Source organism: Panulirus ornatus, chromosome 13 (genome assembly GCF_036320965.1).
Source record: "Panulirus ornatus isolate Po-2019 chromosome 13, ASM3632096v1, whole genome shotgun sequence".
NCBI lineage: Eukaryota > Metazoa > Arthropoda > Malacostraca > Decapoda > Palinuridae > Panulirus > Panulirus ornatus.
The window spans coordinates 45,309,876-45,381,964 of NC_092236.1; the positions used below are offsets into that span (position 1 = coordinate 45,309,876).

The following is a 72,089-nucleotide window of genomic DNA, read 5'->3' on the forward strand; positions in this document are numbered from 1 at the left end:
TTGATGGGTAGCGTATATAGTGCTTTGGTATGAAGGCAAAGAGGATAAAGTTGGATGTTCAAACTACAGAGGTATAAGTTTCTTGAGTGTGCCAGGAAAGTTGTATGGGTGCGTATTGATTGAGAGGGTGGAGGCACGTATAGAGCATCAAATTGGGGAGAAGCAGTGTAGTTTCAGAAGTGGTAGAGAATGTATGGATTAGGTGTCTGCTTTAAAGAATGTGTGTGAGAATTACTCAGGGAAACAGATAGATTTGTATGTGGCACATATGCATCTCACGAAAGCATACGATAGGGTTTATAGAGATGCCTTTTGGAAGGTCTTAAGAATATTCGATGTCGGAGGAGAGCGCATAGAAGCAGTGAAATTTATTAATCAATGGTGTAAGGCATGTGCACTTGTAGGAAGAGAGTAGAGTGAGTGGTTCCAAGTAAAGGTTGGTATGCAGCAGGGGTGTGTGATGTCACCATGGTTGCTTAATTTGGTTATGGTTTATGGTGGTTAGGGAGGTTAATGCGAGAGTTTTAGAGAGAGGAGCGAGTATGCAATCTGTGTGGGATGAGAGGACCTGGGAACTGAGTCAGTTCTTGTAGCAGTGAGAAACTGCAAACGTTGGTGACTGAGTTTGGAAGAGTGAGTGAAATATGGGAGTTGAGAGTAATTGTGAATAAAGTAAGGTTCTTACGTTGAACTAGGTTGAGGGACAGGTTAGATGGGGTGTGAGTTTGAATGGAAAAAACTTGGAGGAATTGAAGTGTTCTAGACATCTGTGAGAGGACATGGCAGCAAATGGAACCACTTGAGCAGAAGTGAATAATAAGGTGGGGAAGGTACCGAAGGTTCTGAGAGCAATGAAGAATGCGTGGAAAGAGAGCGTTACCTCAGAGAGCAAAAATGGGCACGCTTGAAGGAATAATAGTCCTTACAACATCTTATTGTTCGACGCATGGGCCATAGATTGTCCGGAGGCGCGTGGATGTGTCGGAAATGAAGCATTTGAGGGCAATACGTGGTGTGAGGTGGTTTGATCGAGTAAGTAATAAAAAGGTAAGAGAGATGTGTGGTAATAAATAGTGTATATTTGAGAAAGCAGAAGATGTGTTGAAATGGTTTAGATATATGGAAAGAATGAGTGAAGAAAGATTGACAAAGAGGATATATGTGTTAAAGGTAGAGGGAACAAAGAGAGCGTTGAGACCAAATTGGAGATGGAAGGATGGAGATCAAAAGATTTTGAACGATCGGGGCTTAAGCAGGAGCATAAAAGGCGTTGCACGGAGTAGAGTGAATTGGAACAATGTGGTTTACTAGGGTTGACACGTTGTCAATGAACTGAACTAGGGCATGTGAAGCGTCCGGGGTAGACCAGGGAAACTTCTGAGGGTCCTGGATGTGGATAGGGAGTTGTGGTTTCAGTGCATTACACACGACAGATACGAATGCAAGTGGCCTTTCTTCGTCTGTTCCTGGCTGGCGCTACCATAGCTAATGCGGAAAACGACATTCAAGAATGAAATATATATATATATATATATATATATATATATATATATATATATATATATATATATATATATATATATTCCTATGAGTTCACGGGGAAAATGAAACACGAAAAGTTCCCAAGTGCACTTTCATGTAATAATCACATCATCAGGGGAGACACAAGAGAGAGATATAACAGTCAGTTGATATACATCGAAGAGACGAAGCTAGGACGCCATTTGGTAAACATGTGATTGTCCAAACATGTGACTCGACAATCACATGTTTACCAAATGGCGTCCTAGCTTTGTCTCTTCGATGTATATCAACTGACTGTTATATTTCTCTCTTGTGTCTCCCCTGATGATGTGATTATTACACGAAAGTGCACTTGGGAACTTTTCGTGTTTCATTTTCCCCGTGGACTCCTAGGAATATCTTGATCACGCGCAAAATTGCGATCCTTTCCAACATATATATATATATATATATATATATATATATATATATATATATATATATATATATATATATATTTTTTTTTTTTTTTCTTTTTCATACTATTCGCCATTTCCCGCGATAGCGAGGTAGCGTTAAGAACAGAGGACTGGGCCTTTGAGGGAATATCCTCATCTGGCCCTCGTCTCTGTTCCTTCTTTTGGGAAAAAAAAAAAAAAAAAAAAAAAAAAAGAGAGGGGAGGATTTCCAGCCCCCCGCTCCCTTCCCTTTTAGTCGCCTTCTACGACACGCAGGGAATACGTGGGAAGTATTCTTTCTCCCCTATCCCCAGGGAATATATATATATATATATATATATATATATATATATATATATATATATATATATATATATATATATATATATATATATATATATATTTTTTTTTTTTTCCCTGCAAAAATGCAATTGAGTGGGAGAAGTATAAAAGAAAGAGACAAGAGGTCAAGAGAAAGGTGCAAGAGGTGAAAAAAAAGGGCAAATGAGAGTTGGGGTGAGAGACTATCAGTAAATTTTAGGGAGAATAAAAAGATGTTCTGGAAGGAGGTAAATAGGGTGCGTAAGACAAGGGAGCAAAATGGGAACTTCAGTGAAGGGCGTAAATGGGGAGGTGATAACAAGTAGTGGTGATGTGAGAAGGAGATGGAATGAGTATTTTGAAGGTTTGTTGAATGTGTCTGATGACAGAGTGGCAGATATAGGGTGTTTGGGTCGAGGTGGTGTGCAAAGTGAGAGGGTTAGGGAAAATGATTTGGTAAACAGAGAAGAGGTAGTAAAAGCTTTGCTTCACCCCAACATTCTCTCTTCTTTTTTGAAAACCCATGCAAATGTTCACCTTCGCCTCCACAAGATAATGATCAGACATCCCTCCAGTTGCACCTCTCAGCACATTAACATCCAAAAGTCTCTCTTTCGCGTGCCTGTCAATTAACACGTAATTCAATAACGCTCTCTGGCCATCTCTCCTACTTACATACGTATACTGATGTATATCTCACTTTCTAAACCAGGTGTTCAGTGTTGTAAATGGAAATGGTGAAGAGCTTGTAGATTTATGTGATGAAAAAGGACTGGTGATTGGGAATATATATATATATATATATATATATATATATATATATATATATATATATATATATATATATATATATATATATATATATATATATATATATATATATTCGAAATACTAAGTACTCGAATACTTAGTATTTCGAATATATATATATATATATATATATATATATATATATATATATATATATATATATATATATATATATATATATATTCCCAATCACCAGTCCTTTTTCATCACATAAATCTACAAGCTCTTCACCATTTCCATTTACAACACTGAACACCTGGTTTAGAAAGTGAGATATACATCAGTATACGTATGTATTCGAAATACTAAGTACTCGAATACCCTTCGTCTCACAATGGTGAGCAACGGGGTCTATCGGTTGTTTCCGAACTGAACACATAGCCAGCTGATAGCGTTTTACCGAACCTGACTGTACAACGCGGAGTTATATGAATACGAATAAAGTGTATATGAACGCGCACCTTCGTAGAACATACAAACCTCCAACAGCCAGGATCGAACCTGGGACCCCTTGTGCAAGAGGCAGGCATGCTAACCGCTAGGCTAAGGGACTGTATAATAGGAAACAACTATTCGAAATACTAAGTACTCGAATACCCTTCGTCTCACAATGGTGAGCAACGGGGTCTATCGGTTGTTTCCGAACAGAACACATAGCCAGCTAATAGCGTTTTACCGAACCTGACTGTACAACGAGGAGTTATATGAATACGAATAAACAACCGATAGACAACCGATAAACAACCGATAGTCCCCGTTGCTCACCATTGAGAGACGAAGGGTATTCGAGTACTTAGTATTTCGAATAGTTGTTTCCTATTATACAGTCTCTTAGCCTAGCGGTTAGCATGCCTGCCTCTTGCACAAGGGGTCCCAGGTTCGATCCTGGCTGTTGGAGCTTTGTATGTTCTATGAAGGTGCGCGTTCATATACACTTTATTCGTATTCATATAACTCCGCGTTGTACAGTTAGGTTCGGTAAAACGCTATCAGCTGGCTATGTGTTCTGTTCGGAAACAACCGATAGTCCCCGTTGCTCACCATTGTGAGACGAAGGGTATTCGAGTACTTAGTATTTCGAATAGTTGTTTCCTATTATACAGTCCCTTAGCCTAGCGGTTAGCATGCCTGCCTCTTGCACAAGGGGTCCCAGGTTCGATCCTGGCTGTTGGAGGTTTGTATGTTCTATGAAGGTGCGCGTTCATATACACTTTATTCGTATTCATATAACTCCGCGTTGTACAGTCAGGTTCGGTAAAACGCTATCAGCTGGCTATGTGTTCTGTTTGGGAACAATATATATATATATATATATATATATATATATATTGGAAAGGATCACAATGTTGCACGTGATCAAGCATGTTCCTATGAGTCCACGGGGAAAATGAAACACGATAAGTTCCCAAGAGCGCTTTCATGTAATAATCACATCATCAGAGGAGATACAAGAAAGATATATAAATCAGCTGATATACAACGAAGAGACGTAGCTAGGACGCCATTTGGTACAGTGAGGAAATATCAAAGCTAAAAAGTTTGAAAAGAAAATTAACTTGTTAGCTTTGATGTTTCCTCACTGTTCACAAAAGTTCCAGTTGAGGACCTCTTAGAATATCTATTTGATGTTTTTGATGATATTCATTTACCTGTTTAAAAGTCTGTTTTCATTGAACTGATAAGATTGTGTATAAAAGACTGTGTATTTCAATCTAATGGAGAATACTAAGCTCAAAAATTTGGTATGGCAATGGGTAACCCTCGTTCACCTGTACTGAGTAATTTTTATATGGAATTCTTTGAAACGAAATTACTAAAGGATATCTTACCTTCTAATGCAATTTGGTTTAGGTTTGTAGGTGATGTTCTTTTTGTTTATCCAATAAATGACAATTTACAAACATTTCTCCCCTTAACAATTTTGTACCTTCCATCAAATTTACTGTAGAAAATGAAAATAATGGTATGTTACGATTTTTAGACTGCATGATCCACAGGCAAGGAAACAAGTTAAAGTTTAGCATACACAGAAAACCCACCAATGTATGCTCATATATCCATTATTACTTAACATGGTAGTGTTAGATTATCATCATTTCAATCTATGTTCCTTAGGGCATTACGTATTAGCAGTCCAGAGTATATTGATGATGAGTTTGAGAAGATATATTCTATTGGATCTAAGTTAAAGTACCCTAGATCTTTCATTGATAAATCCCTATGTTAGAGAAGAAATCATTTTATAGAGGTGAACCCAAATCTCCCATTGACACCAAGGATCTTTTAGTTCTCCCGTTTAATGATAATTTTACTTTAATTCCCATGCTGCTTAAATCCTTTAATGCAAATGTTGCCTTCAGCAACCATAATACTATAAAGAATATCTTAATCAGGAACTCACCAGGAAATTCTCCTCGAAGCATTTATAAAGTGCTATGTAAAAATTATGATAAGTTTTATGTTGGGCAGACTGGTAAAGATCTTTCTGTTAGACTTAAGCAACATGAATATAGTATAAGAACAGGACAAGGATCAAATGCCTTGTTTAGTCACGTTAAAAACTATGATCATTGTATTGACTGGAGTAATGCCATCTCAGTTATTAACTCTAACTCCAGTACCACGAGAAATATCATTGAATCTTCTATTAGTAAATACCCAAAGAACTATATGACCTTACTATTGGTGAAGGTCTATACAAATTTGATAGCTTTATTGTTGATAAAATTTGTAAACAATTTCCCTTCTTGTCCACATAATAAGTTTATGATACGCTTGTTGTCTGTCTTGGACAATCACGTGTTTACCAAATGGCTTCCTGGCTACGTCTCTTCGTTGTATATCAGCTGAATTATATTTCTTTCTCGTATCTCCTCTGATGATGTAATTATTACACGAAAGTGCACTTGAGAACTTATCACGTTTCATTCTCCCCGTGGACTCATAGGAATATCTTGATCACGCGCAAAATTGTGATCCTTTCCAATATATGTATATATATATATATATATATATATATATATATATATATATATATATATATATATATATATATATATATATATTTATTTATAGAATGTGCGTGTGTGTGTAATCGTCGTTGGGATTCCCTGCTTGCGGTGACTGTGTGAACTTAAAGTACAACGAAGGAACATCTCTCCGCAACAGTATCCATCCTGCACTCAAGAAGAGAAGACCAGGACGCCTTCAACTGGATCCACACCTTTCAAGAACTGCCCGACCCAGAGCGTCTCAGTTACCCCTGCTCTCGCGTGAAGGGCAGTTCGTAACAGTCCCTGGCCATTGTACAGTACCATGGATCATAAACAGACATTTTGCGCAGTTACACACGTTTCTTTACCGCTGGGAGATGATGCTCCGGTCATCATGCCTAAGCTACTATAACACAACGAGGACATTAACCCTATCCCTGGGTCATCAGCAGACTTCTGCTCGCAGTGATAAATGGCGATTGATAAAGGTATTACCTCACCAGATGCTCCACCTACATTCAGAGGTATCATCTCCACTGCACCCAGTGTTATCACCTTCACTGCTCATCACTGTCGTCCGTTTGAGATTACATAGAACACGAAATGCAGCAATCAGTCAGATATGAAATCTCAAAACTCCATCGTAATCGCCCTCACCTCCAGCATAAAAGTAAACCAACAAACAACATCGGAGAACGGCCACTTTCACTCTTCACAAACAAACAAACCATTCTGCTCCAGTAAAGCTCAACAACAGATTAAACATTCTGCAGCTGAACACCACTGGCATCATGAAGAGACAAATACAAATACTCAAACTGTATATATATATATATATATATATATATATATATATATATATATATATATATATATATATATATATATATATATATATTTGTATTTTTTTCGTACACATTCGCCATTTCCTGCATCAGCGAGGTAGCTTTAGGAACAGAGAACTGAGCCTACAAGGGAAAATCCTCACTTGGCCCCCTTCTCTTTTCCTTCTTATGGAAAAGTAAAAACAGAAGGGGAGGATTTCCAGCCCCACGCTTCCTCCCTTTTTAGTCGCCTTCTACGACACGCAGGGAATACATGGGAAGTATTCTTTTTCCCTTGTCCCCAGGGATGATTTTATATATATATATATATATATATATATATATATATATATATATATATATATATATATATATGCTGACAACCACGTGGAAAATGAAACACGATGAGTTCCCAAGTGCACTTTAGTGTGTAATGGCTACATCGTCAGGGGAGATACAAGAATGTGGGGGAAGACTTAGAACAGTGTACATATAGGGACGTAAGACGCCGTTGGTACACAAATGTTTCCGGTAGGTTGAGTTTGGGTTGGTCGTGTTCCGGTCTGGCATCGTTTTATAGATCTTAATATAAAATGATTTAATATTGCTCTTGGTCAAGAGTTACAGTTACAAAGAATTGTAACATGGATACAAGTGAAGAATGAGAATGAGTGAGAAGCTGACAAAGATGATATGTGTCAAAAGCGGAGGGTACAAGAAGGGACGAAACGGAAAATGGAGGGATGAGATGAGAAAGACTTTGAATGACTGGGGCCTGAACATGCAGGAGGGTGAAAGGCGTCCACGGGAAAGAGTTGATTGAAACGATGTGGTATACAAGGCTCTAGGTGCTGTCAATGAACTTAACCAAGCCTTTAAAATCTACAGGAAGAGCTATATTCATTATTTCTTAGTACATGATCCTTCTATAAAAATGACTGTAACTATGTCTATGTTTTTATGAGCACTACGGATATGTGATCCCATAGGTCTCGTAGACGAATGTACTCATACAAGACGTATCTTTACGCAGTTGTATTACCCCAATTGGTTTGTGTACAAAGCTTACTGGAAATCCTGGAAGACATTTTATACTTCTTGTAACTAAAATGTAACAAATTAGGATGTTTAAATGTTTTGTGTTGCCCTATTCTCCAAACTTAGTTAATCTAAGACATGTTTTAAAAGCGATGCTTGTAATGTTGCTCTCCAGTACAATAACACATCAGTAAGGCCTTAATAAATAGTAGAGTAAACCATGCAACAATTGGAAGTGTTTACGCTGTCAAATACAAGGCATGTAACGGTGAGGTGTTATTGGCACCGTCATACAGTAGGGGAAAGTGGCCCACAGTGAGACAAAAATTCTAACCGGCTTGGCACCACAGTGCCTATGGAATATTCTCTCTGATTGTCCCCTCTGCTGCCAATCAGGTTGAAGACTAGAGATAAATTGCACTTCAAAAAAATTGACATGTTTGTCTCACTGTGCCTCACCCATGGGGTAGACTGAAACAGTCGATGGGATAGACCGAAACGAGAATAAATTTCTCAATTTTGCTGAAATCAGTCCATATTACCATGCCTGCTTGCATGATCAAACACGAGCACTTCTTCTTGTGTGAGAATAAGAGGTAAATAGCAAAGAATAACCAGAGGTACTTTCTCTATGAAATAACAATTATGAATCTAATGACCTTGGATTTGACGCGATGAACTTAGCACAATCATCGCATCCGAATTCCCTCATCCCTTCGTAGGCAGAACCGTGCTCGTGAACCCAAAGATTGCACTGTCCACACTGGCTGGATCCAGTCCTCGCTAGGGGGATCTATGTAATGTTCGTTGCAAGATATGCAGTAAAAGTTTCTTGCGTAGTTTATCGGACCTCGGGGCTTCGGTCGCTTTTCGATATGCTATTGTGGTCTTTATTTCGCATCTTGGCACCATAGGATAAAGCAAGGCATTGATCTTGACGGTGCAAAGACTAGTTACATCTCGATAGCGTAAAGTGGGGCACAATGAGATGCTGTCTCACTCGGCCCCCCAAAATCGTCTCACTGTACCCCACTACCACTCTGCTTTTGAGAAAATGAAATCCTGAAAAGTTTACCCAAACTCCTTGTTTACAGAAAACATGGCAGTGGGGGGGCCTTTTATTCTCCATTCTATGGAGCGTTATATTCACGCTTCTGACGCTAAACTGAGTGATTTAGGAGAAATATCCCGATGTCAGAAAAAATTACTTCTCACCTTTCGAAGTCGACGTCTGCTGTGAACTCGTCAAGGACTCCACACGGCCATTTGCAGTTGTGTCGACAACCAGGCTTGCTCTATTCATGTTATCTTCATAAGAGATGGCGTTAGTATCACACGAGACGTTCAACCGAGAGAGCTTATGATCGACCGTGCCCCATGTCTCACTGTGAGCCACCTTCCCCTACGCAGGGATGACCACAAAAATACGATCGCTAAACACTGTCATGAAAATGATCACCCACATAGATCTTGAAAATCACGTTATTCTATAAGCCTCTGTTAATTATGCCAAACGTAACGTCATTGAATCTGTCTTAATTGCCAATAGCAAGAACATTAAATTTGGCCCCAGGTAACTTTAAAGCCCATCCTAGCATTAAACATAACATTATGAGAGAATTGACAAACCACGAAAACAAAAAAACTTGTTCAAGACACACCCAGCTACCCAGGGCGGCCCCGCTACGTGATCCCCCTTAATTACTCTCACTTTCAACGGTTACTGCCAGACAACGTTGACAGGGGTTGGTCTGTACTAATAGTGTTGGGATTTGAATAACAGTTAAATACTGGCACCTGATGAGGTGGAATGTCTCCACGAAACATGTGGTGTCACATGTATGGAAATATTACATGTTAAATGAAATTGTATGAATTCCTACTGATGTACAATTTCACCTTCATATATATATATATATATATATATATATATATATATATATATATATATATATATATATATATATATATATTCTTAGAGGAATACGAGGTTGAAAGCTATGGCCCATTCTCCCTTATTCATTTTCAACTCAAGTTTCTATTTGCCGTACAATTTTTCGATGGTCTTGAAGCTTCTGCATGACTTTGCCAAATGGCAGCGACGTTTCGAACTAACTTGTTCCATCTCCAGGCTGGATCTGATGATTTTGTTGTCGGTGGCTTCTTAGAAATGATCCTGGTGGTTCGGGTGGAGACAAGTGGGCGGAGCTAATCGGCTAAGCTGATCGCTCATTGGCTGCTTCGTTACTTAGGCTTACATATATATATATATATATATATATATATATATATATATATATATATATATATATATATATATATATATACACACACACACTGCTGTGTAGTAAGCAAACAACAACGGGCTCACTTGCCAGACCTTCTCTTCTACAGACTGCATACTTGCTCTTCTCGCTATGACTCGCATTTATATCCTTTACCACCGTATACTTAAACAAATCAAACAGCGAAGGTGACATTAGACATTCCTCCCGTAGACCAACGTTCACCTGGAACCATTTAGTGTCCTCTCTTCCAACTCGTACACATGCCTTACATCCTTGATAAAAACTTTTCACTGCTTCTAGCAGCTTATCTCCCAAATCATATGTTCTTAAGACTTTCCACAAGACATCTATATGGACCCTATCATGTGCTTTCTTAACAGACAAATCCTACTGTTTCTCTAACTATTTCTTGCACACATTGTTAAAGCAAACACCTGATCCATACATCCTTTACCACTTCCGAAACCACGTTATTCCTCCTCAGTCTGATGCTCTGTACATGCCTTCACCCTCTCAATCACTATTCTCCCATGCAACTTACCAGGAATATCCAACAAACGTATCTTCCTTACCTTTATACCGTGTACTACACATGCATTCCACTAATCGTCAAGCGCCTCATTTTGATCCATAAACACATCTAAAATCCTTACTAGCCAATGATTAAGACAGTCTCTACGTTTCATGAGAAATTCAACTGCGACACCATCCACTCCAGCCGCCTGATCACATTAAATTTCACGTAAGCCTTTCACTACTTTTCTGTTCATCAAACGACTCTCCATGACTCTTTCACTTCGCATTCAACACCATCTCAAACACCCTGCATCTGCCATCCGATTATCAGACATATTCATCGGTCCTTCAAAATACTCATTCTGTCTCCTGACTTCAACATTACCTGTTACCACTTTCCCATATACCCCCCCTCTACCTATGTTTTCATTTATTCTCTTTTTTTCGTACACTATTAACCTCTTTCCAGAACATTTCATTCTTCCCATTGTCTACTGATACTTGCTCACCCTAACTCTAATATGCACCTTTTTTCAACCTATGCACTTTTCTTTTGACCTTCAGCCGCTTTTTCTCATACATCTCCCAATCACTTGCAGTTCTTACCTGTAAGTTCTGCCCATATACCCCTTATTTCTCTCTCACTAGCAACTTTACTTCATCCCACCACTCAACACTCTTTCTAATCTACCCATTTCCCACGTTAAACATGCCACATACATCTCTCGCACATGCCAGCACTACTTCCCTAAATACCACCCATTCCTCATCCACTCCCTGAACACTGTTTTACCATTTTACAGTCAATCTCTACTAGTATTACTTTGAAAATGTATCATTTCCAAGCTCACTTACTCTCATTACTCTCTTCTCGTCCATAGCATTTTCTCTTCCGAAAACCTCCACAAATCTCACCCTCGCCTCCGCAAGACAGTGATCAGACATCCCACCAGCTGCCACTCTCAGCACTTCACATCTAGAAGTCTCTCTTTTATACGCTTTCAGTTAGTAAGTATTCCAGTAATGGCCGCTGACTATCTCTCCTACTCGTATACGTATACTTGTACATGTCCCGAGTTCTAACCCAAGTATTCCCAGTCATCAGTCCTTTGTCGTCAGACAAATCCAAGAGCTGTTCTCCGTTTTCATTCACGTTACTGAATAGCCTTTACCCCAGAATCATATCTTCAACTGCCACATTACTCATCATCGTCATTCAATCACCCATCAATAAAACTCGGGCTCTTGCATCAAAACTGCCGATACACTCACTCAGCTGCAGCCAAAATACTTGTCTCTCATGATCTTTCTTTTCATGGCCAGTTGCATAAGCACTAATGATCAATCATGCATCGCTCGCAATGTGCTTTCATTTTCATGTTTTAAGTCGAGATTTCATTTCCTAACTCTCTTTCACACACTTGTACAACTCCTGCTTCAGGAGTGGCGTTACCTCTTCCTTAGCTCCTGCTCTCTCACCAACTCCTAACTTTACTCCTAAGACATCTTCAAATCATTTTCCTCCTTTACCCTTGAGTTTTGTTTCATTCATGGCCAGAACATCCAGATTTCTTTCCTCAAGCATACTACCTATCTTTCCATTTTTCTCATCTTGGTTACATCCATAGATATTTAGACACAGCTAGAGCTTTTGAGGAAGAAGAGTACTCCTAGCTTGACTCCTTCAGACATTATGTGTTCTAGCTCTCTTCCCGCCCCCTTTAATCGTCTTCTACGGCAAGTAGGGAGAAAGAATACTTCCCACGTATTCCCTGCGTGTCTTAGAAGGCGACTAAAAGGGAATGGAGAGGTGGGCTGGAAATCCTCCCCTCCCAGCTTTTTTAATTCTCCAAAGGAGGAACAGAGAAGGGGGCCAGGTGAGGATATTCCCGCAAAGGTCCAGTCCTCTGTTCTTACCGCTACCTTGCTAACGCGGGAAATGGCGGGTAGTATGAAAGAAAAAAGCATATATATATATATATATATATATATATATATATATATATATATATATATATATATATATATATATATATATATATATATATATATATATATATATTTATATATATATATATATACTTTTTTCGGTTAATGAGAGTATGTATTACAAGAACATGACTGGGTGTCTGTCTGTAGTGTAGGCACACACATATATATATACATATATATATATATATATATATATATATATATATATATATATATATATATATATATATATATATATATATATATATATATATATATACACGGTGGGAAGTTCTGCAAGCATTTCTATAGTAATTTTTTTTGAAGCAATAACGTCGTTATCTATTGAGTCTGGCGATTTCACCTACCCTGAGGTGATAGATGTCTGATGTATTGAGTCCTTCGCATTAAAGGAATGGAGGTGGAAGGAACAATGACCCTAGAGCACGCCTGACCTGGAAGTTGATGCTGGACGACACGTCGGTGCGGTCACCTTTCTTAGCACGTGAGGCATAGCAATCATCTCCTGTGATGAATATACATGTAGAGTTGTTAGCATTCTGTAAAGAGTCCGTCCTAAATATAGAGAGCGAAAGCATGTACCCCTTCCCTCTATATACATATATATACAGCAATGTTACTTTTACTTTTAGTCTTTATTTCAAGCTCGCGCGGTAAGCAACATTATAGGTAATGTTGAGTGCCTTATCTACTCATCTGCACATCATAGGAAAAGTTTAATATCAGTAATACGTGGAAATACGTTAGTAAGTTTTACCTTGAACTTTTTATCTCCAGTCTCAGGTTGTTGAAGTAGAAGTGATTAAAAGTAACCACAGAACATAATTCTCACACAATCTACATAGAAAAATTTAGTAGGAAGGTGACGTCTGCTGGCAATTTTAGAACCTAGTATAACATTCAAAACTTCAAGATTTTGTGTTCAAACTGTACGTAAATTTTGCTGCATGTCACTCTGTTGTTTGTAGGAGTTTAGGTTCTTAATGTCGCTTATCTCTACTGTCATTATTGCCACAGAACAAACTTCTTTTAGAAGTTTTGCTTCTTACTCGTTGCGTTACATTTAAGCCAAATGTTCCTTGTAAGCTTTTGACAAACTTATGTTTTACTGACTTTAAGTTATAACAATAATGACTTTCTAATGTTAAGTTCTAAGTCTACTACCTCTTACTTGACTAGATATGAATGTATTAGTGTTCATTACTGTTTAAGCTGTGCATTCTACTGTTTGTCACTAGTTAAGCTTTAAAGTGTAACTTTGTTTGCGGAGTCATAGCTTGACTATACCTGCTCTACTTAGTTATGCTGATCCTGAGTTGGTTCTTAGGAGCTGTACTGCCTCACACAGTTCATCAAGACAGGTCTCTGAGACAGGTTAGCGAGACAGGTCACCGAGACAGAACTCTGGGTTAGATCTCCGAGACGGATCTTTGAAACAGATCAGTGAGACAAGTCAGTGAGATAGGTCCCTAAGGGAGAACTCTGAGACAGGTCACTAGGTAATGAGACAGGTCCTTGAGATCGGTCAGCGAGTCAGGTTATTGAGACAGGTCTTTCAAACAGGTCTATGAGACAGGTCCCTGAGATGGGTTATTGTGGTATGTCGCTGAGACAGGTCAGTAAGACAGCACTTGTCTTTGAGACAGATCAGTGGTACAGGTCCTTGCGACAGGTCAATGAGACGTGTCTATCGCTCTTACCTGAAGTACGGACTTTCGTATTCCACTAGTAACTTTGTGATAACTTTGTTGATATATATATAAATATATATATATATATATATATATATATATATATATATATATATATTATAATTTGTCGCTGTATAATAGAATATATATATATATATATATATATATATATATATATATGTGTATATATGTGTATATATATATATATATATATATATATATATATCCCCCTGGGGATAGGGGAGAAAGAATACTTCCCACGTATTCCCTGCGTGTCGTAGAAGACGACTAAAAGGGGAGGGAGCGGGGGGCTGGAAATCCTCCCCTCTCATTTTTTTTTAATTTTCCAAAAGAAGGAACAGAGAATTGGGCCAGGTGAGGGTATTCCCTCAAAGGCCCAGGCCTCTGTTCTTAACGCTACCTCGCTAATGCGGGAAATGGCGAATAGTTTGAAAGAAAGAAAAAAGATATATATATATATATATATATATATATATATATATATATATATATATATATATATATATATATATATATATATATATTTATATATATATATGTCTCCCGCGTTTGCGAGGTAGCGCAAGGAAACAGACGAAAGAAATGGCCCAACCCACCCCCATACACATGTATATACATACGTCCACACACGCAAATATACATACCTACACAGCTTTCCATGGTTTACCCCAGACGCTTCACATGCCCCGATTCAATCCACTGACAGCACGGCAACCCCGGTATACCACATCGCTCCAATTCACTCTATTCCTTGCCCTCCTTTCACCCTCCTGCATGCTCAGGAGCCGATCACACAAAATCTTTTTCACTCCATCTGTCCACCTCCAATTTGGTCTCCCTCTTCTCCTCGTTCCCTCCACCTCCGACACATATATCCACTTGGTCAATCTTTCCTCACTCATTCTCTCCATGTGCCCAAACCATTTCAAAACACCCTCTTCTGCTCTCTCAACCACGCTCTTTTTATTTCCACACATCTCTCTTACCCTTACGTTACTTACTCGATCAAACCACCTCACACCACACATTGTCATCAAACATCTCATTTCCAGCACATCCATCCTCCTGCGCACCACTCTATCCATAGCCAACGCCTTGCAACCATACAACATTGTTGGAACCACTATTCCTTCAAACATACCCATTTTTGCTTTCCGAGATAATGTTCTCGACTTCCACACATTCTTCAAGGCTCCCAGAATTTTCGCCCCCTCCCCCACCCTATGATCCACTTCCGCTTCCATGGTTCCATCCGCTGGCAGATCCACTCCCAGATATCTAAAACACTTTACTTCCTCCAGTTTTTCTCCATTCAAACTCACCTCCCAATTGACTTGACCCTCAACCCTACTGTACCTAATAACCTTGCTCTTATTCACATTTACTCTTAACTTTCTTCTTTCACACACTTTACCAAACTCAGTCACCAGCTTCTGCAGTTTCTCACATGAATCAGCCACCAGCGCTGTATCATCAGCGAACAACAACTGACTCACTTCCCAAGCTCTCTCATCCCCAACAGACTTCATACTTGCCCCTCTTTCCAAAACTCTTGCATTCACCTCCCTAAAAACCCCATCCATAAACAAATTAAACAACCATGGAGACATCACACACCCCTGCCGCAAACCTACATTCACTGAGAACCAATCACTTTCCTCTCTTCCTACACGTACACATGCCTTACATCCTCGATAAAAACTTTTCACTGCTTCTAACAACTTGCCTCCCACACCATATATTCTTAATACCTTCCACAGAGCATCTCTATCAACTCTATCATATGCCTTATATGCCTTCTCCAGATCCATAAATGCTACATACAAATCCATTTGCTTTTCTAAGTATTTCTCACATACATTCTTCAAAGCAAACACCTGATCCACACATCCTCTACCACTTCTGAAACCACACTGCTCTTCCCCAATCTGATGCTCTGTACATGTCTTCACCCTCTCAATCAATACCCTCCCATATAATTTATCAGGAATACTCAACAAACTTCTACCTCTGTAATTTGAGCACTCACTCTTATCCCCTTTGCCTTTGTACAATGGCACTATGCACGCATTCCGCCAATCCTAATGCACCTCACCATGAGTCATACATACATTAAATAACCTTACCAATCAGTCAACAATACAGTCACCCCCTTTTTTAATAAATTCCACTGCAATACCATCCAAACCTGCTGCCTTGCCGGCTTTCATCTTCCGCAAAGCTTTTACTACCTCTTCTCTGTTTACCAAATCATTTTCCCTAACCCTCTCACTTTGCACACCACCTCGAACAAAACACCCTATATCTGCCACTCTATCATCAAACACATTCAACAAACCTTCAAAATACTCACTCCATCTCCTTCTCACATCACCACCACTTGTTATCACCTCCCCATTTGCGCCCTTCACTGAAGTTCCCATTTGCTCCCTTGTCTTACGCACTTTATTTACCTCCTTCCAGAACATCTTTTTATTCTCCCTAAAATTTAATGATATATATATATATATATATATATATATATATATATATATATATATATATATATATATATATATATATATATATATATATATATATATATATAAATAAATATATATATATATATATATATATATATATATATATATATATATATATATATATATATATATATATATATATTATTATTTTTTTTTATTATACTTTGTCGCTGTCTTCCGCGTTTACGAGGTAGCGCAAGGAAACAGACGAAAGAAATGGCCCAACCCCCCCACATACACATGTATATACATACGTCCACACACGCAAATATACATACCTACACAGCTTTCCATGGTTTACCCCAGACGCTTCACATGCCTTGATTCACTCCACTGACAGCACGTCAACCCCGGTATACCACATCGCTCCAATTCACTCTATTCCTTGCCCTCCTTTCACCCTCCTGCATGTTCAGGAGCCGATCACACAAAATCTTTTTCACTCCATCTGTCCACCTCCAATTTGGTCTCCCTCTTCTCCTCGTTCCCTTCACCTCCGACACATATATCCACTTGGTCAATCTTTCCTCACTCATTCTCTCCATGTGCCCAAACCATTTCAAAACACCCTCTTCTGCTCTCTCAACCACGCTCTTTTTATTTCCACACATCTCTCTTACCCTTACGTTACTTACTCGATCAAACCACCTCACACCACACATTGTCCTCAAACATCTCATTTCCAGCACATCCATCCTCCTGCGCACAACTCTATCCATAGCCCACGCCTCGCAACCATACAACATTGTTGGAACCACTATTCCTTCAAACATACCCATTTTTGCTTTCCGAGATAATGTTCTCGACTTCCACACATTCTTCAAGGCCCCCAGAATTTTCGCCCCCTCCCCCACCCTATGATCCACTTCCGCTTCCATGGTTCCATCCGCTGCCAGATCCACTCCCAGATATCTAAAACACTTCACTTCCTCCAGTTTTTCTCCATTCAAACTCACCTCCCAATTGACTTGACCCTCAACCCTACTGTACCTAATAACCTTGCTCTTATTCACATTTACTCTTAACTTTCTTCTTCAACACACTTTACCAAACTCAGTCACCAGCTTCTGCAGTTTCTCACATGAATCAGCCACCAGCGCTGTATCATCAGCGAACAACAACTGACTCACTTCCCAAGCTCTCTCATCCCCAACAGACTTCATACTTGCCCCTCTTTCCAAAACTCTTGCATTCACCTCCCTAACAACCCCATCCAGAAACAAATTAAACAACCATGGAGACATCACACACCCCTGCCGCAAACCTACATTCACTGAGAATCAATCACTTTCCTCTCTTCCTACACGTACACATGCCTTACATCCTCGATAAAAACTTTTCACTGCTTCTAACAACTTTCCTCCCACACCATATATTCTTAATACCTTCCACAGAGCATCTCTATCAACTCTATCATATGCCTTCTCCAGATCCATAAATGCTACATACAAATCCATTTGCTTTTCTAAGTATTTCTCACATACATTCTTCAAAGCAAACACCTGATCCACACATCCTCTACCACTTCTGAAACCACACTGCTCTTCCCCAATCTGATGCTCTGTACATGCCTTCACCCTCTCAATCAATACCCTCCCATATAATTTACCAGGAATAATCAACAAACTTATACCTCTGTAATTTGAGCACTCACTCTTATCCCCTTTGCCTTTGTACAATGGCACTATGCACGCATTCCGCCAATCCTCAGGCACCTCACCATGAGTCATACATACATTAAATAACCTTACCAACCAGTCAACAATACAGTCACCCCCTTTTTTAATAAATTCCACTGCAATACCATCCAAACCTGCTGCCTTGCCGGCTTTCATCTTCCGCAAAGCTTTCACTGCCTCTTCTCTGTTTACCAAATCATTTTCCCTAACCCTCTCACTCTGCACACCACCTCGACCAAAACACCCTATATCTGCCACTCTATCATCAAACACATTCAACAAACCTGCAAAATACTCACTCCATCTCCTTCTCACATCACCACTACTTGTTATCACCTCCCCATTTGCGCCCTTCACTGAAGTTCCCATTTGCTCCCTTGTCTTACGCACTTTATTTACCTCCTTCCAGAACATCTTTTTATTCTCCCTAAAATTTAATGATACTCTCTCACCCCAACTCTCATTTGCCCTTTTTTTCACCTCTTGCACCTTTCTCTTGACCTCCTGCCTCTTTCTTTTATACATCTCCCACTCAATTGCATTTTTTCCCTGCAAAAATCGTCCAAATGCCTCTATCTTCTCTTTCACTAGTACTCTTACTTCTTCATCCCACCACTCACTACCCTTTCTAATCAACCCACCTCCCACTCTTCTCATGCCACAAGCATCTTTTGCGCAATCCATCACTGATTCCCTAAATACATCCCATTCCTCCCCCACTCCCCTTACTTCCATTGTTCTCACCTTTTTCCATTCTGTTCTCAGTCTCTCCTGGTACTTCCTCACACAGGTCTCCTTCCCAAGCTCACTTACTCTCACCACCCTCTTCACCCCAACATTCACTCTTCTTTTCTGAAAACCCATACAAATTTTCACCTTAGCCTCCACAAGATAATGATCAGACATCCCTCCAGTTGCATCTCTCAGCACATTAACATCCAAAAGTCTCTCTTTCGCACGCCTGTCAATTAACACGTAATCCAATAACGCTCTCTGGCCATCTCTCCTACTTACATAAGTATACTTATGTATATCTCTCTTTTTAAACCAGGTATTCCCAATCATCAGTCCTTTTTCAGCACATAAATCTACAAGCTCTTCACCATTTCCATTTACAACACTGAACACCCCATGTATACCAATTATTCCCTCAACTGCCACATTACTCACCTTTGCATTCAAATCACCCATCACTATAACCCGGTCTCGTGCATCAAAACCACTAACACACTCATTCAGCTGCTCCTAAAACACTTGCCTCTCATGATCTTTCTTCTCATGCCCAGGTGCATATGCACCAATAATCACCCACCTCTCTCCATCAACTTTCAGTTTTACCCATATCAATCGAGAATTTACTTTCTTACACTCTATCACATACTCCCACAACTCCTGTTTCAGGAGTATTGCTACTCCTTCCCTTGCTCTTGTCCTCTCACTAACCCCTGACTTTACTCCCCAGGCATTCCCAAACCACTCTTCCCCTTTACCCTTGAGCTTCGTTTCACTCAGAGCCAAAACATCCAGGTTCCTTTCCTCAAACATACTACCTATCCCTCCTTTTTTCACATCTTGGTTACATCCACACACATTTAGGCACCCCACTCTGAGCCTTCGAGGAGGATGAGCACTCCCCGCGTGACTCCTTCTTCTGTTTCCCATTTTAGAAAGTTAATACAAGGAGGGGAGGATTTATGGCCCCCCGCTCCTGTCCCCTCTAGTCGCTTTCTACGACACGCGAGGAATACGTGGGAAGTATTCTTTCACCCCTATCCCCAGGGATAATATACATATATATATACATATACACATACACACACATACACATACATACACACATACACACACACACACACATACATATACATACATATGAAAAATTTAAGAAACAATTTAGAAAACTGAAACTTCTAGCTTGAAATGAACGAAAAACTGAATGTCACACAATGGTTCAACCTCTGGCTATGGAAAAAGGAAATGCACAATTTATCCACACAAACGTCAATAGCAGTTCTCATCAATTTAACCACTGTATCAATAAGCTTCAATGTCTAAGCTACATTTTTCTCCAATTTTCACTATTTTCTTGTCAGAACACCATGTATGAAAACTATCACTCCAGTAACACAACTATAAACATTTACTTCCCCTTTAAAAAAGTTCTGGGGAAGCCTATGACAATGAGAGTCACTATTAAGGAGAGGCTTGAACGTACGGTTCTCAGTGTTGAAAAATTTCTAGAAGAGCTACGGAGAAAGGTTGAAGGGGAGCAACTAGAAGAAGCCGTATTGCAGGAACATTTAGGGGATTTAACTGCCGCTGGTGAAGCACTAAGTGATAGCACCTCAATATCACAGCAAATTGATTCCCTCCAGAAAGTCCATTATTACAGTTCAATAATCGCTTCGCAGTTCAATCATTGTGCAGCTATAACGGCTATCAACAATGCAACAGATGCAATCGTCATAAAGTTGAAACAGTCTGCACTGGATGGGGTGTTATCCTCCTTAGGATTTAGAAATGAAGAAGCCTTTGCCATGACTTCATCTTTAGAGGAGCATGCCTTATATGGAAATAATGCCAATGTACTACTCCTCTACATGCTGTCTGACCTCCTATCAACCAGAATGCTGCAATTAAGTGCGTGATGCTACTACGTTTGTGAATCGGGAACCATTGCAACACAAACCCCGCCAGGTGGTAGAGTTTCCCGCAGTGTATCGAGACAGACTTCCCCAGAACTTTTTTAAAGGGGATGTAAATGTTTATAGTTGTTTATGTTTATATATATATATATATATATATATATATATATATATATATATATATATATATATACATATATATATATATATATATATATATATATATATATATATATATATATATATGTATTCTTTTTTTTTTCATACTATTCGCCATTTCCCGCATTAGCGAGATAGCGTTAAGAACAGAGGACTGGGCCTTAGAGGGAACATCCTCAGCTGGCCCCACTCTCTGTTCCTTCTTTTGGAAAATTTAAAAAAAAATGAGAGGGGAGGATTTCCAGCCCCCCGCTCCCTTCCCTTTTAGTCGCCTTCTACGATACGCAGGGAGTACGTGGGAAGTATTCTTTCTCCCCTATCCCCAGGGATAGGGGAGAAATATATATATATATATATATATATATATATATATATATATATATATATATATATATATATATATATATATATTTTTTTTTTTATTTTGCTTTGTCGCTGTCTCCCGCTTCAGCGAGGTAGCTCAAGGAAACAGACGAAAGAATGGCCCAACCCACCCACATACACATGTATATACATACACCTCCACACACGCAAATATACATACCTATACATCCCAACGTATATATATATATATATATATATATATATATATATATATATATATATATTTTTTTTTTTTTTTTTTTTTTTCAAACTATTCGCCATCTCCCGCGTTAGCGAGGTAGCGTTAAGAACAGAGAACTGGGCCACTGAGGGAATATCCTCACCTGGCCCCCTTCTCTGTTCCTTCTTTTGGAAATTTAAAAAAAAATTGAGAGGGGAGGATTTCCAGCCCCTCGCTCCCTCCCCTTTTAGTCGCCTTCTACGACACACAGGGAATACGTGGGAAGTATTCTTTCTCCCCTATCCCCAGGGATAAGGTATATATATATATATATATATATATATATATATATATATATATATATATATATATATATATATATATATATATATATATATATATATATATGTGCGTGTGTTGGAGTTTACGTATATACTTGTGTATGTGGGTGGGTTGGGCCATTCTTTCGTCTGTTTCCCTACATTATTATTATTCATTTATTTATTTATTTTGCTTTGTCGCTGTCTCCCGCGTTAGCGAGGTAGCGCAAGGAAACAGACGAAAGAATGGCCCAAACCGCCCACATACACATGTATATACATACACGTCCACACACGCAAATATGCATACCTATACATCTCAATGTACACATATATATACACACACAGACATATACATATATACACATGTACATAATTCATACTGTATGCCTTTATTTGTTCCCATCGCCACCTCGCCACACATGGAATAACAACCCCCTCCCCCCTCATGTGTGCGAGGTAGCGTTAGGAAAGACACCAAAGGCCCCATTGGTTCACACTCAGTCTCTAGCTGTCATGTAATAATGCACCGAAACCACAGCTCCCTTTCCACATCCAGGCCCCACACACTTTGCATGGTTTACCCCAGACGCTTCACATGCCCTGGTTCAATCCATTGACAGCACGTCGACCCCAGTATACCACATCGTTCCAATTCACTCTATTCCTTGCACGCCTTTCACCCTCCTGCATGTTCAGGCCCCGATAACTCAAAATCTTTTTCACTCCATCTTTCCACCTCCAATTTGGTCTCCCACTTCTCCTCGTTCCCTCCACCTCTGACACATATATCCTCTTGGTCAATCTTTCCCCACTCATTCTCTCCATGTGACCAAACCATTTCAAAACACCCTCTTCTGCTCTCTCAACCGCACTCTTTTTATTTCCACACATCTCTCTTATATACATATATATGTATATATATATATATATATATATATATATATATATATATATATATATATATATATATATATATATATATATATATATATATATATATATATATATATTTATATATATTATCCGTGGGGATAGGGGATTAAGAATACTTCCCACGTATTCCCTGCGTGTCGCAGAAGGCGACTAAAAGGGGAGGGAGCGGGGGCTGGAAATCCTCCCCTCTCGTTTTTTTTTTTAATTTTCCAAAAGGAGGAACAGAGGGGACCAGGTGAGGATATTCCAAAAAAGGCCCAGTCCTCTGTTCTTAACGCTACCTCGTTAACGCGGGAAATGGCGAATAGTTTGAAAAAAAAATTTATATATATATATATATATATATATATATATATATATATATATATATATATATATATATATATATATATATATTTTTTTTTTTTTTTTTTTGCCGCTGTCTCCCGCGTTTGCGAGGTAGAACAAGGAAACAGACGTAAGAAATGGCCCAACCCACCCCCATGCACATGCATATACATACTCGTCCACACACGCAAATGTATATACCCATACATCTCAATGTACACATATATATACACACACAGACACATATATATATACACATCCACACAATTCACACTTTCTGCCTTTATTCATTCCCATCGCCACCTCGCCACACATGGAATAACATCCTCCTCCCCCCTCATGTGTGCGAGGTAGCGCTAGGAAAAGACAACAAAGGCCACATTCGTTCACACTCAGTCTCTAGCTGTCATGCAATAATGCCCGAAACCAAAGCTCCCTTTCTACATCCAGGCCCGACACAACTTTCTATGGTTTACCCCAGACGCTTCATATGCCTTGATTCAATCCATTGACAGCACGTCGACCCCGGTATACCACATCGATCCAATTTACTCTATTTCTTTCCCGCCTTTCACCCTCCTGCATGTTCAGGCCCCGATCACTCGAAATCTTTTTCACTTCATCTTTCCACCTCCAATTTGGCCCCCCACTTCTCCTCGTTCCCTCCACCTCCGACACATATATCCTCTTGGTCAATCTTTCCTCACTCATTCTCTCCATGTGCCCAAACCATTTCAAAACACCCTCTTCTGCTCTCCCAACCATACTCTTTTTATTTCTACACATCTCTCTTACCCTTACATTACTTACTCGATCAAACCACCTCACACCACATATTATCCTCAATATCTTATTTCCAGCACATCCACCCTCCTGCGCACAACTCTATCCATAGCCCACGCCTCGCAACCATACAACATTGTTGGAACCACTATTCCATCAAACATAGCCATTTTTGCTTTCGGAGATAATGTTCTCGACTTCCACACATTCTTCAAGGCTCCCAGGATTTTCGCCCCCTCCCCCACCCTATGATTCACATCCGCTTCCATGGTTCCATCCGCTGCCAGATCCACTCTCAGATATCTAAAACACTTTACTTCCTCCAGTTTTTCTCCATTCAAACTTACCTCCCAATTGACTTGACCCTCAACCCTACTGTACCTAATAACCTTGCTCTTATTCACATTTACTCTTAACTTTCTTCTTTCTCACACTTTACCAAAGTCAGTCACCAGCTTCTGCAGTTTCTCGCATGAATCAGCCACCAGCGTTGTATCATCAGCGAGCAACAACTGACTCACTTCCCAAGCTCTCTCATCCCCAACAGACTTCATACTTGCCCTCTTTCCAAAACTCTTGGATTCACCTCCCTAACAACCCCATCCATAAACAAATTAAACAACCATGGAGACATCACACACCCCTGCCGCAAACCTACATTCACTGAGAACCAATCACTTTCCTCTCTTCCTACACGTACACTTGCCTTACATCCTCGATAAAAACTTTTCACTGCTTCTAACAACTTGCCTCCCACACCATATATTCTTAATACCTTCCACAGAGCTTTTCTATCAACTCTATCATATGCCTTCTCCGGATCCATAAATGCTACATACAAATCCATTTGCTTTTCTAAGTATTTCTCACATACATTCTTCAAAGCAAACACCTGATCCACACATCCTCTGCCACTTCTGAAACCACACTTCTCTTCCCCAATCTGATGCTCTGTACATGCCTTCATCCTCTCAAACAATACTCTCCCATATAATTTCCCAGGAATACTCAACAATCTTATACCTCTGTAATATGAGCACTTACTCTTATCCCCTGTGCCTTTGTACAATGATACTATGTAAGCATTCCGCCAATCCTCAGGCACCTCACCATGAGTCATACATACACTAAATAACCTTACCAACCAGTCAACAGTACAGTCAGCCCCCCCCTTTTTAATAAATTCCACTGCAATACCATCCAAACCCGCTGCCTTGCCGGCTTTCATCTTCCGCAAAGCTTTTACTACCTCTTCTCTGTTCATAAAATCATTCTCCCTAGCCATCTCACTTTGCACACCACCTCGACCAAAACACCCTATATCTGCCACCCTATCGTCAAACACATTCAACAAACCTTCAAAATACTCACTCCATCTCCTCACATCACCACTACTTGTTATCACCTCCCCATTAGCCCCCTTTACTGATGTTCCCATTTGCTCCCTTGCCTTACGCACTTCATTTACCTCCTTCCAGAACATCTTTTTATTCTCCCTAAAATCTAATGATACTCTGTCATCCCAACTCTCATTTGCCCTCTTTTTTACCTCTTGCACCTTTCTCTTGATCTCCTGACTCTTTCTTTCATACATCTTCCAGTCATTTGCATCATTTCCCTGCAAATATCGCCCAAATGCCTCTCTCTTCTCTTTCACTAATAGTCGTACTTTTTCATCTCACCACTCACTACCCTTTCTAATCTGCCTATCTCCCACGCTTCTCATGCCACAAGCATCTTTTGCGCAAGCCATCACTGTTTTTTAAATAAATCCCATTACTCCCCCACTCCCCTTACGTTCTTTGTTCTCACCTTTTTCCATTCTTTACTCAGTCTCTCCTGGTACTTCCTCGCACAAGTCTTCCTCCCAAGCTCACTTACTCTCACCACTCTCTTCACCCCAACATTCTCTCTTCTTTTCAGAAATCCTCTATAAATCTTCACCTTCGCCTTCACAAGATAATGATCAGACATCCCTCCAATTGCACCTCTCAGCACATTAACATCCAAAAGTCTCTCTTTCACTCACCTATTGATAAACACGTAATCCAGTAACGCTCTCTGGCCATCTCTCCTACTTACATACGTATACCTATGTGGGGGAGGTGGCGAAAGTTCTGGGAGCGTTTATCTTGGAAAGCAAAAATAGATATGTTTGAAGGAATAGTGGTTCCAAAAATATTATATGACTGCGAGTCGTGGGCTATACATAGGGTTGTGCGGAGGAGGGTGGATGTGTTAGAAATGAGATGTTTGAGGACAATATGTGGTGTGAGTTGGTTTGATCGAATAAGTAATGAAAGGGTAAGAGAGATGTGTGGAAATAAAAAGAGTGTGCTTGAGAGAGCAGAAGAGGGTGTTTCGAAATGGTTTGGTCACATGGAGAGAATGAGTGAGGAAAGATTGACCGAGACGGATATATGTGTCAGAGGTGGAGGGAATGAGAAGTGGGAGACCAAGTTGGAGGTGGAAGGATGGAGTGGAAATGATTTTGAGCGATCGGGGCCTGAACATACAGGAGTGTGAAAGGCTTGCAAGGATTAGAGTGAATTGGAACTATATGGTATACCGGGGTCGACGTGCTATCAATGGACTGAACTAGGGCATGTGAAGCATCTGGGGTAAACCATGGAAAGTTTTTTGGGGTCTGGATGTGGAAAGGGAGCTGTGGTTTCAGTGCATTATACATGACAGCTAGAGTCTGAGTGTGGACGAATGTGGCCTTTGTCCTTTCCTCCTTCCTAGCGCTAACTGGCGTGCACGCGGGGGTGGGGTGGGGGATGGGGGTGTTTTGGAAGGGGGGGGGGGCTCATTTTATGTGGGGCGGGGTGGCGACGGAATTGTTGAAGGTATCAGGTATGAGCATGTACATGTGGATATAGATTTATGTCTCTGTATATATATGTCTGTATGCGCTGAAATATATATATATATATATATATATATATATATATATATATATATATATATATATATATATATATATATATATATATATATATATATATATATATATATATATATGTATATATATATATATATACATATATATATATATATCTTTTTTATATTTGGGTCAACATGCCGTCAAGTGGATTAAACCAGGGCAGGTGAATAGTCCAGGGTAAACTATGGAAAAGTGTGTGGGGCCTGGATGTAGATAAGGATCCCTGGTTTCGGTGCATTACACATGACAACTCGTGTATGGATGTGAACGGATGTGGCCTTTCTTCGGTTGTTTTCTGGCGCTTCCCATGTAACTTTAGACAAACAAACTTAGTATTTTCAGCAACATCTTGTTGCTCATTCTATCAGCTTACATATCAGTTCCAATTCCAGGTACAAAAGAGCCCTACATGCTTCCTCAGTGCGCTATAATGCTGAAAACTGCCAAAAATAGTGTATATAAAGGATTTATGGTTTTAGAAGTTACTGAACATGGTTTAAGTCCGGTGTGTGCAAGCTAAATGCTGTAGTGAGCCTTCTCTGTCTTTCTTTTGAGATAGCAAGGGCATTTCTCAAATAGCTTGTACTTGTATAGTCATGGTGTGACTCATTCAACAGAAAAAAAAAAAGATCCGCTGGAATTTTCTCCCATAGATGATGCTGCCTGGAATACGTGGGATAGTGGTGTTGGCTGTGGTGATGGCGGTGGTGGAGGGTGAGCCTGGACCCTTACCTAAGTTATCCTATCTGGATAAGCTGTTCAAATGTGAGCCGGAAGTGAAGTACGTCCCCCACGTCATCAAGAAAGTCGAGAAGGTCAGTCACGGTTGCCACTGTATTCATTCAAGGTATAGTCGCCCGTTAAGTGGGATCTCTGGGTAAGAGTAGCATGCCTAATATGAACTTCTTTTCTGTTCTCATTTGTAAATTTTTCTCATTTGTAACTTTGATTTCCAATGTAGTTATCTGAGATGCAACTGCAGATGTCTCAGCATTGGTCCACGCATTGTCCAATGCTCATCTCATTTTGTGAAGAAAGTTTGGCCTATACGTCACTGAAATTCAGAAAGAGATGTAGCGTTCATTTCATTCATGTGGGTCTGATTGTTGAAGACAGGGTTTAACTAAAGGATAAACATTTTGATGCATTTTTTCACATTACATACAAAGAAAAAAGATAGACAAACAATTTGCAGCTATCAAACAACGTAGTTTTTGTTACATGCTATTCAAAGGGAAATTCTTTGTCCGAGGTAATATGTTAGGATGAAAAACACATTTGACTGTGCTTTTTGTATTTGTTAACACATTGGCTCCCTCTTTAGCATACCTATATAATGTGTGTGTGTGTGTGTGTGTGTGTGTGTGTGTGTGTGTGTGGGTGTGCGTGTGTGTGTGCGGAAAAAAAAGGTCACAGTGACACTACATACACACAAATAATGTAAAGCTAAAGCAGTTCATTTATCTCATTATGTTTCATTTGTAACACTATTAGATTCCGAAGGAATACCCAGAATCTTCTTACATATGATGAATGATGCGAAAATATACGAGTTTACAGTGAACGAGTGAGTGTTAGCAAACTTTAGAAAGAATAAGAAAAGGTTTTGGAAGGAAGTTACTGGCGTGCGAAAAACTTTGGCGAAGGGAGGAAGTGGGGAAGTGGTAACAGCCAGAGTTGAGGTGGTGAGGAGAATGAGTAGTTACTTTGAAGGATTGTTGAATATTTGAAATGGAAGGGTGGAAGATGTGGAGTACTTAGGTAAGGAAAGTATGAAAAGTGAAATAGTTATCAAAGGTGGTTTGGTGAAAAGAAAAGAGTTGGTGAAAGCCATGCGTTAGATGGAATGTGGCAGAGCTGTTGGAATGGATGGCACTGCAGTTTGATTTCTTAAGAAAGGTGATGACTGTGTTGTTGATTGATTTGTAGGGATTTTCAACATTTGCATGGATCATGTTGAGGTGCTTGAGGATTGGCGAAATAAGTTCATAGTGCCATTGTATAAAGGCAATGGTTTAAAGATAACTGCTCAAAATAAGTAAGCATCAGTTTGTTGAGTGAACCTGGAAAGTTATATAAGACCAGTGATTGAGAGTTTGGAGGCATGTACAGAGCATGAGACCGGGAGGAACAATGTGGTCTCAGGAGGGGTAAAGGATTTGGAGATAAGGTGTCTCGTTTACGAAATGTGTGTAAGAAATACTTAAACAGAAACAACAAAGGTGGAACGATGACATAAATAAGCTTCTGTTATCTAAGTAAGCAGCACTTACGAGACTTAAAGACCGCAATCAATATGGTGGAGCAAATTATGTAGGTCTGCATAGAGAAACTAAGATACTTATATGTCATAGTAAACGTCAGTATGAAGCGTACAAATATTACTGAAAACAGCAAAAGAAACCAGAATGAGCTCTATGGTTAGGTTAGAAGCAAGAGAGTCATTACCCAGTCCACAGGTCCATTAATGACTGAAAATGGTGATTTGGCTCACGACAACTAAGACATGGCAAAAAAATTCAATGATTTTTCCTCATCTACATTTACAATTCATGCATCTGAAGTCTCGAATCCAGTTCCATTGTTAAGAACATAAAACATTTTGCGACACGAAGGCACAAGAGTTGAAGATGTATAAGCTCTAAATGGAGTGAAGATAGATAAACAGCAGCTTTGATCGTTTCATCAGAAAACAATGAAATACACGAAAAAAGAGATAGTTAAACCCTAGGCTGCTCTTTTCATCAAGTAACTTGCCGCGCGGTAAGTATCAGAGAAATGGAAGCTTGCTGATGTAACTCCCATTTTCAAAAAAGGAAATAAATCGCTTGTGGTTGGTAATCTTATGGAAACCATCATTCCGGATAGAACTGTAACCCATTTAGAGGAACGTAACTTTATGGATGGTTTTCAACATGGTTGTCGACGAAATCGTTCATGGCTGAGAAATCTGCTTGATTTCTTTAATAATGTAATCAACAAGTATGACGAAGGTAAAGCAGGTGCTAATGTCTATCTAGATTTTCAAGAAGCATTCGGTAAAGTTGCACATCAAAGGTTACTAACTAAAGTTAAGCCACCACACATGCTATAGATGGGGCTGTACCTCAGAATAGAAAAATTGGTTAACTTGCCGCAGAGATGTGATTTATGATTAAGCTTCAGAATGGCTAAACATGATAAGCAGTGAGCTACAAGGGTCAATCTTAAGGTTAGTTCTCTTTCTCATGTATATGGTATATGGCTTACCCCCAGACGCCTCATATGCCCTTGTTCAATCCATTGACAGCACGTCGACCCCGGTATACCACATCGCTCTGACTCACTCTATTCCTTGCACGCCTCTCACCCTCCTGTATGATCAGGCCCCGATCGCTCAAAATCTTCACTCCATCCTTCCATCCTCCAATTCGGTCTCCCGCTTCTCCTCGTTCTCTCCACTTCTGACACACACACATCCTCTTTGCCAGTCTTTCCCCACTCAGTCTCTCCACGTGGCCAAACCACTTCAACATACTCCCCCCCCCCCTCCCCTGCTCTCCCAACAACACTCTCCCCATCACCACACATCTCTCTCACCCTTTCCTTACTTACTCGATCAGGCCGCCCTCCCCTCCTTGTATTTAACTTTCTAAAAGGGGAAACAGAAGATTTATACATATACATATATCACTGATATTGATGATGGGTTGTATTGTAAGATATCGAAGCGGATTTACAACATAGGTTGAATATTTGTTCCTTCAAACGGATATAGATAAACTGACGGACAGAGCTCACAGGCAAATGAACCTTAATGTCGATAGGTGGGTGCACAATTTTACATGTTGGTAGTAAAACTGAAAAGGCAAGCTATAGTATGAATTCTCTTGAACTGCAATAGGTAAATGAGGAAAAAGTCTTAGGTTTGATCATCTCTAGAGATCTAAAGTCAAGTGAGAAGTGAGCAGAGGCAGTTAAGAAGGCGGAAAAAAAATATGGCGAACATGTATTTGTGTAAGATGCATCTGTCTCTCAGATAAGCTTCATGAACCAGGAACGTTTCAGGAACTCGTATGAATGCTGGGTGGATGTCCATCCTCCAGATGTTTGGTTGTGGAGGAGGTTTACGACGCCACTCCTACAATGTTATTATGTAATCATTGTCTGGAGGGAGTCTTGTAAAGGCCTAAATCATGAGTTCTAACTATTGTTATCCTTCTGGTATCGTGTGAAGAGTAATGCTACTCTTGCTTTTCCAGGTGCCCGTGTACCATACGGTCGTCAAGGAAAAGATCGTTCCCACAACAATCCACCAAGTGCGGTACAAGACTCAGGTCGTGACCCAAATCGAGACCAAGTTAGTTCCTCATTATGTCACGGAGACAGTCGTCAAGACTCAGGTCCAATACGTAACCCACACGGAAACCCTGTACAAAACCCAGTACCAAACCCAATATGTCACCACCACCCAGCACGTCCCAACTTACGTCACCAAGATCCAGTACCAGACTAAGTATAAGACTCAAACGGAGTACCAGACCGTGTTTAGCACTGTACACAATACCAAGTACGTCACACAGGTTAAGTACCAACCCCACTACATCACCACCACCCAGCACGTTCCAACCTACATCACCAAAACACAGATACAAACCAAGTACCAAACCCATACGGATTACCAGACGGTATACAGCACCGTGTACAACACTAAGTACGTGACCACAACCGAGGTTAAGTACCAAACTAAGTACATAACCGAGACCGTCCCACAGTACCACACTATCACGAAGACCCAGGAATCCTACAAGACCGTCTGCCCTTATAAACCACCGGAGCCTTCTTATCAGCCACCACCGCCACCCCAGCCTTCCTATTCACCACCACCACCACCTCCACCACCACCACCACCACCCCAGCCTTCCTATTCACCACCACCACCACCTCCACCACCACCACCACCACCCAAGCCTTCCTATTCACTACCACCACCACCTCCACCACCACCACCACCACCCCAGCCTTCCTATCCACCACCACCACAACCACCTCAGCCTTCTTATGAACCATCACCACCACTTCCCCAACCTTCCTATGCTCCACCACCACCACCAACCCAGCCCTCTTATCTACCACCACCACCACCACCATCTTATTCCTAACAGCAATATCTACAAGACTGAACTCTCTGGGGACCAGTTCAATTACATACAGGTTATGAGAATAAATTCTGCAGCACTGGAATGGCCAGTCCCCACACTGCGGGTTGGCAAATGCACAAGGACGCCCATCTTCCTCAGGCTGGCGCATAGGCTCTACGATAATTCATTCGAAGCCTCACGTCATGTGGTGTGAAGCTCATTCGAAGCTTCATGTCAAGTGACGAGGTTAATCTATTCGAAGATTCACGGCATGTGTCAATGTGATATTCGAAGCTTCACGTCATATGACGCAGTAAACTCATTTGATGCTTTATGTCATATGACAATGCGATTCATTCATTATATGACTCATGTTTTTTCCTATACTACCTTTTATGTTGTTAACAAACTTTTGTTGATTATGCTTGATTTTAGTTTTATCAGAATACTGTAATATAGTTTAGTTTATAAACTTCTTGATTTGACCAATAAGATTTTTGATCATTTCTGTGTTCATTATAAAACTGGAGTTTGTCAAATGAAAATCTCTTATGTTTATGATTACGAAAGAGAAATATAAGATAGTGGAGGGTATATGCCTGACCACATTCTGGAGAAAAGAGTGCTGCAGAATGGCGAGTTTTACCCTGAAGGAGCGTCTCTCCCAGCAACCGAGCCTTTACAGTCAGATGAAGTCATGGAGGACCCTGCAATCATGAGTGACTGAAAGACACAGAAGAATCACCGGTAATCTGTCGTAAATGTACATTGATAATATATCAAGTTTTCTGAGACCTCATTGAAGAACATTCTGCCATATATATATATTTATATACAGTTATATATATATATATATATATATATATATATATATATATATATATATATATATATATATATATATATATATATATATATATAAATGAGAGTTGGGGTGAGAGAGTATCATTAGATTTTAGGGAGAATAAAAAGATGTTCTGGAAGGAGGTAAATAAAGTGCGTAAGACAAGGGAGCAAATGGGAACTTCAGTGAAGGGCGCAAATGGGGAGGTGATAACAAGTAGTGGTGATGTGAGAAGGAGATGGAGTGAGTATTTTGAAGGTTTGTTGAATGTGTTTGATGATAGAGTGGCAGATATAGGGTGTTTTGGTCGAGGTGGTGTGCAAAGTGAGGGGGTTAGGGAAAATGATTTGGTAAACAGAGAAGAGGTAGTAAAAGCTTTGCGGAAGATGAAAGCCGGCAAGGCAGCAGGTTTGGATGGTATTGCAGTGGAATTTATTAAAAAAGGGGGTGACTGTATTGTTGACTGGTTGGTAAGGTTATTTAATGTATGTATGACTCATGGTGAGGTGCCTGAGGATTTGGCGGAATGCGTGCATAGTGCCATTGTACAAAGGCAAAGGGGATAAGAGTGAGTGCTCAAATTACAGAGGTATAAGTTTGTTGAGTATTCCTGGTAAATTATATGGGAGGATATTGGTTGAGAGGGTGAAGGCATGTACAGAGCATCAGATTGGGGAAGAGCAGTGTGGTTTCAGAAGTGGTAGAGGATGTGTGGATCAGGTGTTTGCTTTGAAGAATGTATGTGAGAAATACTTAGAAAAGCAAATGGATTTGTATGTAGCATTTATGGATCTGGAGAAGGCATATGATAGAGCTGATAGAGATGCTCTGTGGAAGGTATTAAAAATATATGGTGTGGGAGGCAAGTTGTTAGAAGCAGTGAAAAGTTTTTATCGAGGATGTAAGGCATGTGTACGTGTAGGAAGAGAGGAAAGTGATTGGTTCTCAGTGAATGTAGGTTTGCGGCAGGGGTGTGTGATGTCTCCATGGTTGTTTAATTTGTTTATGGATGGGGTTGTTAGGGAGGTGAATGCAAGAGTTTTGGAAAGAGGGGCAAGTATGAAGTCTGTTGGGGATGAGAGAGCTTGGGAAGTGAGTCAGTTGTTGTTCGCTGATGATACAGCGCTGGTGGCTGATTCATGTGAGAAACTGCAGAAGCTGGTGACTGAGTTTGGTAAAGTGTGTGAAAGAAGAAAGTTAAGAGTAAATGTGAATAAGAGCAAGGCTATTAGGTACAGTAGGGTTGAGGGTCAAGTCAATTGGGAGGTGAGTTTGAATGGAGAAAAACTGGAGGAAGTGAAGTGTTTTAGATATCTGGGAGTGGATCTGGCAGCGGATGGAACCATGGAAGCGGAAGTGGATCATAGGGTGGGGGAGGGGGCGAAAATTCTGGGAGCCTTGAAGAATGTGTGGAAGTCGAGAACATTATCTCGGAAAGCAAAAATGGGTATGTTTGAAGGAATAGTGGTTCCAACAATGTTGTATTGTTGCGAGGCGTGGGCTATGGATAGAGTTGTGCGCAGGAGGATGGATGTGCTGAAAATGAGATGTTTGAGGACAATGTGTGGTGTGAGGTGGTTTGATCGAGTAAGTAACGTAAGGGTAAGAGAGATGTGTGGAAATAAAAAGAGCGTGGTTGAGAGAGCAGAAGAGGGTGTTTTGAAATGGTTCGGGCACATGGAGAGAATGAATGAGGAAAGATTGACCAAGAGAATATATGTGTCGGAGGTGGAGGGAACGAGGAGAGGAGGGAGACCAAATTGGAGGTGGAAAGATGGAGTGAAAAAGATTTTGTGTGATCGGGGCCTGAACATGCAGGAGGGTGAAAGGAGAGCAAGGAATAGAGTGAATTGGAGCGATGTGGTATACCGGGGTTGACGTGCTGTCAGTGGATTGAATCAAGGCATGTGAAGCGTCTGGGGTAAACCATGGAAAGCTGTGTAGGTATGTATATTTGCGTGTGTGGACGTATGTATATACATGTGTATGGGGGTGGGTTGGGCCATTTCTTTCGTCTGTTTCCTTGCGCTACCTCGCAAACGCGGGAGACAGCGACAAAGCAAAAAAAAAGAAAAAAAGAAATATATATATATATTATCCCCGGGGATAGGGGAGAAAGAATACTTCCCACGTATTCCCTGCGTGTCGTAGAAGGCGACTAATAGGGAAGGGAGCGGGGGGCTGGAAATCCTCCCCTCTCATTTTTTTTTTATCTTTCCAAAAGAAGGAACAGAGAAGGGGGCCAGGTGAGGATATTCCCTCATAGGCCCAGTCCTCTGTTCTTAACGCTACCTCGCTAATGCGGGAAATGGCGAATAGTATGAAAGAAAAAAGAATATATATATATATATATATATATATATATATATATATATATATATATATATATATATATATATATATATATATATATATATATAGAGAGAGAGAGAGAGAGAGAGAGAGAGAGAGAGAGAGAGAGACGCTTTGTAGAAGGTTTTAAGAGTGCATGGTAAGTTGCTGGAAGAAGCAAAATGTTTCTACCAAAGATGTAACGCATGTGTACGAGCAGAAAGACATGAGAGTAATTGGTTCCCAGTGAATATCGGTTTGCAGCAAGGGTACATGGTTTCCCCATGGTTGTTTAATTTGTTTATGGATGAGGTGGTTAGGGAGGTAAATGCAAGAGTTTTAGAGAGAGGGACAAATATGCAGTCTGTTGTTCGCTGATGATCCGGTTGATTCGGGTGAGAAACTGCAGAAGTTGGTGACTGAGTTTGGTAAAGTATGTGAAAGAAGAAAGTTAAGAGAAAATGTGAATAAGAGCAAGGCTATTAGGTTCAGTAAGGTTGAGGGACAAGTAAATTGGGAGGTAAGTTTGAATGGAGAAAGACTGGAGGAAGTGAAGTGTTTTAGATATCTGGAAGTGGACTTAGCAGCGGATGGAACCATGGAAGCGTGGGGGGGGCGGGGGGGGGGGGGGGGGGGGGCGGGCGAAGACTCTGTGAGCGTTGAAGAATGTGTGAAAGGCGAGAATGCTATCTCGGAGAGAAAAAACGTGTATGTTTGAAGGAATAGTGGTACCAACAATGGCATATGGTTGCGAGGCATGGGCAATAGATAGGGTTGAGCGGAGGAGGGTGGATGTGTTGGAAATGAAATGTTTGAGGACATGTGGTGTGATGTGGTTTGATTGAGTAAGTAGTGAAAGGGTAAGAGAGATGTGTGGTAATAAAAAGAGTTTGGTTGAGAGAGCAGAAGAGGGTGTGCTGTAATGGTTTGGTCACATGGAGAGAATGAGTGAAGAAAGATTGACCAAGAAGATATATGTGTCAGAGGTGGAGGGAACGAGGAGAAGTGGGAGACCAAATTGGAGGTGGAAAGATGGAGTGAAAGAGATTTTGAGTTATCGGGGCCTGAACAAGCAGGAGGGTGAAATGCGTGCAAGGAATAATGAACTGGAACGATGTGGTATACCGGGGTCGACGTGCTGTCAATGGATTGAACCAGGGCATGTGAAGCGTCTGGGGTAAACCATGGAAAGTTGTGTGGGGCCTGGATGTGGAAAGGGAGCTGTGGTTTCGGTGCATTATTTCAAGACAGCTAGAGACTGAGTGTGAACGAATGTGGCCTTTGTTGTCTTTTCCTAGCGCTACCTCGCGCACATGCGGGGGGGAGGGGGTTGTTATTTCATATGTGGCGGGGTGGCGACGGGAATGAATAAAGGCAGACAGTATGAATAATTTACATGTGTATATATGTATATGTCTGTGTGTGTATATATATGTATACGCTGTGATGTATAGGTATGTATATTGGCGTGTGTGGACATGTATGTATATGCATACACACACACACACACACACACACATATATATATATATATATATATATATATATATATATATATATATATATATATATATATATATATATATATATATATGTATATATATATATATATATATATATCATCCTAGGCCAGTTACCTATCTTATTTACCCTCCACTGGAGGGAGGATGTACAATTGGGTTAACTGTGGACCTGTTGCTCATAACTATACCTGAATTCGAACCTACGCACTCGACCCCTGGCGACAGGTGAGTACGTCATGGTCATCAATATTGACTTTCGTTCATTCTCCTGCGGGATATCCCTCTCCTACGGGATATCCCTCTCCTGCAGGATATCCCTCTCATTCGGGATATTCCTCTCTTAAACTGGACTTCCAATAATATATTGAGTCTTTTGGTGAGGACGAAAGAAACCTCGTATTCAATCAGGCTTAAGGATCATCTTTACTTAACAAAAATGGTATTAAGAAACGCTTGATGTTTAAAGTTACAAGGATTCGTTACAAGGCTCATGTAGATAGATTGTATTGCAAAATTATCAAACAATGGAAAATTTTGATCATAGAATTCTTCAGAAAAGAAATGGACTTAGGGAAGATGCCTTCAAAAAAGTAGACTTCAGCTTACATTTCTAGTTATGGACATGTTAAAAGACACTGAAATATTAATTGGTTTAATTCAACATACATTCAGTTTAGCTGCCTTGTGCAGTTATGTGTCACTATCAATACATAATTTTCCTTTCCTGTACGGTGAATACTACTTAAAGAAAAGGCACGCAAACAAGTGTAGCAGTTGTCATGATGTGAGCTTTTGCTATAGCAGTAAAGCACTGTGCTAAGCTGATTTCACAACTGTCTGACAAAGGAGTGAATCCACGTTAGAGTACAATCTTAAGGGAATAAAACTGTTATCCAGATGAAAGAAGTAGAAAAAATAATGAAATATACAATTCTTGAAAACAGAACAGAAGGCGCAGTCGTGAATATGTGGACGTATATGGTACTCCTGTTGAAAGATCAGTTTTCATGGATTTGACTCTCACCAAGATACTGTCTCTTCATGTCCCGATGACTGCTCCTGGTCTTGAGGTCATCAAACATCTATTTTCTCTCTCTCCTTCGTGGTTCTTTGTCCTCATATCTTACCGCTACTACGTCTCTTATGCAAGATTTGTAAAGGTACACCGAAGACGTCTCACGTTCAAAAGAAGGTTAGCAGTGGGTATCTGGATGATATCTCTGTGGAGGCTACACTCAGAGGAGTTGCCTGAGACCTTAGGGTCAGGCTGGTGGTGAGGAACTTGCAACGACCTGGCCCAGAAAAGTGAATGAGGGTGGCTTCACTCCACCCAAAACTGGAAGTGGGCGAACCTTAGAGTGCATTGTGGTCATCGATGGGGCAGCGGCTTTCTTGAGGAGCCTAAGAGCTCGTGTATGAGATTGATTTTAGTTGGTCTTCACGAGAGAGGATACGTCAGAATGCGATGGGAAACAGAGAGTGAGATTCTATGGTGTGATGGAAGACAGATCTGTGCAACACTAAGAGACAGAGGTCAGGATGTTGAAACGTTTTAGAACGATGTTTGTGTAAGATTAAGAAAAAATCTAGACTATTTCTTGTAAATATGATCTACATTATTTCACTAACTTAGATCAAGACTTAAGACGATTTCTAAACTTTTAGCTTGAGGATGGAGCTCAGGGAGGAAGAATCTCCAGTGTAAATCGGATTTTATATTCGTCCTGTGAGGTCAGCTGTCCTAGCAAGACATTTCATAGGGGTTCTGAGGGCATCAAGAGAGGACTTTCTTGTAAGGTTATCAACAGAAAGATCTTTCCTGTTAGGGTATCAACAGAAGGATCTTTCTTGTGAGGTTATCAACAGAAGGCTCTTTCCTGTTAGGGTATCAACAGAAGGATCTTTATCGTGAGGCATCAACAGAAGGACCTTTCTTGTGAGGCATCAACAGAAGGATCTTTCTTGTGAGGCATCAACAGAAGGATCATTCTTGCGAGGCATCAACAGAAGGATCTTTCTTGCGAGGCATCAACAGAAGGATCATTCTTGTGAGGCATCAACAGAAGGATCTTTCTTGCGAGGCATCAACAGAAGAATCTTTCTTGTGAGGCATCAACAGAAGGATCTTTCTTGCGAGGCATCAACAGAAGGATCTTTCTTGCGAGGCATCAACAGAAGGATCATTCTTGTGAGGCATCAACAGAAGGATCTTTCTTGTGAGGTTATCAACAGAAGGATCTTTCTTGTGAGGTTATCAACAGAAGGATCTTTCTTGTGAGGCATCAACAGAAGGATCTTTCTTGTGAGGTTATCAACAGAAGGATCTTTCTTCCTGCATCACCAGCAACATTACCGATCTGGACCAAGAAAAGTAGTGGTCCCACATTGCTTCTCCAGGGACACCACAGTCTATGGTGGTGGGTGAGAGGAGTATATACGGAACTGGAACGGATTCTCGTGTTTCCTGGATATAATTTGTAAAAAAAAAGAAAACAAGAATTGGCAGTAACAGGAATGGCTGAATTGTCCGGATCTTTCTCTATCACCTTCTGGAGTTAAAATATCATGATTATTCACGTCAGATATTTCTTAAGAATCATGTAACGGAAGGTTATGGTCGAACAATTTTGATTAAGAGTTGAGATCACTCTTGTGAAGTTAAAAATGGAGGAGCGAATACAGAAAGGTTACCTAGGAAAATCAAATGAGAAACAGGAAATAGATGTTAAGGGGAAGAATGATGCATTGGTTTGCAGACTAGATTTTTCACACACCACCAGGAATATCTTAATACCTCGTAATTCAGACTTGTCCGACCTGTTTTGAAAGCGAAAGAAACCAAATGCTTTCTTAATTTACTCTCGTTATAAACCCATTTAAACAGAACTTAATCATCTATAATTAGACGACTCAGCTACCATTTGGAAATTTCCTAGTAAACGAGCATAATCCAAATGTACTTGAGAACAGCATTTCAGCAAATAAAGCGGGTTGTCGATAGGGGTCTTCTATATGTCTTAACTTCATGTTAACTTCAGGAACTATCTAATTACTTGCAATACTCTACGAACAGAAAAGAAAAGATAAGAAAAGGCTGAGAAATATAAAATGAGAAAGAATTGAGATGTCTAAAGATATCAGAGAACGATATATATGTATATATATATATATATATATATATATATATATATATATATATATATATATATATAAATATATATATATATATATATATATATATATATATATATATATATATATATATATATATATATATATATATATATATATATATATATATATATATATATATATACATATATATATATATATATATATATATATATATATATATATATATATATATATATATATATATATATATATATATATATATATATCCCTAGGGATAGGGGATTAAGAATACATCCCACGTATTCCCTGCGTGTCGTAGAAGGCGACTAAAAGGGGAGGGAGCGGGGGGCTGGAAATCCTCCCCTCTCTCTCTTTTTTTTTTTTTTTTTTTTTTTTTTTCCAAAAGAAGGAACAGAGGGGGCCAGGTGAGGATATTCCAAAAAAGGCCCAGTCCTCTGTTCTTAACGCTACCTCGCTATCGCGGGAAATGGCGAATAGTATGAAAAAAAAAAAAAAAGAAATATATATATATATATATATATATATATATATATATATATACATGCATATGTATATGTATATATATATATATATATATATATATATATATATATATATATATATATATATATATATATATATATATATATATATATATATATATATATATATATATATATATATATGATTCATGGTGAGGTGCCTGAGGATTGGCGGAATGCGTGTATAGTGCCATTGTACAAAGGCAAAGGGGATAAGAGTGAGTGCTTAAATTACAGAGGTATTCCTGGTAAATTTATGGGAGGGATTGATTGAGAGGGTGAAGGCATGTACAGCGCATCAGATTGGGGAAGAGCAGTGTGGTTTCAGAAGTGGTAGAGGATGTGTGGATCAGGTATTTGCTTTGAAGAATGTATGTGAGAAATACTTAGAAAAGCAAATGGATTTGTATGTAGCATTTATGGATCTGGAGAAGGCATATGATAGAGTTGATAGAGATGCTCTGTGGAAGGTACTAAGAATATATCGTGTGGGAGGCAAGTTGTTAGAAGCAGTGAAAAGTTTTTATCGAGGATGTAAGGCATGTGTACGTGTAGGAAGAGAGGAAAGTGATTGGTTCTCAGTGAATGTAGGTTTGCGGCAGGGGTGTGTGATGTCTCCATGGTTGTTTAATTTGTTTATGGGTGGGGTTGTTAGGGAGGTGAATGTAAGAGTTTTGGAAAGAGGGGCAAGTATGAAGTCTGTTGGGGATGAGAGAGCTTGGGAAGTGAGTCAGTTGTTGTTCGCTGATGATACAGCGAAATAATAAATGTAATATAATATATATATATATATATATATATATATATATATATATATATATATATATATATATATATATATATATATATATATATATAAATATTTTATTAATTTATTTATCTATTTTGCTTTGTCGCTGTCTCCCGCGTTTGCGAGGTAGCGCAAGGAAACAGACGAAACAAATGGCCACAACCCACCCCCATACACATGTATATGCATACACGTCCACACACGCAAATATACATACCCATACATCTCAATGTACATATATATATATACACACACAGACACATACATATATACACATGCACACAATTCACACTGCCTTTGTTCATTCCCATCGCCACCTCGCCACATATGGAATAACATCCCCCTCCCCCCTCATGTGTGCGAGGTAGCGCTAGGAAAAGACAACAAAGGCCCCATTCGTTCACACTCAGTCTCTAGCTGTCCTGTAATAATGCCCGAAACCACAGCTCCCTTTCCACATCCAGGCCCCACACAACTTTCCATGGTTTACCCCAGACGCTTCACATGCCCTGATTCAATCCACTGAGAGCACGTCTACCTCGGTATACCACATCGATCCAATTCACTCTATTCCTTGCCCGCCTTTCACCCTCCTGCATGCTCAGGCCCCGATCACTCAAAATCTTTTTCACTCCATCTTTCCACCTCCAATTTGATCTCCCACTTCTCCTCGTTCCCTCCACCTCGGACATATATATCCTCTTGGTAAATCTTTCCTCACTCATTCTCTCCATATGACAAAACCATTTCAAAAGACCCTCTTCTGCTCTCTCAACCACGCTCTTTTTATTTCCACACATCTCTCTTACCCTTACATTACTTACTCGATCAAACCACCTCACACCACATATTGTCCTCAAACATCTCATTTCCAGCACATCCACCCTCCTGCGCACAACTCTATCCATAGCCCACGCCTCGCAACCATACAACTTTGTTGGAACCACTGTTCCTTCAAACATACCCATTTTTGCTTTCCGAGATAATGTTCTCGACTTCCACACATTCTTCAAGGCTCCCAGGATTTTCGCCCCCTCCCCCACCCTGTGATTCACTTCCGATTCCATGCTTCCATCCGCTGCCAGATCCACTCCTAGATATCTAAAGCACTTTACTTCCTCCAGTTTTTCTCCATTCAAACTTACCTCCCAATTGACTTGACCCTCAAACCTACTGTACCTAATAACCTTGCTCTTATTCACGTTTACTCTTAACTTTCTTCTTTCACACACTTTACCAAACTCAGTCACCAGCTTCTGCAGTTTCTCACATGAATCAGCCACCAGCGCTGTATCATCAGCGAACAACAACTGACTCACTTCCCAAGCTCTCTCATCCCCAACAGACTTCATACTTGCCCCTCTTTCCAAAACTCTTGCATTTACCTCCCTAACAACCCCATCCATAAACAAATTAAACAACCATGGAGACATCACACACCCCTGCCGCAAACCTACATTCACTGAGAACCAATCACTTTCCTCTCTTCCTACATATATATATATATATATATATATATATATATATATATATATATATATATATATATATATATATATATATATATATATATATTGTTTTGTTTATGTATGCTTGTCATTTCCCACGTGAGCGTTGTAGCGTCAAGAACAGATGACAGGGCGTTAGAGGGAAATTCCTCACTTGGTTCCTTGCCCAGTTTCTTCTTTTAGAAAGTAAAACAGGAGGGGAGGATTTCCAGTTTCCCGCTCCCACCCCCTTTTAGTCGCAAGGAATATGGATGTAGAATACTTCGCCCCTACTAATGACCTTTGTTGTCCGTTTTCAACACTTGTAGATAATCCTTGACGTGAGAATACCGGATTCCTCGCCTCTGTCTTACTCATGCGACCCCTTTGTTTCATACACAGGTTGTCCCTCTAAGTCTTACGTAGGTATTTCCTCTCTTCTTTACACAGGTGCACTGTCTACATTTAACATAGTTGTTCCTTTTGTATCTTACGTTGATGTTCCCTCAGTCATACATTGGTGTTTCATCTTTATTTTTCACAGATGTGTTCCCTCTCTGAATCACATTGGGTCTAACTCTATATCTTATATAGGAGTTCCCTTTGTGTCTTACACATGTGCGTCCTTCTCTCTTAAACAGGCGTCCTCTCTTTGTCTTACATGTATACTCCCTCTCTGCTTTGAATGTGTTCCGTTCGTTTGTTACACAGTTTTTCCCCCTGTTTCTTACATATGTACTCCTTCTTTGTCTTAAATTGGTGTTCTGTCTTTGCCTTGCATAAGTGCTTTGTATGTTTCTTACATATTTACCCTCTCTGTCTGACACTGGTGTCCCCTCCGTGTCTCACGCAGTGGCTCCCTCTGTGGCCTGACGGGAATCCTCTATGTCTTACACTAAGGGTCCCACTGTCTCGCACTGGCGCCTCCTCTATATCATCAACAGTGGTAGAGCATCTTAAAGTGCTGTTTAAGGATGATTACAGTTATGATATATAACACAGCATCCACTTTACATTAGTTGGATAAATTATCATAGCAGTAAGAAGCAGCAACGCACCATCTTACTTGCTATAAAAGTACATAACAGAGTACACGATAGTACACGACAGAGTGCACGACAGTACATAACATGGTACATGACATGTCATTCTCGCTTCACAGTCGCACAGTCAAACCTGCAAGAAGTGAACGTAACAGTATTAGCAATATCTTTTTTAATCTTAGAACCGGTTTTCGCCTGTTCAGTAACTTGGGGCCCAGTGTCTATATGCAGCTAAGCTTGGTCGCGTGGAAAATTACTTGGACTCCTTTTACATTCACGTGGATCATGGCTTTTGAATACAAATGTTCGGAAAAACACCATTTGTTATATCTTGAATAATAGGCTTCTATGGAAATCATTATTTAGAAATGTGTATATGGATGTGCAAATATAGCGTATTTTGTAATTAAGAATTTATACAATAAAGGAAAAGATTTCTACAGTCATAGGCCTCAACCTCTTGAGTTTTCTCAACGATATATGTATATATATATATATATATATATATATATATATATATATATATATATATATATATATATATATATATATATATATATATATATATATACATATATATATATATATATATATATATATATATATATATATATATATATATATATATATATATATATATATATATGTATATATATATATATATATATATATATATATATATATATATATATATATATATATATATATATATATATATATATATATATATATTTTTTTTTTTTTTTTTTTTATATACTTTGTCGCTGTCTCCCGCGTTTGCGAGGTAGCGCAAGGAAACAGACGAAAGAAATGGCCCAACCCCCCCCCCCATACACATGTACATACGTCCACACACGCAAATATACATACCTACACGGCTTTCCATGGTTTACCCCAGACGCTTCACATGCCTTGATTCAATCCACTGACAGCACGTCAACCCCTGTATACCACATCGCTCCAATTCACTCTATTCCTTGCCCTCCTTTCACCCTCCTGCATGTTCAGGCCACGATCACACAAAATCTTTTTCACTCCATCTTTCCACCTCCAATTTGGTCTCCCTCTTCTCCTCGTTCCCTCCACCTCCGACACATATATCCTCTTGGTCAATCTTTCCTCACTCATTCTCTCCATGTGCCCAAACCATTTCAAAACACCCTCTTCTGCTCTCTCAACCACGCTCTTTTTATTTCCACACATCTCTCTTACCCTTACGTTACTTACTCGATCAAACCGCCTCACACCACACATTGTCCTCAAACATCTCATTTCCAGCACATCCATCCTCCTGCGCACATCTCTATCCATAGCCCACGCCTCGCAACCATACAACATTGTTGGAACCACTATTCCTTCAAACATACCCATTTTTGCTTTCCGAGATAATGTTCTCGACTTCCACACATTTTTCAAGGCTCCCAAAATTTTCGCCCCCTCCCCCATGCTATGATCCACTTCCGCTTCCATGGTTCCATCCGCTGACAGATCCACTCCCAGATATCTAAAACACTTCACTTCCTCCAGTTTTTCTCCATTCAAACTCACCTCCCAATTGACTTGACCCTCACCCCTACTGTACCTAATAACCTTGCTCTTATTCACATTTACTCTTAACTTTCTTCTTCCACACACTTTACCAAACTCAGTCACCAGCTTCTGCAGTTTCTCACATGAATCAGCCACCAGCGCTGTATCATCAGCGAACAACAACTGACTCACTTCCCAAGCTCTCTCATCCCCAACAGACTTCATATATATGTATATATCTTTTCTTTCTTTCAAACTATTCGCCATTTTCCGCATTAGCAAGGTAGCGTTAAGAACAGAGGGAATATCCTTTGAGGGAATATCCTCACCTGGCCCCCTTCTCTGTTCCTTCTTTTGGAAAATTGAAAAAAGACGAGAGGGAGGATTTCCAGCCACCCGCTCCCTCCCGTTTTAGTCGCCTTCTACGACACGCAGGGAATACGTGGGAAGTATTCTTTCTCCCCTATCCCCAGAGATGATATATATATATATATATATATACATATATATATATATATATATATATATATATATATATATATATATATATATATATATATATATGTATATATATATATATATATATTGTTTTGTTTATGAATGCTTGTTTATGTATGTATGCTGGTTTAAAAAGCGAGATATACATAAGTATACGTATGTAAGTAGGAGAGATGGCCAGAGAGCGTTATTGGATTACGTGTTAATTGATAGGCGCGCGAAAGAGAGACTTTTGGATGTTAATGTGCTGAGAGGTGCAAATGGAGGGATGACTGATCATTATCTTGTGGAGGCTAAGGTGAAGATTTGTATGGGTTTTCAGAAAAGAAGAGTGAATGTTGGGGTGAAGAGGGTGGTGAGAGTAAGTGAGCTTGGGAAGGAGACTTGTGTGAGGAAGTACCAGGAGAGACTGAGTACAGAATGGAAAAAGGTGAGAACAATGGAAGTAAGGGGAGTGGGGGAGGAATGGGATGTATTTAGGGAATCAGTGATGGATTGCGCAAAAGATGCTTGTGGCATGAGAAGAGTGGGAGGTGTGTTGATTAGAAAGGGTAGTGAGTGGTGGGATGAAGAAGTAAAATTATTAGTGAAAGAGAAAAGAGAGGCATTTGGACGATTTTTTGCAAGGAAAAAATGCAATTGAGTAGGAGACGTATAAAAGAAAGAGACAGGAGGTCAAGAGAAAGGTGCAAGAGGTGAAAAAGAGGGCAAATGAGAGTTGTGGTGAGAGAGTATCATTAAATTTTAGGGAGAATAAAAAGATGTTCTGGAAGGAGGTAAATAAAGTGCGTAAGACAAGTGAGCAAATGGGAACTTCAGTGAAGGGCGCAAATGGGGAGGTGATAACAAGTAGTGGTGATGTGAGAAGGAGATGGAGTGAGTATTTTGAAGGTTTGTTGAATGTGTTTGATGATAGAGTGGCAGATATAGGGTGTTTTGGTCGAGGTGGTGTGCAAAGTGAGAGGGTTAGGGAAAATGATTTGGTAAACAGAGAAGAGGTAGTAAAAGCTTTACGGAAGATGAAAGCCGGCAAGGCAGCAGGTTTGGATGGTATTGCAGTGGAATTTATTAAAAAAGGGGGTGACTGTATTATTGACTGGTTGGTAAAGTTATTTAATGTATGTATGACTCATGGTGAGGTGCCTGAGGATTGGCAGAATGCGTGCATAGTGCCATTGCACAAAGGCAAAGGGGATAAGAGTGAGTGCTCAAATTACAGAGGTATAAGTTTGTTGAGTATTCCTGGTAAATTATATGGGAGGGTATTGATTGAGAGGGTAAAGGCATGTACAGAGCATCAGATTGGGGAAAAGCAGTGTGGTTTCAGAAGTGGTAGAGGATGTGTGGATCAGGTGTTTGCTTTGAAGAATGTATGTGAGAAATACTTAGTAAAGCAAATGGATTTGTATGTAGCATTTATGGATCTGGAGAAGGCATATGATAGAGTTGATAGAGATGCTCTGTGGAAGGTATTAAGAATATATGGTGTGGGAGGCAAGTTGTTAGAAGCAGTGAAAAGTTTTTATCGAGGATGTAAGGCATGTGTACGGGTAGGAAGAGAGGAAAGTGATTGGTTCTCAGTGAATGTAGGTTTGCGGCAGGGGTGTGTGATGTCTCCATGGTTGTTTAATTTGTTTATGGATGGGGTTGTTAGGGAGGTGAATGCAAGAGTTTTGGAAAGAGGGGCAAGTATGAAGTCTGTTGGGGATGAGAGAGCTTGGGAAGTGAGTCAATTGTTGTTCGCTGATGATACAGCGCTGGTGGCTGATTCATGTGAGAAACTGCAGAAGCTGGTGACTGAGTTTGGTAAAGTGTGTGAAAGAAGAAAGTTAAGAGTAAATGTGAAGAGGAAGGTAATTAGGTACAGTTAGGTTGAGGGTCAAGTCAATTGGGAGGTGAGTTTGAATGGAGAAAAACTGGAGGAAGTGAAGTGTTTTAGATATCTGGGAGTGGATCTGTCAGCGGATGGAACCATGGAAGCGGAAGTGGATCATAGGGTGGGGGAGGGGGCGAAAATTTTGGGAGCCTTGAAAAATGTGTGGAAGTCGAGAACATTATCCCGGAAAGCAAAAATGGGTATGTTTGAAGGAATAGTAGTTCCAACAATGTTGTATGGTTGCGAGGCGTGGGCTATGGATAGAGTTGTGCGCAGGAGGATGGATGTGCTGGAAATGAGATGTTTGAGGACAATGTGTGGTGTGAGGTGGTTTGATCGAGTAAGTAACGTAAGGGTAAGAGAGATGTGTGGAAATAAAAAGAGCGTGGTTGAGAGAGCAGAAGAGGGTGTTTTGAAATGGTTTGGGCACATGGAGAGAATGAGTGAGGAAAGATTGACCAAGAGGATATATGTGTCGGAGGTGGAGGGAACGAGGAGAAGAGGGAGACCAAATTGGAGGTGGAAAGATGGAGTGAAAAGGATTTTGTGTGATCGGGGCCTGAACATGCAGGAGGGTGAAAGGAGGGCAAGGAATAGAGTGAATTGGAGCGATGTGGTATACAGGGGTTGACGTGCTGTCAGTGGATTGAATCAAGGCATGTGAAGCGTCTGGGGTAAACCATGGAAAGCTGTGTAGGTATGTATATTTGCGTGTGTGGACGTGTGTATGTACATGTGTATGGGGGGGGGTTGGGCCATTTCTTTCGTCTGTTTCCTTGCGCTACCTCGCAAACGCGGGAGACAGCGACAAAGTATAAAAAAAAAAAAAAAAAAAAAAAAAAAAAAAAATATATATATATATATATATATATATATATATATATATATATATATATATATATATATATATATATATATATTTTATCCCTGGGGATAGGGGATTAAGAATACTTCCCACGTATTCCCTGCGTGTCGTAGAAGGCGACTAAAAGGGGAGGGAGCGGGGGGCTGGAAATCCTCCCCTCTCGGTTTTTTTTTTTTTTTTTTTTTTTTTTTCAATTTTCCAAAAGAAGGAACAGAGAATTGGGCCAGGTGAGGGTATTCCCTCAAAGGCCCAGTCCTCTGTTCTTAACGCTACCTCGCTAATGCGGGAAATGGCGAATAGTTTGAAAGAAAAAAGAAAAGAAATATATATATATATATATATATATATATATATATATATATATATATATATATATATATATATATATATATATATATATATATATATATATACATATACGTATATATATATATATATATATATATATATATATATATATATATATATATATATATATATATATATATATATATATTTATTTTATTTTGCTTTGTCGCTGTCTACCGCGATTGCGAGGTAGCGCAAGGAAACAGACGAAAGAAATAGCCCAACCCACCTCCATACACATGTATATACATACACGTCCACACACGCAAATATACATACCCAAACATCTCAAGGTACACATATATATACACACACATGCATATACATATATACACATGCACACAATTCACACTATCTGCCTTTATTCATTCCATCGCCACCTCGCCACACATGGAATTACATTCCACTCCACCCTCATGTGTGCGAGGTAGCGCTAGGAAAAGACAACAAAGGCCCTATTCGTTCACACTCTCTCTAGCTGTCATGCAATAATGCCCGAAACCACACTTCCCTTTCCACATCCAGGCCCAAAAAAGTTTCCATGGTTTACACCAGACGCTTCACATGCCCTGGTTCAGTCCATTGACAACACGTCGACCCCGGTATACCACATCGTTCCAATTCACTCTATTCTTTGCACGCCTTTTACCAACCTGCTTGTTCAGGCTCCGATCACTCAAAATCTCTTTCACTCCATCTTTCCACCTCCAATTTGGTCTCCCACTTCTCCTCGTTCCCTCCACCTCTGACACATATATCCCCTTGGTCAATCTTTCCTCACTCATCCTCTCCATGTGACCAAACCATTTCAAAACACCCTCTTCTGCTCTCTCAACCAAACTGTTTTTATTACCACACATCTCTCTTACCCTTACATGACTTACCCGATCAAACCACCTCACACCACATATTGTCCTCAAACATCTCATTCCCAACACATCCACCCTCCTCCGCACAACTCTATCTATAGTCAACGCCTCGTAAACATAAAACATTGTCTGAACCACTATTCCTTCAAACATACCCATTTTTGCTTTCGGAGATAACGTTCTCTCAACGCTTCCAAATTTTCGCCCCCTCCCCCATCCTATGACTCACTTCCGCTTCCATGGTTCCATCCGCTGCCAAATCCACTCCCAGATATCTAAAACACTTCACTTCCTCCAGTTTTTCTCCAGTTAAACTCACCTCCCAATTGACTTGTCCCTCAACCCTACTGTACCTAATAACCTTGCTCTTATTCACATTTACTCTCAGATTACTTTCACACCCTTTACAAAACTCAGTGACCAGCTTCTGCAGTTTCTCACCTTAATTAACCACCAGCGGTGAATCATCAGCGAACAACAACTGACTCACTTCCCAAGCTCTCTCTCTCTTGGAAGGAGGTAAATAAAGTGCGTAAGACAAGAGAACAAATGGGAACTTCAGTGAAGGGGGCTAATGGGGAGGTGATAACAAGTAGTGGTGATGTGAGAAGAAGCTGGAGTGAGTATTTTGAAGGTTTGTTGAATGTGTTTGATGATAGAGAGGCAGATATAGAGTTTTTGGTCGAAATGGTGTGGAAAGTGAGAGGGTTAGGGAAAATAATTTTGGTAAACAGAGAAGAGGTAGTAAAAGCTCTGCGGAAGATGAAAGCTGGCAAGACAGCAGGTTTGGATGGTATTGCAGTGGAATTTATTAAAAAAAGGTGACTGTATTGTTGACTGGTTGGTAAGATTATTTAATGCATGCATGACTCTTGGTGAGGTACCGGAGGATTGGAGGAATGCTTGCATAGTGCCATTGTACAAAGGCAAAGGGGATAAGAGTGGGCGCTCAAATTACAGAGGTATAAGTTTGTAGAGTATTCCTGGGAAATTATATGGGAGGGTATTGATTGAGAGGGTGAAGGCATGTACAGAGCATCAGACTGGGGAAAAGCAGCGTGGTTTCAGAAGTGGTAGAGGATGTGTGGATCAGGTGTTTGCTTTGAAGAATGTGAGAAATATTTAGCAAACCAAATGGATTTGTATGTAGCATTTATGGATATGGAGAAGGCATATGATAGGGATGATAGAGATGCTCTGTGAAAGGTACTAAGAATATATGGTGTGAGAGGCAAGTTGTTAGAAGCAGTGAAAAGTTTTTATCGAGGATGTACGGCATGTGTAGGTGTAGGAAGATAGGAAAGTGATTGGTTCTCAGTGAATGTAGGTCTACGGCAGAGGTGTGTGATGTCTTCATGGTTGTTTAATTTGTTTATGGATGGGGTTGTTAGGGAGGTGAATGCAAGAGTTTTGGAAAGAGGGGCAAGTATGCAGTCTGTTGTGGATGAGAGAGCTTGGGAAGTGAGTCAGTTGTTGTTCGCTGATGATACAGCGCTGGTGGCTGATTCATGCGAGAAACTGCAGAAGCTGGTGACTGAGTTTGGTAAAGTGTGTGAAAGAAGAAAATTAAGAGGAAATATGAAGAAGAGCAAGGTTATTAGGTACAGTAGGGTTGAGGGTCAAGTCAACTGGGAGGTAAGTTTGAATGGAAAATACTGGAGGACGTAAAGTGTTTTAGATATCTGGGAATGGATCTGGCAGCGGATGGAACCATGGAATCGGAAGTGAATCATAGGGTGGGGGAGGGGGCGAAAATCCTGGAGCCTTGAAGAATGTGTGGAAGTCGAGAACATTATCTCGGAAAGCAAAACTGGGTATGTTTGAAGGAATAGTGGCTCCAACAATGTTGTATGGTTGCGAGGCGTGGGCTATGGATAGAGTTTTGCGCAGGAGGGTGGATGTGCTGGAAATGAGATGTTTGAGGACAATATGTGGTGTGAGGTGGTTTGATCGAGTAAGTAATATAAGGGTAAGAGAGATTTGTGGAAATAAGAAGAGCGTGGTTGAGAGAGCAGAAGAGGGTGTTTTGAAATGGTTTGGACACATGGAGAGAATGAGTGAGGAAAGATTGACCAAGAGAATATATGTGTCGGAGGTGGAGGGAACGAGGAGAAGTGGGAGACCAAATTGGAGGTGGAAAGATGGAGTGAAAAAGATTTTGTGTGATCGGGGCCTGAACATGCAGGCGGGCAAGGAATGGAGTGAATTGGATCGATGTGGTATACCGGGGTCGACGTGCTGTCAATGGATTGAATCAGGGCATGGGAAACGTCTGGGGTAAACCATGGAAAGTTCTCTGGGGCCTGGATGTGGAAAGGGAGCTGTGGTTTCGGGCAATATTACATGACAGCTAGAGACTGAGTGTGAACGAATGTGGCCTTTGTTGTCTTTACCTAGCGCTACCTCGCACACATTAGGGGGGAGATGGATGTTACTCCATTTGTGGTGAGGTGGCGATGGGAATAAATAAATGCAGACAGTATTAATTATTTACATGTGTATATGTATATGTCTTTGTGTGTATATATATGTGTACATTGAGATGTATAGGTATGTATATTTGCGTGTGTGGAAGTGTATGTATATACATGTGTATGTGGGTGGGTTGGGCCATTTCTTTCGTCTGTTTCCTTGCGCTACCTCGCAAACGCGGGAGACAGCGACAAAGCAAAATAATAGTAATAGTAATAATACATATCATCTACATTAGATGAACATTGTAGATTTAGTTAACAAGCTTAATAATTTCCAGGTTGATCTAGATATCAGAATTGTAATTTTTGATTTGTCATCCTTGTTTACAAAAGTTTCAGTTGATGACCTCTTAGAGTATCTTATTGACGCCTTCGATAATTTCGATTTGTCTGCTTCAAAATCTAAATTTTTTGAACTGATAGAATTGTATACAGAAGACTCTGATGTTTATTTTAATGGAGAATGTTATACTGATAAGTTTGGTACGGTGATGGGTAACCTTCTTTCACTAGTATTAAGGAATCTTTACGTGGAATTCTTTGAAACAAAATTAATAAGGGATATCTTTCCTCTAAGGGAATCCGGTTTAGGTACATAGATGATATTATTTGTGTTCCGCCAACAAACGAAAATTCATAAGCATTTCTCCTTTTCCTTAACAATTTAGTACCTTTTATCAAATTCAATGTGGCACTGGAAAATAACTGCATGTTACAATCCTTAGATTGCATGATCAATAAGATTGGAAACATGTTCAAGTTTAGCATATACAGAAAACCCGCCAATATTTGTTCTTTTATTCCCTATTACTCAGCTTCACAAGACAATGTTAAACATTATATTCCAGTCGATGAGTTTGAGAAGATATATTCTTTTGGATCCAAGTTTAAGCATCCTAGATCTTTCACTGATAAATCTCTTAAGATAGCAAAGAAATCATTTTATAAATTTGACTGCAAGCCTTCCCTTGACGCCATTTAGTAATTGCTTTAATCCCTTTATATGAATATAGCCTTCAGGAATAACAACACTATTAAAAATTTCTTAATCAAAAGCTTACTAGAAAATTCTGCGTGCTGTGTTTCCAGAAAACCTTGTAAAAGTTGTAGTATGTTTTGCAATGGAAAGATTGGTAAGGATCTCTATGTTAGACTTAAGCAACATGAATATAGCATAAGCACGGACAATAATCAAATGCTTTTTTTAATCATATTAAAAGTTATGACCATCGTATCAATTGGAAGAACAAAAAATCAGTAGTTAAGTAGCAACTCATTGACTAAGAAGGTACCACAGAATCTTCTCTTTTCAATAACACAAAATATTGTAATATGAATTTTAGTGAAGGTCTATACAAACTGGATGGCTTAGTTGTAGCCAAAATTTGTAAACGGCTCTTTGTTCTGTCGACTTCATACATTTTTGAAATGCACAGTGACAGACTTGAACACCACCAACCGAAAACACCTGCGTACCAATGTTGTCATAGCTCCACGTCTTCTTTATATATGAACTGGCTATTCTAATTCTTCCATCTTGTTCTTTTAGCCCCCTGGCGGTGACATCATTACATGAAAGTGCACATGGGGCTCATCGTGTTTCATTTTTCTCGTGTTTATCAGCCGATACTTGATCAAGCGCACCACGGTGACCTAGGGAAAATACAATTATATATATATATATATATATATATATATATATATATATATATATATATATATATATATATATATATATATATATATATATATATATATATAAGGGTGTCTAAATGTGTGTGGATATAACCAAGAGGTGAAAAAAGGAGAGATAATTAGTATGTTTGAGGAAAGGAACCTGGAGGTTTTGGCTCTGAGTGAAACGAAGCTCAAAGGTAAAGGGGAAGAGTGGTTTGGGAATGTCTTGGGGAGTAAAGTCAGGGGTTAGTGAGAGGACAAGAGCAAGGGAAGGAGTAGCACTACTCCTGAAACAGGAGTTGTGGGAGTATGTGATAGAATGTAAGAAAGTAAATTCTAGATTAATATGGGTAAAACTGAAAGTTGATGGAGAGAGATGGTGATTATTGGTGCACATGCACCTGGGCATGAGAAGAAAGATCATGAGAGGCAAGTGTTTTGGGAGCAGCTGAATGAATGTGTTAGTGGTTTTGATGCACAAGACCGGGTTGTAGTGATGGGTGATTTGAATGCAAAGATGAGTAATGTGGCAGTTGAGGGAATAATTGGTATACATAGGGTGTCCAGTGTTGTAAATGGAAATGGTGAAGAGCTTGTAGATTTATGTGCTGAAAAAGGACTGGTGATTGGGAATACCTGGTTTAAAAAGCGAGATTTACATAAGTATACGTATGTAAGTAGGAGAGATGGCCAGAGAGCGTTATTGGATTACGTGTTAATTGACAGGCGCGCGAAAAAGAGACTTTTGGATGTTAATGTGCTGAGAGGTGCAACTGGAGGGATGTCTGATCATTATCTTGTGGAGGCGAAGGTGAAGATTTGTAGAGGTTTTCAGAAACGAAGAGAGAATGTTGGGGTGAAGAGGGTGGTGAGAGTAAGTGAGCTTGGGAAGGAGACTTGTGTGAGAAAGTACCAGGAGAGACTGAGTACAAAATGGATAAAGGTGAGAACAAAGGAGGTAAGGGGAGTGGGGGAGGAATGGGATGTATTTAGGGAAGCAGTGATGGCTTGCGCAAAAGATGCTTGTGGCATGAGAAGCGTGGGAGGTGGGTTGATTAGAAAGGGTAGTGAGTGGTGTGATGAAGAAGTAACATTATTAGTGAAAGAGAAGAGAGAGGCATTTGGACGATTTTTACAGGGAAAAAATGCAAATGAGTGGGAGATGCATAAAAGAAAGCGGCAGGAGGTCAAGAGAAAGGTGCAAGAGGTGAAAAAGAGGGCAAATGAGAGTTCGGGTGAGAAAATATCATTAAATTTTAGGGAGAATAAAAAGATGATTTGGAAGTAGGTAAATAAAGTGCGTAAGACAAGGGAGCAAATGGGAACTTCAGTGAAGTGGGCAAATGGGGAGGTGATAACAAGTAGTGGTGATGTGAGAAGGAGATGAAGTGAGTATTTTGAAGGTTTGTTGAATGTGTTTGATGATAGAGTGGCAGATATAGGGTGTTTTGGTCGAGGTGGTGTGCAAAGAGAGAGGGTTAGGGAAAATGATTTGGTAAAAAGAGAAGAGGTAGTAAAAGCTTTGCGGAAGATGAAAGCCGGCAAGGCAGCATGTTTGGATGGTATTGCAGTGGAATTTATGAAAAAAAGGCGGTGACTGTATTGTTGACTGGTTGGTAAAGTTATCTAATGTATGTATGATTCATGGTGAGGTGCCTGAGGATTGGCGGAATGCGTGCATAGTGCCATTGTATAAAGGCAAAGGGATAAGAGTGAGTGCTCAAATTACAGAGGTATAAGTTTGTTGAGTATTCTTGGTAAATTATATGGGAGGGTATTGATTGAGAGGGTGAAGGCATGTACAGAGCATCAGATTGGGGAAGAGCAGTGTGGTTTCAGAAGTGGTAGAGGATGTGTGGATCAGGTGTTTGCTTTGAGGAATGTATGTGAGAAATACTTAGAAGAGCAAATGGATTTGTATGTAGCATTAAAGGATCTGGAGAAGGCATATGATAGGGTTGATAGAGATGCTCTGTGGAAGGTATTAAGAATATATGGTGTGGGAGGCAAGTTGTTAGAAGCAGTGAAAAGTTTTTACCGAGGATGTAAGGCATGTGTACGTGCAGGAAGAGAGGAAAGTGATTGGTTCTCAGTGAATGTAGGTTTGCGGCAGGGGTGTGTGATATCTCCATGGTTGTTTAATTTGTTTATGGATGGGGTTGTTAGGGAGGTGAATGCAAGAATTTTGGAAAGAGGGGCAGGTATGCAGTCTGTTGTGGATGAGAGAGCTTGGGAAGTGAGTCAGATGTTGTTCGCTGTTGATACAGCGCTGGTGGCTGATTCATGTGAGAAACTGCAGAAGCTGGTGACTGAGTTTGGTAAAGTGTGTGAAAGAAGAAAGTTAAGAGTAAATGTGAATAAGAGCAAGGTTATTAGGTACAGTAGGGTTGAGGGTCAAGTCAATTGGGAGGTAAGTTTGGATGGAGAAAAACTGGAGGAAGTAAAGTGTTTTAGATATCTGGGAGTGGATCTGGCAGCGGATGGAACCATGGAAGCGGAAGTGGATCATAGGGTGGGGGAGGGGGCGAAAATCCTGGGAGCCTTGAAGAATGTTTGGAAGTCGAGAACATTGTCTCGGAAAGCAAAAATGGGTATGTTTGAAGGAATAGTGGTTCCAACAATGTTGTATGGTTGCGAGGCGTGGGCTATGGATAGAGTTGTGCGCAGGAGGGTGGATGTGCTGGAAATGAGATGTTTGAGGACAATATGTGGTGTGAGGTGGTTTGATCGAGTAAGTAATGTAAGGATAGGAGAGATGCGTGGAAATAAAAAGAGTGTGGTTGAGAGAGCAGAAGAGGGTGTTTTGAAATGGTTTGGTCACATGGAGAGAATGAGTGAGGAAAGATTGACCAAGAGGATATATGTGTCGGAGGTGAAGGGAACGAGGAGAAGTGGGAGACCAAATTGAAGGTGGAAAGATGGAGTGAAAAAGATTTTGAGTGATCGAGGCCTGAACATGCAGGAGGGTGAATGACGTGCAAGGAATAGAGTGAATTGGAACGATGTGGTATACCGGGGTCGACGTGCTGTCAATGGATTGAACCAGGGCATGTGAAGCGTCTGTGGTAAACCATGGAAAGTTGTGTGGGACCTGGATGTGGAAAGGGAGCTGTGGTTTCGGTGCATTATTATATGACAGCTAGAGACTGAGTGTGAACGAATGTGGCCTTTGTTGTCTTTTCCTAGCGCTACTTCGCACACATGAGGGGGGAAGGGGTTGTTATTGTATATGTAGGCGAGGTGGCGATGGGAATAAATAAAGGTAGACAGTATGAATTATGCACATGTGTATGTATGTATATGTCTATGTGTGCATATATATGTGTACATTGAGATGTATAGGTATGTATATTTGCGTGTGTGGACGTGTATGTATATACATGTGTATTGGGGTGGGTTGGGCCATTCTTTCGTCTTTTTCCTTGCGCTAACTCGCTAAAGCGGGAGACAGTGACAAAGCAAAATAAATATAATAAAATAATGTATATATATATATATATATATATATATATATATATATATATATATATATATATATATATATATATATATATATATATATATATATATATATATATATATATATATATATATATATATATATATATATATATTCATGATAAAGTGAGAAATGTTATTCATTCCTATCTATATGTGCGCTGCGCAGCTAGTAGTCGTTGTTTACCATCCACCAAAAAGCTTAAGAATGACCTTAAGTCCCAGCAGTTCAGGGTCCACGTTTATAGTTTGTTTATGAACATATAACTAATTTCGGAGAACACCGTAACTTCCACACCCATCTCCAAAACTTTATCATCCAGTGATATATTCCTCATCATGACTATATTTGTTGGACGAGCTTAGTCGGCATCCGTAAGAATAATGAGGAATTACCAAGTCACCTTATTTGTATTTGGTGATAGTGTCCTTGTGGAAGGACGATGGGTATTTATACGCACGTTCAAGGATTGTTGTCGTTCCACTTATACTGTGGTACTAGATGTGTGGGTATTGTACTTATACAGTGGTACTGGTGGCATAGTTTTTCCATTTATTCAAAAATGCTAAATATGTAGGTGGTGCCAGAGGTGTATATGTCTCATTTATACATTGTTGGTAGAGCTGTATATGTCTCATTTATACAGTGGAACCAGAGGTGTATATGTTTCATCTATACAATGGTGCCAGAAGTGTATATGTCTCATTTATACAGTGTTGCCTGAACTGCACAAGTCTCATTTATACAGTGAAGCTAGATTTTTAAGTGTCTCAACTATACAGTGGTACCAGACGTGTAGGTGTCCACTTATACAGTGGTACCGGTGGCACAGTTGTCCCATTTATGATACGTTGCGGATGTCCCTCTTGTGAGTCGTTGCAGGTGTCCAGTTATAAAGTCGTGCCAGAGGCGTACGTGTGTTGTTTATGCAGTTGTGCAGAGGGGTCACACACACGTCATGGGTCAAGGACTTTATGCTGAAATTGCATGTCGCCCGAAGAACGGCACCTGTCAAGGAAAGAGAGAGAGAGAGAGAGAGAGAGAGAGAGAGAGAGAGAGAGAGAGAGAGAGAGAGAGAGAGAGAGAGAGAGAGAGAGAGAGAGAGCGTTTCAAAATCCAGCCAGGTGATAGCTTTGACCCGTCCCATCGTCAGATTGCTTAACACAGGTGGGCAGCCGACCGGCGACCTGTTGACACACCTTCGGCCTTGCCTGCGCCGCGTTAGAGCTAGGCCAAAGCCAGCAGCACAATCTTTCATGAGGCTTTTATATAAATGTGTTTTCCTTTCCATCGTCGAGAAGTTAAGGATTGTAGTCGTAAGGCGGCCTTGTCATGGACGCCTCCTTCTGCACTATGTTCGCACCGCCTCAGTCTTTGTCTGTTATTCCACCTCATTTTCTATCTTTGTTCCTGATCACCTCTGTCACCATTCTCTTCCTCAAGGTTTAAATCCATGGTTCTGCTCCTTTCTTGTCATGGTTTCGTCCCATGTTTCGTGACATGGCAGCAGATAGAAGCATGGAAGCGGAAGAGAGTCATACAATAGGTGATGGGGCGAAGGTTTTGAGAGCATTGAAAAATGTGTGGAGAGATTGTTATCTAGGAGGGCGAGAATGGGCATGTTTGAAGGCATGGTAGTCCCAACGGCGTTGGATGGATACGAGGCGTGGGTAGAACCAGAGGCTATGCGGAAGGAGAGTGGATATGTTGGAAATGAAATGTTTCAGGACAATATATGGTATAAAGTGGTTTAATCGCGTAAGTATAGAAAAGGGAAAGAGAGAGAGAGGTGTTGTGGTTAGAAGAATGTGGTTGAGAGAGGTGAAGAGGTGTGATGAAATGGTCTGCAAATAGAGAGAATGAATGAGGAGAGGTTGACAAAAAGGAAATATTTGTCAGAAGTGAACGGGACAAGAGGTGGGAGACCAAGTTGGAGATAGAAGGGTGGTGTGAGGAATGTTTTGAGTGACTGGGGCCTGATCATGCAAAAGGGTGCAAAGTGTACACTGTATAGAATGAACTGGAACGATTTCGTAAGCTGGAGTTGATGTGCTGTCAACGGACATCGTTCAACTTCACTATATCCCGTGCATGCCTTTCACCTACGGCATGTGCACGACCCGGTCACTCAAAATCTTTTTCATTCCTTTCATCCATATCCAATTTGGTATCCCCTTTCTCCTTGTTCTCTCCACATGTCCAAACCACCCCAGCACACCCTCCTTAGCTCCCCCAACCACTCTCTTTCATTACCACACCTTTCTCCCAACCTCCCATCTCTCTCTCTCTCTCTCTCTCTCTCTCTCTATATATATATATATATATATATATATATATATATATATATATATACATATATATATATATATTATCCCTGGGGATAGGGGAGAAAGAGTACTTCCCACGTATTCCCTGCGTGTCGTAGAAGGCGACTAAAAGGGGAGGGAGCGGGGGGCTGGAAATCCTCCCCTCTCACTTTTTTTTTTAATTTTCCAAAAGAGGGAACAGAGAAGGGGCCCAGGTGAGGATATTCCCTCAAGGGCCCAGTCCTCTGTTCTCAACGCTACCTCGCTAATGCGGGAAATGGCGAATAGTATGAAAGAAAGAAGAAAGATATATATATATATAAACAATATATATATATATATATATATATATATATATATATATATATATATATGTTTTTTTTTTCTTTTTTTAATTTTCCAAAAGAAGGAACAGAGGGGGCCAGGTGAGGATATTCCAAAAAAGGCCCAGTCCTCTGTTCTTAAAGCTACCTCGCTAACGCGGGAAATGGTGATTAGTTTAAAGAAGAAAGAAAATATATATATATATATATATATATATATATATATATATATATATATATATATATATATGTTTTAGTGTGTGTGTGTGTGTGTGTGTGTGTGTGTGTGTGTGTGTGTGTGTATTGGTAGGAGATCTTGTATACATATGTTGTCAGAATGGCCAGATAGATTTTTCCTTATATTCTTCTGTATTCTTAAAATTTTCCAATTTCTCTTTCTACATGGCTGGGAAGGTTGTGTAAGATGCCTTTAAGGGTTGTCTCGACGTTTCGGTATGAATGTATCACATCATCTTCAGGAGTGCGTGGAGAGGTCAGTGGAGCAGGTGGAACTGATTGCGTGGAGCCGGATAAGGTTGGCTTTAACCTGTATGCGAACGTGCATGTGGCACTGTTGGCTTACTGGCTCTGGCGTGGTGTTGGAACATGTAGTTAGAGTTTTCTATCATCGCTGGTGTTTTGGTTATTGATTTCAGGTTACTGTTCCTTGATGATTAGCGCCTCTGTGAGGTGTAGCCGTCTCGGGTCTTGTTCACGGCGCAGATTTAAGAATTGTCTCTCCTATGAGGGCAGTGTTATGTTTCTTGGCGGCAAGTAATATGATGGAGATTTACTGCAGGTGTGGGATAAGTCTTGTGGACAGTGTACAGGTTGTGCTACCAATGTACGTCATGCTGGTAAGGGGTCCACAGTCTCTTTGTTGACACTTGAGTTTATATGAACGACGCTGGATATTTGTAAAGTTTTTGTTTTATACAACTGATTGTTCATGTGAGGTTGCTTGTTTGTTTTGTTTTTGTGGTATCTGGCTTAACATTATTACTGCGTGTTGTGCGGTTGATGTTTCTGGAGATGATGTCTCGTAGTACACGTTCATCTGTCTTGTGGACAGTCGACAATGTCGCTGAGAAGAGAAGGCGAGGGTAGGAGAGGTCTGAAGAAATGATCCCGACAACTTTGTACATTGGTTGGGAACTGTGTACAAAGAAAAGGAGAAAAGATTGGAATAATGTTTGAAATGATTTTCAACATTTACCTCCGTAGAGAGTGAAGGTGCACATCAGGAAATAGCCAAACGTTTAGATTTAGTGAAACGAAAGAAACTAGGGGTCAAGTGTATACCAAGACCAAACGTACAATGAGAAGAGATATACAAGAGGATGTGATTCAGCGACTGTAGCTGTAAGATGATTTAAGTTGAGAGAGATGAGCGGCGACTCTTTGTGTTTGTGTGTGTGTGTGTGTGTGTGTGAAGGAGGGGAGGAAGAGTGGCGGAAGAGAGCCAGGGTCAAATGCTGCATATATTAGACAAGGAATGTTTAGATAATCTGTAGAAGACTATGCATGAAGGATGATCCTCTTCAGGAGTAAGACCTGCGTCTCTAGACAAAAGTTGACGGGTAGATTAAAGAACAGATGAACATACAGGACGGGAGGTATCACACAGAAGGGCGCCATGCTAGTTAGAAACACTCTACTGGATATCTAAGCTTGATGTGAAGATGAAAAATTGATATATTGGACAAAGTATTTATAGTTAAAGGGTACAGTAAAAGGTATATTGCATATATGACTCTCTCTCTCTCTCTCTCTCTCTCTCTCTCTCTCTCTCTCTCTCTCTCTCTCTCTCTCTCTCTCTCTCTCTCTCTCTCTCTCTCTCTCTCTCTCTCTCTCTCTCTCTCTCTCTCTTCATACGGTCCACTCAATAGATCTTTATTCTCCTTTCTTAGAAATATCTTTATGTGAGGCTTTACACAAGATGACTTTGATCTTGTTGCAGTCTCTTGGGTAATCAACCAAGGAAAAAGCTTGGATAGATCGAGGCAGAGCACCTTAGTTGACCCTCTACCCGAGTCTACACTAAAATTCTTATTCATCTGATGATATTTTGAGACTAACGAGAGAGTAACTGACATCAAATTCATGAACTGCATCAGTAATGAGAAGGCAGTTAGAGACACCAAATTGATTACCAATGAGACTGTACGAGACATCAATGTTATGAACTGCATCAGTAATGAGTCTGTGATATGAGATCACACTCTTGGAATATTCTAGCAATGAGGCAGAAAATGTAAGTCATCAAACTCATGAAATGTGACCAATGATCTTTCTCAATAACTCTCCACTCTCTCATTAAATAGGAATATGAGGAGTACGTAATACGATATTATGAATCTAAGTAACTGTTCTTACTTTTCTGACATACTGACCATCAAGATGTCTCACATCTCAGCCTCATAGTTAGGAGGATCGGCCTCAGGTATTGGTGTCTAGAACCGATGACCAGTACGGTCAGGGAAGGTGTAAAAGAGGAAGTCTGTTCATAATGTGGGACGGCAAGTGGAAAGTAGGATGAACAGTGATCAGGTAATGGTCCATATGCGAGACGGACCATAGTCAGTGTTTGATGTTGTGTGAGACACAGACGATGGTTATGATATAGACCTCCGTGGTGTAGTGGATAGCGTTGATGACCGTGACGAATTCACGGGCCATCCTGGGTCGAGCGCTTAGGTTCCAAGCCTGGTTGCACCAGGCGGTCCACAGTCAATCCAGCTAATCATCCTCCACTAGGGGCTGGTCGAGCGACTAGTACATGGCCTAGACTAGGATATATATATATATATATATATATATATATATATATATATATATATATATATATATATGTATATATATATATATATATATATATATATATATATATATATATATATATATATATATATATATATATATATATATATATATATATACATACATATATATATGGAACAGACGGTGGACAACATGTGGGACAGGAACTGAATACTTTTCATCAGACAGATGGTGACTTTCATCTATACCAGTTGAGCGTCATCTCCTGCTTGACACAGGCGGAAATGCTCCTCTGTGGGAGACAGCTGGAGGCGGGGCGCGTGAAACCTGGCGTCACAGGACACGCTACCTGCACCTGGTCTAACCGGTTCATGTGTGAGGGTTCCTCCTCCCGAACAACTCTCACTTTCCACCTCATACTCTTGGTGCAGCCAAGGACCTGGCGGGGTCCAAGCATTCACCACTGCAGCTTGCTGGAGAGAGAGAGAGAGAGAGAGAGAGAGAGAGAGAGAGAGAGAGAGAGAGAGAGAGAGAGAGAGAGAGAGAGAGAGAGAGAGAGAGAGAGAGATTCTGTGCGATGCAAGATATCGGATGCATTAGAACACACAAATCTATGCACGTTATTGCAAGTTTTCACGAAGTGACACCTACAAGGTGACGGCGTTCCTCTTCGATGGAGGAGCTGTATTCGTCAGCCTTGGATGTGCAGGTGAGACGCCATCGTATACATCAAAGGTTGGGATGCGTCCACCGTCCCGGAGCGCACACCACAGGAGGGCTCTGATGCGTTGTCCCCTTGTATCTCGCGGGAGGTTATCCCATCCATATTCCTGTCAGGCCTTGGTACCGACCTGTGTCTTCCCTTTGATAAACACTCTTCAGCGCGTTCTGTAGACGACTACTGTGAGGCACACATAACGCACAACATGTGAGTCAGAAATGTAAGAGTGAGTAAAGCCATTAGATATGAGTCAGTAAAACCCAGGGCATCGGCTGCAACACCTTGATTTCGGCATACGCCGTTATTCAGTTTTCTGTCTCCCCTGTGAGTCTCCATCACTCTAGGCTATAGTGACAGTCATGGTAGGCGTTTACCCTTACTTGATCGTCAACTCACGTGCAATGTTTTTCCTGGGTCACCAGAGGCCAGGCATCTCAAGGTCGTACGCCTTCCCGTTACCATCCCTAGCCACATATTCCAAAACCTTCTCTTGTCATTTTAATTCTTTTCGTCCTTTTTTAAGATTCTAGTGTTCTGAACAGCACTTCTGTCTGTTAAGTAGTGATAAGGTAAGTGAACAATAAAAGTGAATTGTATATATATATATATATATATATATATATATATATATATATATATATATATATATATATATATATATATATATATTTTTTTTTTTTTTTTTTTCGCTGTCTCCCGCGCTTGCGAGGTAGCGCAAGGAAACAGACGAAAGAAATGGCCCAACCCACCCCCATACACATGTATATACATACGTCCACACACGCAAATTTACATACCTACACAGCTTTCCATGGTTTACCCCAGACGCTTCACATGCCTTGATTCAATCCACTGACAGCACGTCAACCCCGGTATACCACATCGCTCCAATTCACTCTATTCCTTGCCCTCCTTTCACCCTCCTGCATGTTCAGGCCCCGATCACACAAAATCTTTTTCACTCCATCTTTCCACCTCCAATTTGGTCTCCCTCTTCTCCTCGTTCCCTCCACCTCCGACACATATATCCTCTTGGTCAATCTTTCCTCACTCATTCTCTCCATGTGCCCAAACCATTTCAAAACACCCTCTTCTGCTCTCTCAACCACGCTCTTTTTATTTCCACACATCTCTCTTACCCTTACGTTACTTACTCGATCAAACCACCTCACACCACACATTGTCCTCAAACATCTCATTTCCAGCACATTCATCCTCCTGCGCACAGCTCTATCTATAGCCCACGCCTCGCAACCATACAACATTGTTGGAACCACTATTCCTTCAAACATACCCATTTTTGCTTTCCGAGATAATGTTCTCGACTTCCACATATTCTTCAAGGCTCCCAGAATTTTCGCCCCCTCCCCCACCCTATGATCCACTTCCGCTTCCATGGTTCCATCCGCTGCCAGATCCACTCCCAGATATCTAAAACACTTCACTTCCTCCAGTTTTTCTCCATTCAAACTCACCTCCCAATTGACTTGACCCTCAACCCTACTGTACCTAATAACCTTGCTCTTATTCACATTTACTCTTAACTTTCTTCTTCCACACACTTTACCAAACTCAGTCACCAGCTTCTGCAGTTTCTCACATGAATCAGCCACCAGCGCTGTATCATCAGCGAACAACAACTGACTCACTTCCCAAGCTCTCTCATCCCCAACAGACTTCATACTTGCCCCTCTTTCCAAAACTCTTGCATTCACCTCCCTAACAACCCCATCCATAAACAAATTAAACAACTATGGAGACATCACACACCCCTGCCGCAAACCTACATTCACTGAGAACCAATCACTTTCTTCTCTTCCTACACGTCCACATGCCTTACATCCTCGATAAAAACTTTTCACTGCTTCTAACAACTTGCCTCACACACCATACATTCTTAATACCTTCCACAGAGCATCTCTATCAACTCTATCATATGCCTTCTCCAGATCCATAAATGCTACATACAAATCCATTTGCTTTTCTAAGTATTTCTCACATACATTCTTCAAAGCAAACACCTGATCCACACATCCTCTACCACTTCTGAAACCACATTGCTCGTCCCCAATCTGATGCTCTGTACATGCCTTCACCCTCTCAATCAATACCCTCCCATATACTTTACCAGGAATACTCAACAAACTTATACCTCTGTAATTTGAGCACTCACTCTTATCCCCTTTGCCTTTGTACAATGGCACTATGCACACATTCCGCCAATCATATATATATATATATATATATATATATATATATATATATATATATATATATATATATATATATATATATATATATATATATATATATATATATATATATATATATATATATGTATATATATATATATATATATATATATATATATATATATATATATATATATATATATATATATATATATATATATATATATATATATATTCTTTCTTTTCTTTTAAACTATTTGCCATTTCCCGCGTTAGCGAGGTAGCGTTAAGAACAGAGGACTGGGCCTTTTTTGGAAGATCCTCACCTGGCCCCCTCTGTTCCTTCTTTTTGAAAAAAAGAAAAAAAAAAAAATATATATATACATATATATATATATATATATATATATATATATATATATATATATATATATATATATATATATATATATATATATATATATATATATATATATATATATATATATATATATATATATATATATATATATATATACATATATATGTATATATATATATATATATATATATATATATATATGTATATATATATATATATATATATATATATATATATATATATATATATATATATATATATATATATATATATATATATATATATATATATATATATACATATATATATATATATATATATATATATATATATATATATATATATATATATATATATATATATATATATATATACATATATATATATATATATATATATATATATATATATATACGTATTCATATATATATATATATATATATATATATATATTGGAAAGGATCACAATTTTGCGGTTTGCGGCAGGGGTGCTTGATTTCTCCATAGTTGCTTAATTTGTTCATGGATGGGGTTATTAAGGAGGTGAATGCAATTTTTTGGAGGGAGGGGCTAGTATGCAATCTCTTGTGGATGAGAGGCCTTGGGAAGTGAGTCAGTTGTTGTTCGCTGATGATACAGTGCTGGTGTTTGATCCGGTGAGAAACTGCAGAAGCTGGTGACTGGTAAAGTGTGCGAACGAAGAAAGCTGAGAGTAAAGGTGAATATGAGCAAGGTTATTAGGTACTCTAGGGTTGAGGGACAAGTCAGTTTGGAGGTAAGTTTGAATGGATAAAAACCGGAGGAAGTGAAGTGTTTTAGGTATCTGGGAGTGGATTTGGCAGTGGATGGAACCATGGAAGCGGAAGTGAGTCACAGGGTGGGGGAGGGGGCGAAAGTTGTTGAACGTTGAAGAATGTGTGGAAGGCAAGAACATTATCTCGGAAAGCAAAAATGAGTCTATTTTATGGAATAGTGGTTCCAAGAATGTTATATTGATGCAAGGCGTTGGCTATAGGTAGGGTTGTGCGAGGAGGGTGATGTGCTGGAAATGTGATGTTTTGAGGAAAAAATTCGGTGTGAGGTGGTTTGATCGAGTACATAGTATTCGAATAGGCACTTCCCTATTAGGGGCGATCATATCCTAGCGGTAGCGCTCTCGCCTGTTGCACAGGGGTCCCGGTTTCGATCCTGGCTTTTGGAGGTTTGCATGTTCAATGAAGGTGCGGGTTCATATGCACTTTGTTCGTGTTCATATACTTCCCCGTTGTACAGTTAGGTTCGGTAAAATGCTATCTGTTTGCTGTGTGAGCCTGATGGGAAATGACTGGTGTAGACCCCGTTGCTCACCAACGTGAGACGAAGAGTATTCGGGTACATAGTATTCAAATAGGGATTTCCCTATTAGGGGCCATCATAGCCTAGCGGTAGCGCTACCGCCTGTTGCACAAGGGTCCCGGGTTCGATCCTGGGTGTTGGAGGTTTGTATGTTCTGTGAAGGTGCGCGATCATATGCACTTTGTTCGTGTATATATATATATATATATATATGTGTATATATATATATATATATATATATATATATATATATATATATATATATATATATATATATATATATATATATATATATATATATATATATATATATATATATATATATATATATATATATATATATATATATATATATATATATATATATTGTACATCGCGAGTGGAGAGTCACTTGGGCGAGGCTGTATCACTGCCCTTTGGTCATAAAGCTGTCACTTTCGCTAAGGAACCTTTCACTTTAAAGGAGTCCCTTATTTCCGTGCTACTGAATAAAGCACTGCCTTGAAGTTGCAGGGGTTAAAGTATTCAAAGAATATCTAAAGAAAATTGTTAAATGAAGTCACACAAAAATCTCTCAGGAGGAGTCAGTGATATCAGTGCTTAAAAAGTGAAGGTAGATAAGTTTCATCAGCAGAAGGGAATATATGACCGTTCCTTGATTGCTTTGGTTCCTCATTCCCTTGCTTGTGTTACAAGGAAGGACGTTTAAAGACTTACTTCACGAGGGATGAGTTAGAGGCAACGGGCTGTCAGGACATATTAGGTAGGATTGGCAGGCAGAACATCTGGAAGGGTTTGTTGTGATGAAAATGAATGAAAAGAATGAAAAATGACTTGTAGGCGAAATGGCGAAGCCTGCGCTGTACCTGGGTGTTCATGGTGCGGACCTGGATGCTGTACCTGGTTGTTCATGGTGCGTACCTGGAGGCTGTACCTGGGTGTTCTTGGTGCGTACCTGGAGGTTGTACCTGGGTGTTCATGGTGCGTACCTGGATGCTGTGCCTGGTTGTTCTTGATGCGTACCTGGAGGCTGTATCTGGGAGTTCATGGTGCGTACCTGGAGGCTGTACCTGGGTTTTCTTGATGCGTACCTGGAGGCTGTATCTGGGAGTTCATGGTGCGTACCTGGAGGCTGTACCTGGGTGTTCACGGTGCGTACCTGGAGGCTGTACCTGAGTGTTCATGGTGCGTACCTGGAGGCTGTACCTGGGTGTTCTTGATGCGTACCTGGAGGCTGTATCTGGGAGTTCATGGTGCGTACCTGGAGGCTGTATCTGGGAGTTCATGGTGCGTACCTGGAGGCTGTACCTGGATGCTCATGTTGCGTACCTGGAGGCTGTACCTGGTTGTTTATGGTGCGTACCTGGAGGCTGTATCAGGGTGCTCATAGTGCGTAACTTGAGGCTATACCTGGGTGGTCATTGTGCGTACCAGGAAGATGTACCTGGATTTTCATGGTGCGTAGCTTTAGGCTATATCTGAATGTTCATGATGCGTACCTAGAAGCTGTACCTGGATATTCATGGATAGAGGCTGTACCTGCATATTCATGGATCGTACCTGGAGGCTGCACCTGGGTGTTCATGGTGCGTACCTGGAGGCTGTACCTGGGTGTTCATGGTGCGTACCTGGAGGTTGTACCTGGAGGCTGTACCTGGATATTCATGGATCGTACCTGGAGGCTGTACCTGGGTGTTCATAGTGCGTACTGGAGGCTGTACCTGGATATTCATGGATCGTACCTGGAGGCTGTACCTGGGTGTTCATGGTGCGTACCTGGAGGCTGTACCTGGGTGTTCATGGTGCGTACCTGGAGGCTGTACCTGGGTGTTCATGGATCGTACCTGGAGGATGTACCTGGGTGTTCATGGTGCGTACCTGGAGGCTGTACCTGGGTGTTCATGGTGCGTACCTGGAGGCTGTACCTGGATATTCATGGATCGTACCTGGAGGCTGTACCTGGGTGTTCATGGTGCGTACCTGGAGGCTGTACCTGGGTGTTCACGGTGCGTACCTGGAGGCTGTACCTGGGTGTTCATAGTGCGTACTGGAGGCTGTACCTGGGTGTTGATGGATCGTACCTGGAGGATGTATCTGGGTGTTCATGGTGCGTACCTGGAGGCTGTATTTGGGTGTTCATGGTGCGTAGCTTGAAACTGTACCTAGGTGTTCATGGTGCGTAGCTTGAAGCTATACCTGGGTGTTCATGGTGCGTAGCTTGAAGCTATACCTGGGTGTTCATGGGGCGTACCTGGAGGCTGTACCTGGGTGTTCATGGTGCGTACTGGAGGCTGTACCTGGGTGTTCATGGCGCGTACCTGGAGGTGTGCATGGTACCCACCAATGTCGAAGCGCTCGTGGTACATAAGTGGAGGCCGCACCGCAATGTTTATTCTATTTACCATGAGCAGAGCAAAGCTTACAATGATTAATTAGAACAATAATGATCGTCTTCTCATTCTGGAGGTGACGGGAATGAGTTCGCAGCATGAGTAACGGCTGACGTAGCCTCTTGCCGGGCAATGAACCCGACACCGGCGACGGACGGGCGGTTTGTGGGTCACTCTCTGCCTCCGTCCTTCCAGGAACCTCGTACAAACGGCACAAATATTCTCTTACACACACGTTGGTCCTCTACACCTCGCGCCTCGAGGTTGGTCGCACTGGTGCTTTTGTGTTGCTCGTACTAGCACCGTGGGGTTGACCATAATAATAGCCTTGGCTTGGCCATATTGACGCCCTGTAATTTGGTCATGCTGGCACACTGGGGTTGCTCTTACCGTCAACCTGGGAGTTGTTCAGACGAGCACCTCAAACTTGCCAAACCGGCCACGTTCATGTCAAGCGACCCTCCAGCTGACGTAAGGCTGAGGACGGGTATATGAGTGTACTATTTTAAAACAGTCACTTCACTTTCTAAAGAATTCACTCTTGATATCCTTCTGGAGCCCAGGTCAGCAGAGGATTAGATATCGTAATTAGATACCGTAATCTTGCCGACGAGTGAGCAAGCAGTTAGCTAAAACTTTGGGAACATTACTGGTTATTGACTGAAATGAAGTAGAGATATACGAGAAGCAAAGCAGACTAGATGTACCCCTCTCTCTCTCTCTCTCTCTCTCTCTCTCTCTCTCTCTCTCTCTCTCTCTCTCTCTCTCTCTCTCTCTCTCTCTCCTCTCGTTAAGAGTAGGGGCCGAGGATGGCAGATCTGTGTTCAAGCAAAACAGATGATGAACTGACCCATGCATGCGGCGCGCCAGCTGTTAGAGAACGCCACATCCCAACCTGGATTTCTTCCCTTTCTTTCTAGGGCAAGTCACCCTGGGATAGATGTGTGCCATAACTGGTGATGGTGCTGCAAGAGTAGTAGTAGTAGTAGTAGTAGTAGTAGTAGTAGTAGTAGTAGTAGTAGTAGTAGTGGTAGTAGTAGTAGTAGTAGTAGTGGTGGTGATAGATATAAACAAGATTACCCTTCAAAATGAGACGTTACATCGTTCATTCATTCCATAACAGAAGATATCGCTTCTTATCTTCACGTGATCAGATTAACCAAACTTTAAGAGCAACGCTCCGTTGAATATTCTTCGTCTATCGCTTCGAGATAATTAGATACAATTTCCATATTCTCAAGAAACAGATGAAATCGTGAAACTCGCGTCCTTCATAACACGCTGGCATTCAGTTCGAGGTAAAAGTTGAATATGTATAATCTGAACATCGGTGATAATAATCGATGTTCTAGTTATAGCTGCACTATAATTCAACACGTGTACAGGATAATTATACTTCCATTTTTTTTCCAACACTGACTGAAACAGCTCCTCTTGCAAGAGCGCAGGAGGGTTATTTCTACATCAACATCCAATATTACTCAATTTCAAACATGAGAAGTAACTCATACACACAGGGCCCATAGCTTTCATTAGCTGCCATGGTAAGTAAGGATTAGATGTATATAATCTTATACTGATTTCGTGAGGTTAATGATTCTAACAATGGGACAACAGCTGCACAGTGCCATGTTTGATATTTGGTTCATCAAATGATTTCGAATATTTTAATTAATCATGGTCTACGGAGGAGCAACAGTAATGTAGCTTCAATCGCATTGCTCATTCATTCAGGATACGAAAAGATAAAAAGATACAGGAAATGTAGTGAAGGTAAGTTCAACCTTTATACGAACAGTAGGAATGTAAGCCAAATTTCCTGGTTAGTGAGAGGGAGAATCTTTTTTTGAAGTAGCCATTAATAGGTTAACCGGTGTAAGTGCTCATCACTTAGATTCGAGTCATTGCGTGT

General features: G+C 40.3%; 1 protein-coding gene across 2 annotated transcripts; it reads left to right on the forward strand.

Annotated features, from left to right (window-relative positions):
* Positions 1 to 13,358: 13,358 nt before the first annotated feature.
* Positions 13,359 to 32,458, forward strand: LOC139752832 (uncharacterized). Of its 2 annotated transcripts, none has more exons than XM_071668777.1 (3): positions 13,359 to 13,412; positions 27,971 to 28,132; positions 31,559 to 32,458. In XM_071668777.1, the coding sequence occupies exons 2-3, from the start codon at positions 27,971 to 27,973 to the stop codon at positions 32,456 to 32,458; spliced, it is 1,062 nt and encodes a 353-aa protein (XP_071524878.1). In that variant the 5' UTR covers positions 13,359 to 13,412. The 2 variants fall into 2 exon arrangements, with proteins under 2 accessions (XP_071524878.1, XP_071524877.1); XM_071668776.1 differs by having other exon boundaries at positions 13,376 to 13,489.
* The last annotated feature ends 39,631 nt before the right edge of the window (positions 32,459 to 72,089 follow it).

What these genes read in the sequence shown, in the direction of transcription:
- LOC139752832 (XM_071668777.1), top strand. Translation starts at nt 27,971, where the DNA reads ATGATGCTGCCTGGAATACGTGGGATAGTGGTGTTGGCTGTGGTGATG. An exon ending in TCATCAAGAAAGTCGAGAAG is followed by an intron (nt 28,133 to 31,558) that starts GTCAGTCACGGT and finishes TTGCTTTTCCAG; the next exon opens with GTGCCCGTGTACCATACGGT.